General features: G+C 34.3%; 2 protein-coding genes across 5 annotated transcripts in view; both read left to right on the top strand.

The window, feature by feature from the left end:
* The first annotated feature begins 33,538 nt into the window (after positions 1–33,538).
* Positions 33,539–52,542, top strand: LOC136205313 (serine/threonine-protein phosphatase 5). 3 transcript variants are annotated; one of them, XM_065995863.1, is made up of 14 exons: positions 33,539–33,695; positions 34,397–34,534; positions 34,615–34,784; positions 34,859–34,930; positions 38,442–38,592; positions 42,729–42,941; positions 43,325–43,433; positions 43,523–43,640; positions 48,585–48,732; positions 48,942–49,190; positions 50,827–50,952; positions 51,025–51,125; positions 51,940–52,014; positions 52,089–52,542. In XM_065995863.1, exons 2-14 carry the CDS (start codon positions 34,465–34,467, stop codon positions 52,146–52,148), a joined length of 1,662 nt encoding a protein of 553 aa, XP_065851935.1. In that variant the 5' UTR covers positions 33,539–33,695; positions 34,397–34,464; the 3' UTR covers positions 52,149–52,542. The 3 variants fall into 3 exon arrangements, with proteins under 3 accessions (XP_065851935.1, XP_065851928.1, XP_065851942.1); XM_065995856.1 differs by lacking the exon at positions 33,539–33,695 and adding an exon at positions 34,068–34,317; XM_065995870.1 differs by lacking the exons at positions 33,539–33,695; positions 42,729–42,941 and adding an exon at positions 34,068–34,317.
* A 16,618-nt stretch (positions 52,543–69,160) lies between these two features.
* LOC136205301 (uncharacterized) overlaps positions 69,161–72,089 on the top strand; it is a 6,559-nt gene continuing 3,630 nt past the window's right edge. Inside the window, exons 1-2 of one of the 2 annotated variants that reach the window (XM_065995838.1) lie at positions 69,161–69,360; positions 69,469–70,075. In XM_065995838.1, coding sequence (XP_065851910.1) covers positions 69,329–69,360; positions 69,469–70,075 — 639 coding nt within the window. In that variant the 5' untranslated portion in view covers positions 69,161–69,328. Of the gene's footprint in view, positions 69,361–69,433; positions 70,076–72,089 lie in introns of both variants that reach the window. The other variant, XM_065995844.1, reaches the window with a different exon arrangement.

Below are 72,089 nucleotides of genomic sequence, written 5' to 3'. Positions count from 1 at the left end.
TGTTCGGTCTATTAATAGTCGTCTTTGCAAGAGTAAAACAATTAATCGTGTATATTTCGTGTCGTTTATCATAGGTTATAACTTATCATCACCCGTATCATTCGAAGAGGGCTTGAAATACATGACAATTATCTCACCCGTAGTTTAGGAGTAGTTTATAGTTGTCACCCAACCATCTAAAGTATTCACCGCTTAGATAACGTGTAAAACTGAGTAGTTTAATACTTGTAGTTATAAATCCCGTGGATTCGATACCCGATCTTAACCGGATTATTACTTGATACGACGGGGTACACTTGCCCCTACGTAGTAGCGTCTAGTAGAGTTAGAGCACTTAGAAAGATCATATCCATAACCCTAGCACACATTTATCATTATATTTTACCACTCTACCAGATACGTCCATCAAGTTTTTGGCGCCGTTGCCGGTGATTTATAATTTCTTGCAATATTAGACCAAAACGTTTTATTGTTAGTCTAAGCATTATCTTTGTATAACTTGTTTATATACACTTTTACTGACAATATTTTTTTTTCTTGTTCATATTTTCTTTGTTTACTTCTTGGGTTTATGCACACCCGATCTCGGAGTGATACTCTCGTTCCTATTGATCTTGAAATTGAACGAACTCTTTGTAGGATTCGTAGAGAAAAGATGGCCAACGTCAACAATGAAACCAACCCACCGGTGAACAACGTCCTGAATGGAGGGGGAAACGACACCCGAACAATGATGGAGATCCTAGCCCCGCATCGACCATAAAATCGCAATGGAATCGTCGCCCCCGCCATCCCGACCAACACATATGAGATAAAGACTAGCATGATCCAATTGATCCAACAACTCGATCAATTCGGAGGGGAACTTCATGAGAACCCTAACGAACATCTTGATAAATTTCTTATGTGTGCCGATACTTATCGGCAAAATGGTGTCCTGGTTGAGGCCGCACGTCTAAAACTTTTTCCTTTTTCTTTGACAGGCCAAGCATTGGAATGGTTGCACTCGTTGGAGGCGGGATCAATTACATCATAGGAGGAGCTTGAGAAGGAGTTCCTTTCCTACTACTTCCCGCCGTCCAAAACGGTTAAGTTGAGAAATGATATCACTTCCTTTAGGCAACTTGAATACGAGGCCCTTCACTCAGCTTGGGCTAGGTTTCGAAAGTTCCTCCGAAATTGCCCGCATCATGACATCCCCAAGCACGATCTTATAAGTACCTTCAATCATGGTTTAACTCCCACTAATCGTGCAACCGTGGATTCTGCCGCAGGTGGGGATTTGTTTAGGAAATCGACAAGCGAGGCTTATGAACTTATCCACGAGTTAGCTAAAAAAAGCGTCCAATGGCAAGAAGATCGGCTTGCCGGACCCTCGCGACATCAAACATTTGGCAGCGGAAATATAAATTTTTTAACCTTTTTCCATTAACCAAGATCCGTTAATCGTTATTTCATATAAAGAGGGATAGAAGGAAATACCTTTTGAAGATCTATCTACCGTTGCAATCGTAGTGCCCACAACTCTTACTCCGAGTTCCCGAGCACAAGACAAAAACACAATTCAAAATATGGTTAGAACTCAACCGTATAAAAGAAACCAAAGTAGATTGCCTCTAATAAATCAACACAAGATCAAGGATAAGAGAAAGAGATTAATAATCAATTGAAACGGGAGGAAGCGGTGGATTATTTCGTCCTCAACTGGGGGTGTCGAAATTCTCTCTCTTCGGTTAGCTAGGTTTGGCCGAAATTCTCATGTAAGGGGGGTATATATACTCTCTTGTATCTAAACCCTAGTTAGATAGAATTAGGTTACTGAATAAGAATTTAATTCGGAATAAAATTCTTATTAGTTATTATCTATAATTATATCTAAATATAAAGATAATAATAATAACTTGACAGGATAATAATAGAAGCAATTTAATCTCATTAAACCTCCTAACTTATTTATCCTTTAATTAATTTAATTCATAATCATAATCTAGTTAGAATTGTTAAAAATCAAATTAATTATTTATGTATTTTATATACATAAAATCGCCCCCTATGTACAGGGCCTTAGTGGACTCAGTTGGGCTTCCATCAATTAATTAACATCTGTTTCTCTTTTGGGCTCCAAGTCTTATGTGTGACCCATTAGGTTCTTATTGCTTCTAGCCGTATGCAACCATTAAATTAATTTTCTTAGAATTATATTTAATCTTTGCATAACGAAATGAGCACGCGAAATGTGATTGGCAGATCCGAAACATTCCCCCAGAGCTATAAGAAGACAGGTTGATTCTGTCGTTGACCTTTCCATATTAGTTACAGTATAATTCGATCCTTTATCAACTACATCCTTGAACAGAATCTTATGACTATGGATAATGTCAAGTCACATATAACGAGACGTTCGTTTTACTTGTACAGGCCGAGTTAACTCCAATTAGATAGGTTAAGTGAAATCTCCATTTCAAGTCTTAAGCTATCACCTTGCAAGGATTTAGAGTCAAGTCTTCCACAAGCGATCCTTGGACGTATCTCCCATTTATCAGGAGTGACAAATGCTCAATCCAATGTATAATTATCCTGCAATTACTTCCTGTGATACCCAACGTCTGCCGTTCACACCCCAGAGTCATCTCTGTTATGGATCGTGTTACAACAGGATCAAAGCATCACATTCCATAATCCAGAATCACTAATTAACATTCCTTTGAGTCTTAGGATTACTTATACATATTAATACCAATGAGATGAACAGGTGACAAGGATAAATCTACCCATCCTGTTATCTCAAGTCGGGTCCCCAATCCTAATGAACTCTCTTTCATCGGATCCATGTAACTGTCCAGATATCTGCATATTTGAAGCTTGTGAGATCAGCTCTCTGTCTCGACAGAAGACATTGTTATATGCAAGTCTCAGCAGTGATATGTCAATCCTATTTCTAAACATATTACTTGATTTGGGGTGGTTTTAAGTTTATTAGTTTATTATAAAGTTTCGTCTCACTTCATGCTTATATGAACACTTTATAATCACTTTAAACAAACTTAGGGATTTCCTTTTATTAGACTTATTTAGTTCTTAAAAGAGGTTGCCTTTATATAGTTATGAAACCATATCTTATTAAAACAAATGATATAAAGAACATTTCATTTACATTAAGTTTATATCCTAGAACAATTGTCTATATGACACTAAACCCCAACAAGCACCTCTAGGAAAGATTGGAGCCTAAAGCTCGATGACGCTCTATGGGCCTACCGCACGACGTTGAAAACGCCCATCGGAATGTCACCTTATCGATTGGTTTTCGGGAAATCTTGTCACTTACCGATGGAATTAGAACATAAGGCATATTAGGCTCTTAAATTTCTAAATTTTGATGTGCAGGTTACAGGGGAACATCGTCTCCTTCAACTCAACGCCCTCGATGAACTTCGTCTAGGGTCATACGAAAATGCCAAACTTTACAAGGAGCATACGAAAAAATGGCATGACAAACACATGCAAGTTCGGGAGTTCAACAAGGGGGACCAAGTTCTTTTATACAACTCCCGTCTTCGTTTGTTCCCTGAAAAATTGAAAAGTCGATGGTCGGGGCCATACACGGTCGTCAATGCACACCCATCCGGAGCGATAGAAATCCACCATCCCGACAACACAATCCAACGGGTAAATGGCCACCGCTTGAAAATATACCGAGGCGGAGCTTTTCCACAACATGGTGAAACCACGCATCTCCGGACTCCATAAGCACGCACGCACAAAAGTCGAGCTACTCCGACTATAAACGTAGCACCGGTTTGCATTCCCCAAACCTTTTGTCTTTATGTATCATATACGTTTTTCCAGTTATTTCTCTTCATGTGCATCTTCTTTCCAGTTTTTGCTCATTTCAAACTAAAAGTAAGGATCACGCGGAGCGCCTCTTTCGGCCAGCCTCGTGTGAACCACCTTCTGTTTTACATATTGGCCGAAAACTCGGATCACGCGGAGCGCCCCTCTGGGCACACCCCGCGTATCCGAGTCTCTGCCTAAAAAGCACACAACATACACCTCTTACCCGGAGTGCCCCTAGTGGGTACGCCTCGCGTAAGACCAGCCCTATAAAGTCCTTGTTTCTCTTTAATTCCCTATTTATTTTTCCTTTTGTTTTTTGTTTTCATTTCTTTTGCGAGGTCTTTGGAATACACGTCATTTTAATCTCGCGGAGGGCCGTGCAACCCCGCACTTACAGTTTGTTTTGCACTAACAAAAACAAAAACAAAATAAAATAAACTGAAATAATTGAACTCATTTATTGGCTCATAAAATTGCCCAACACACTACCTTCCACGGACAATAATTAAAAGTTCCGTTATTTGTCGTCAAAGGTAAATACATCGAAACATAAAGGATCGGTTTAATTAAGAAATTTAAGTCTTGATTTTGAAGTTATGGAATTTATGCAAAGCCAAGGATCGTACTAAACAAAAGCATTGAGTCATAACCCACAAGTTATCTCTATAATGAAATTTAAAAAAGGCAATAAAAATGGGATTTTTGAAAATTTTACGAGAATTTGAATGTACACAATTTAACCCGAAATTCATGTGAGGTATTTTTTAGCCTAAAAGAGTTCGTACGAGAACTCTACTTCTTTCACAACATTTCGAGAGCTTTGACTTCACTCAACTCATAGAGTTTGCATCTAATACCGGGTTAAGTACACTTATTTTGGTAAGAAGGGCAATAGATGATAAAATGGACCCACTTAGGCTAATTCCTTTCTTAATTATTTTTCTCGTTTTCATTAATCTTTAGGAAGCCCCCTCGAGCCTATTAACCAACTTCTTTGCTAACACCTTTTTAACATTTAACCCTTTTTCCTCTTGTTCAAATACCAATAAAATCAACCGCATCAGAATTACCCGAAACAAACCAAGGCCCTAACAAGTAAGCACAATAAATCTTCGAAATCGTTTTTGTGTCGCTCTCAAATAAAAAGAAAAAAGGAAAAAATAGAGGAAGCAGAAATAAAGAGCAAAAAGGCATTCTCAAGCTCCACCCGAGCAATTTCAAGTTATATTTTACAAGCTTGCTAAGGCCAAAATGAAAAAAACGATGCGATCATCAAAATGGTGTTTGGACTTAATATTGCCTAAACCATAAACATAGGAGGAAAAACCCGGATGAAAATGCAAACTCAAAAGTGACTTCGAGTAAGTACAAAGAAGAGCGCAAAAACACCGACCCACCAAAGTTTGAGCGTAAGAGTGAAATCCCTTGGTGAGGTACAATCGAGTTCTCAAAAGATAATCAATCCCCGTCAATATTGCCTATTAAGTTTGATTATGGAGGTTTCAAATAAGTTTTGGTCACTCATTCGCTTGCGTAAGTACTTGTCGAAAACTTTTCGTAAAACTTTAGCTTCGAAATCACGCACTTGGTAAAACCAACCGGAAGTTTGTTTCTTAAATTGTCTCAATCCCGTGTCTTTCGATTTCTTTTACTTGAGGACAAGTAAAACTTTAAAGTCCGAGGAGGTTAATAGGGGCATTTTGTCCCTATCTTTTAGCGTGAATTACGGTTTAATTATGGACTAAATAAGTGAGTTTAATTACAAAAATAGTGTGTTTTTAATAAAATAACAAAATTTTATGCTTTTGATCAATTTCCTTTGTTTTCAGTTAATTTCGGAAAAATAAGCGTCAAACTAACTCGGCTGTCGAGAATTGTATTTCGTAGGTACAAGCAAAGGAGTAAAATCCAACGAGACACGCGGGACGTCTCTACTAATACGTGGGGCGTACAGGAGCAATTTTTCAATCTAAGTTTCAGAAGCTCAGGTACGCGAGGCGTGATCCAAGCGATTAAACCCTAGAGGCTCAATCACGCGGGGCGTACTCCAACCTACGCGGGGCGTGGTTATGACAACCAGTCTGATTCTGATCCACACACAGTCAATTACCAACGGAATAGGCAAACACGCGGGGCGTCTGTCTGTCCACGCGGGGCGTGTTCATGACATCAGGCCTGAATCTGATCCTCATGTAGGAAATTGTCAATGGAATGGGCAAACACGCGGGGCGCCTGCCTATCCACGTGGGGCGTGTCCTGGGAAAAATGCAGAAATAATGCAACTTGTGTATTTACGATTCTACCCCCGAGCTTGATGTATAAGTAAGAGTGATTATCACTCATTTCAGCATTCAATTTTCCATGTATTAGAGTTCCTCACACCTTGAGAGCTTGTATAATCTTCCCGTTACTCCGCCGAAGTTTCACTCCATCCGCATTCACCAAGCTTGAGAGTTCCACCTCCAAGTCCTAAGAGACGACTTTGAGTCCGGTTAGCTAGTCTTAAGGGCCGATTCTTCTTCCCTTTCTACTTGTTAATTAGCTTGTACTCTTTCTATGTACTAGGCTTGGTTGTACCCCGTATTTTCATATTCCATATTTATAATACATGATTTATGATTCTGTTTTCCCTATACGTGTTAATGTTTATTGCTTGCTTTGATACTTATAATTGATTATTGTGTAGGTCGTTTACGAGCTCCGAAATCTGTTAAGAATCACATAGGTGTTGCCTCACCGGAGTTGACAAACCGGAAACCGTAGGAATTGACGAGCCACGGAACGTACGGGCCCTAGTTTCTGATCCTAAGAATTAGAGTCACCTTAAAGGTAAATCACGACTCTAGAACCTCACGGAGTTGTTCGGTCTATTAATAGTCTTTACAAGAGTAAAACTATTAATCGTGTATTTTTCGTGTCGTTTATCATAGGTTATAACTTATCATCACCCGTATTATTCGAAGAGGGCTTGAAATACACGAAAATTGTCTCACCCGTAGTTTAGGAGTAGTTTATAGTTGTCACCCAACCATCTAAAGTATTCACCGCTTAGATAACGTGTAAAACCGAGTAGTTTAATACTTGTAGTTATAAATCCCGTGGATTCGATACCCGGTCTTAACCGGATTATTACTTAATACGATGGGGTACACTTGCCCCTACGTAGTAGCGTCTAGTAGAGTTAGAGCACTTAGAAAGATCATATCCATAACCCTAGCACACATTTATCATTATATTTTACCACTCTACCGGATACGCCCATCAGTCGCTGATATTTTTGCAGCAGCAGCCTACTACACGGAATTAAGGCGCCAGTGGTACTTGAAGTGTTGGCCCTCCGCACCTGAATTATCTGGCTCGCGGATCAAAACTATAGGGTGGTGCAATTCGAATCTGACGCCAAAATGGTTATAGACACCATCTACTCCTCTCTAGGGATGGTAACGGGTAGGGTACCCGCGGGTAGTGCCAATCCCAAACCCTTACCCGTTTATTTTTTAATTACCCGTACCCTTCCCATTACCCTAACGGGTATATGTTTTGCATCCCATACCCGTCCCATTTAATTCACGAGTACCCGCGGGTACCCTTACCCGTTAAGAATCAATAAATAAAACAAAAAATATTAAAAATGTAACAAAGTTTAAATTTAATAAATCATCCATCTAAAAATTGAACAAATTAAACTTTAATCAATAAAAATAAAGTAGTTTAGTGGTATCACTTAATGGTTGAAGAACAAAAGGCTGGTGTTCAAATCTCACATCTTACATCTACAATACAATAATATTTCTTAATATATAAAAAAGTTAAGATGGGTAACGGGTACCGGGTACCCTAGGGGGTCTTTCCATACCCGTCCCATTACCCTAACGGGTAATGGTTTTGATCCCATACCCGTCCCATACCCTTTTATACAGAGTACGAGTAGTCTCATTAGGGTCGGGTAGTGCCGGGTACCCGTGGGTAGAGTACCCGTTGCCATCCCTACTCCTCTCGAACTGGTCTGTCTAAGTCTGGGTCAATTATTCAAGATTGTAAACATATTCTGTCAGTTTATCGTAGTTTTAAAGTTTCATTTATTCATCACCTAGCGAATGGTGATGCCCATTTGATAGCATGGGAAGCCCATTCAAATCCTAACGACTTTGTTTTGACTGTAACGCCACATTAGCTGGCGAATATTATATTTGAAGATACACATCCTACTATCTAATAATATTTTTGATTGGAAGCTCAAAAAAAAGTGACATATCCTATTTATTAATTAGATAGAGTATTTCCACCAAAATCGTTGATGAATAAAGTTAATGGATTATTACAAATTTCATAATAATTAACCATTTCTTAATTAAGTTTGAAGAAGGATTAATTATTAAATTAATGATTGATTTGTCATAGAAGATATTAATTGACTATTTTGAACAAAATAAATTGATTAATATTTATTATGACAAATTGCACTTAAATTCTAATAACTAATTAATTATTAATTATTAGAATTAATTATATTCAATGATATTTCTCGTAGTGTATGTCATGCTCCATATATTCCATATCTATCGTACTTGAGTCCATATTATGTGGAGTTTGGCATCTCAAAGCAAATGAAAATGGCTCATATCGATTATTATTTTGCAGGTTTAATATACATATATATTTAAGATTGTGCTCATGTCGTAAGTCTCAGTTTAATATCTTGTATCCTCATTTATCCAATATGCTGTAAGTATGTAAATAAATTATTTACTAATTTTCATTGTATTCACATCTGCATTCATTAAACAATCGTAGTATCGTATAAAATAAACCACATATAACAATTCAAGGGAATTTAATATTAAACAAGAAAGTGAGTGTTCTAAACGTATCTCTAAAGGTGTAGTAGTCGAGCGGTTTAGATCTATTTTATCGAATTTTCCTGGTCTAATATATTGATTGGCGTATCTGCAATATTCACCTATATGCTTTTCAAAGTCACATTGAAAAACAATGTCAAATATCGAAATCGAGTCCAACCGCTCGTGATAGATGCTTCTTTTCCAAGTGCGGTGAGATCCCCTCCCTTGAAAGTATAGTGTGCTCACACTAGGTTTTCCTCCAATTAGATGCAATCTATGCATAACATGCATGTAAATACACAAGTAGGGAAACTATCTGATAGAGACTATAAGCTATCCACACTACACATTTAAAAACATTATGCACCAAAAAGAGAAAATCATAACAGAGAATGTGAGAATGTGATAGTGTCAACTGAGTAAAATATTTTTTAAAAGAATTCCTTCATTATATTGAAGAATTGAAGGTTTTATGTAATCAGATTCGAATGGGACAAGGGTTCTCATATAAGGGGGGAAGGGTTCTTGCTGAAGGGAAAATGAGAGCGTAAAATGAACTAAAACACCCTTGATATATATTTGTTTAATTTAATATTTGATATTTAAGTAAAACTATATAATTAGTTTTATATTAAAAGTGTCAAAGCGCTTTAACGGAATGAATTCTCCTACCATTACAATTTGATGGATAATTCTTTCTAATCTTAAATTTTTGTCTCAAGTTTTGACGGAATACCGTCCAAATTTTAAGACAGAAATATTTCCGTTAAAACATTCTATCAAAAATCAAGAATTTTCTAGTAGTGTATAAAGTGAAGCAATGTTTTTCAATTCTGGAATATTTCTTCTCGATTTCTTTCAAACATCTCATAAGGTAATAAATGTAATGCTCACAACCCTTTTGGTTATTATGAGCTAGTAAACGGCCTATAGAATCCTAGTAGCGAACAAATATAATTTCAACTGCACTCTTTCTCGTGGTGGAACTAGCACATGGTGGGCTAGTTAGGTACTTTTTTCTTACATCAAATACTTGTTGATGCTTGTCCTCCCATTTGAACTTCTCCTCGGATTTCAATCTCAAAAGTTAAGAGAAAACTTGAGACTTTTCTACAAAATTAGTTATAAAATGACGCAAGTAGTTTGTTGGAGTATGCCCTAATACCGAGTAATTATATCTAGACAACCCTTAATTGCGGCAAAAATTTATTCTATTAATTCACCTATGCGAACTAACTTAATGGAGTATCCTTGATTAATGATCTGCTCACTTTTGACGGGTTGAGGACGCGGGCAAATGAAACCGTGAGGCATTAAGATATTATAATCTAGATTTCCCTGGTCTATTGTTATTATGGGAACGATAACGAACTAAAGACTAGTATGTGTGTTGGTTGTGATGGTGTTTCACCGATTACAGAATTTTTATCAGACCAATGGCATAAGAGTTTATGAGCGAGTAAACTCTGGATGATCCGATATAAGAACACCACATGGTATTGATGTCATAGGTGGTTCTCATGTATTGTGCATAGATGAGTCCTTAGACACAAAGTCACTATGGGATCTAAGTGAGACACGACATGCTTTTGTTATAACCTAATGGACACCTCAGGTGTATGAAGGTTATTATGCTTTGTCGTAATGCCTTGAATCATGAGTTTCCTATTCAGAGTAGTATTGGGTTTCAGATTCCTAGTTGGATTAGAATTATGGGTTCCTAGTTGGATTGGGATCATGGGTTCCTAGTGGGATTGGGGTCATGGGTTCCTAGTGGGATTAGGATCATGGGTTCCTAGTGGGATTAGATTAGATTGGGTATTATAAATACCCCATTATGTAAACCTAATCATTGTAATCTGATTTTCACCTTCTAATAATACTATTCTCCTTCTGCCCGTGGACTAACCAACACAATGTTGGTGAACCACGTAAATCTGTGTTTTTCGATTGTTTATTATTTTATCTTTCATTAATTTCGCACAACAAACTGGTATCAGAGCTTTCGGTTTCCGATCGGGGTTTTGTTTTCTGGAGAGAAAGATGTCTGCGATGAACGTGAAAATCAAAAAGTCTACTGGGAGAAATAGTTTCAGTCTATGGCAGATCAAGATGCAGGCTTTGTTAAAACAACAAGGTCTGTGGACGCCGTTGAAGAACGCAACAGGAGAAGTCACTGCTGAGATGATGATTCTGGAAGAAAAGGCACATTCAGCAATTATGTTGTGCCTCGCAGATGACGTCATCACTGAGGTCTCAGACGAAGAGACTGCTGCCGGTCTGTGGATGAAGTTAGAGAGCTTATACATGATGAAATCTCTAACGAACAAACTTCTTCTGAAACAACGTCTGTTTGGCCTGCGAATGCAGGAAGGTATGCAACTTAGGGATCATTTAGATCAATTGAACACATTATTACTAGAATTACGTAATATTGATGTGAAAATTGAAGATGAAGATGCTGCTTTGATTCTGTTGGTGTCTTTACCGCTTTCATATGAGAATTTTGTTCAATCATTTATTGTTGGTAAAGATTATGTGACTCTGGAAGAAGTTAGGTCATATCTTCATAGCAGAGAGTTGCGCCATAAGGCGAGCAATACAGGTGCAGATAATCAAGCCTCTGGACTGTTTGCCAGTGGCAATAAGGGAATGGGAAATGGTGGAAAGAAGAAGTCTAAGAAGCCGTTCTCAAAGGGTCCCAAGCCAGACGACACCTATAATTACTGTAAGGAGAAAGGACATTGGAAAACCGATTGTCCAAAGAAGAAGAAGAAATCATAAAATCAACCAGGTTCTGCTGCTGTAGCAGATGGCGACGACAGCTCTGAAAACGATATTGCTCTAGTTGCTGATGGACACACTCATCACTCTGATGTGTGGGTTCTTGATTCAGGAGCATCTTATCATATTTGTCCAAGGAGAGAGTGGTTTTCAACTTATAAGCAGGTAGATGGAGGCAGCATTTCAATGGCTAATAGTCATGTCTGCAAAGCAGTTGGAATAGGCTCGATCAAGTTGAGGACACATGATGGTAAGTTCTGCATATTGAACGAAGTCAGGCATGTTCCGTTGATGACGAAGAATCTGATATCTCTGAGTCTGTTAGACAGCAGGGGTCTCAACTGGTCAGGAAAAGATGGAGTTCTACATGTCTATAAAGGTTCTGATGTGATTCTGAAAGGTGTAAAGCATAGTACTTTGTATTTCCTGCAAGGTTCCACTGTTATAAGTTCAGCTAATACTGCTTCGTCAGAGATTGACCAGGAGGATATGACAAAGATATGGCATATGAGACTTGGTCATATGGGCGAAAGAGGGATGCAGATTCTATCAAAGGATGATCTTCTTGATGGTCATAAGGTCAAGAGTCTGGAGCTTTGTGAACACTGTGTCTTTGGGAAACTACATCGCAGCAAGTTTCCCAAAGCTATTCACATAACAAAAGACACACTTGATTACATCCACTCTGATTGTTGGGGTCCATCTCGAGTTGAGTCTTTGGGAGGTCATAGATATTTTATGTCTCTGATTGATGATTATTCAAGGATGACTTGGGCCATCATGATGAAGCATAAAAGTGAAGCTTTCAAGAATTTCAAGTAGTGGAAAGCATTGGTGGAAAACCTAACAGGAAAGAAGATAAAAAGGCTACGAACTGATAATGGTCTGGAATTCTGCTCGTCTGAGTTTGATCAGTTCTGTAAGGATGAAGGGATTGCTCGGCATCACACAGTCAGGAATACACCGCAACAGAATGGTGTAGCTGAACGAATGAACCAGACATTAGTAGAGAGGATGAGGTGCATGCTCTCTAACGCTGGGTTAGATGGAAGATTCTGGGCTGAAGCGGTGAACACAACATATTATCTTATTAACCGCGGACCACACATCGGCATAAAGCTCAAGACGCCTACAGAAATGTGGCCAGGAAAGGTTGCTGATTACTCAAATTTGAAAGCTTTTGGGTGCACAATTTACTATCATGTTAATGAGGGTAAGCTAGAGCCAAGAGCCAAGAAGGGAGTGTTCGTAGGCTATGGAGATGGCGTTAAAGGCTTCAGGATCTGGTCTCCATCAGAGAAAATGGTCATTTTTAGCAGAAATGTAGTCTTTGACGAAAAATCTGTGCTTAGACCCATTGTGAAGCCTACAACTGCAACAGAAACTGATAGCATTGATAAACAGGTGGAGTTTCAGGTCATACAGAGTGAGAGTGGCTTGAAGGAACAAGAGTTAGAAGCAGAAATAGAGCTACCAGAGTCTACACCATCAGTTTCTCAACCATCTGAAGCTACACATCGTAGCTTAGCTCAAGATCGACCAAGGAGGGTTGGAGTTAGGCCACCTAAGAGGTATGAGGACATGGTGGGCTATGCATTATAGGTTGCTGAAGAGGTGGACACTCGTGAACCATCAACTTACCAAGAAGCTGTTTCAGGCACCGATTCTGAGAAATGGCTTGCTGCTATGGGAGATGAGATGGAATCCCTTCATAAGAATCAAACATGGGATTTAGTAATACCACCTCAATGGAGAAAGATTATTACTTGCAAGTGGGTTCTCAAGATGAAGGAAGAGATATCACATGCAGAGGGAGTCAAGTATAAGGCTAGAGTTGTTGCTAGAGGTTTCAATCAAATAGAGGGAGTGGATTATAATGAGATATTCTCACCAGTAGTCAGACACACCTCTATTAGAGTGTTGCTAGCTATAGTTGCACATCAGGATTTGGAGCTTGAGCAACTTGATGTAAAGACAGCCTTTCTACATGGAGATTTGGAGGAAGAGATCTACATGACCCAACCAGATGGTTTCCAGATTCCTAGGAAGGAGAATTATGTTTGCAAGTTGAAGAAGTCCTTGTATGGACTTAAGCAGTCTCCTAGGCAGTGGTATAAGAGGTTTGATAGCTACATGATGCAGCTGGGCTACACCAGGAGCCCATATGATTGTTGTGTCTATTACAATAAATTGGAAGATGAGTCTTTTATCTATCTGGTGTTGTATGTAGATGACATATTGATAGCTGCAAGGAAGAAGCACGACATTCGGAAGTTGAAGGGTCTTCTCAGTGCAGAGTTCGAGATGAAGGATTTGGGTGCAGCTCGGAAAATTTTGGGAATAGAGATTTACAGGGACAGAAGCAAAAGGAAACTTTTTCTGTCACAAAAGGGCTATATTCAGAAGATCTTGTCAAGATTTGGCATGTCTACCGCAAAGCCCATAGATACTCCTAGTGCTGCAAGTGCACATCTGTCTATTGCTTTTGCACCTAAGTCTGCTGAAGAGAAGGAGTACATGTCTCGAGTTCCCTATGCTAGTGCAGTAGGAAGCTTGATGTATGCAATGGTCTGCACTAGACCTGATCTTGCACAGTCTGTTAGTGTTGCTAGCAGGTTTGTGGGTGAACCTGGCAAGGAGCATTGGCAAGTTGTGAAGAGGATCTTTCGGTACCTAAAAGGTACATCTGACGTTGGTCTCATTTATGGAGGTGATACAGAGTGTTCGGTGATAGGTTTTTCAGACTTTGATTATGCTGGAGATGTTGACAATAGAAGATCTATGACTGGTTATGTTTTCACTCTTGGCGGTTCAGTTGTCAGTTGGAAAGCTACTTTGCAGCCTACAGTGACTTTGTCTACTACGGAAGCAGATTATATGGCACTGACTGAAGCTGCTAAGGAGGGGATTTGGCTTAAAGGGCTGGTTAGTGATTTTGGTCTAAATCATGATCAGGCTACAGTGTATTGTGACAGCTTGAGTGCAATCTGTTTAGCCAAGGATCAGGTTCATCATGAGAGGACCAAGCATATAGATGTGAGGTATCATCTTCTGAGAAGTGAGAAGAGGGTCAAGGTGAAGAAGGTAGGCACTGCTGACAATTCGGCTGACATGTTTACCAAGCCTGTTCCACATAGCAAGTTTCAACACTGTTTGGACTTGCTAAACGTCAGAGATTATTTGTTGCCCTGTGGGGGCGACTCTGAGGCAGAGGGAGAAGTCTGTTCATCTGGCACTATCATGGGTGCATCTGTTATGTTTTCAAGAGGATTCAAGTCAAGGTGGAGATTTGTCGTAATGCCTTGAATCATGGGTTTCCAATTCAGAGTAGTATTGGGTTTCGGATTCCTAGTTGGATTAGGATCATGGGTTCCTAGTGGGATTAGATTAGATTGGGTATTATAAATACCCCATTATGTAAACCTAATCATTGTAATCTGATTTTCACCTTCTAATAATACTATTCTCCTTCTACCCGTGGACTAGCCAACACAACGTTGGTGAACCACGTAAATCTGTGTTTTTCGATTGTTTATTATTTTATCTTTCATTAACTCAGCACAACAGAATAGAGTCCTTCTCCTTCTTCCCTAGATTTCTCTAGGTTCCCCCTACCTCTCTTCTGTTCATATTTTGCAGGTAGCACTCCCTAACTCGTAATTGAACATCAGTTGTTTAGTCTAGTCAGAAATGTTGTCTACTCAAATACCGTTTGAATAGGAGTTAGTTTAGACATGGCATAAACTTCATACTCATAAGAACACCTCATACTTGTTAAAAAAGAAGTACGGATTTTAAAAAAGAAGAATAGTAAATTTTGTTTTAAGTAAAAAGCAGAGTGATTGATGAAACAAGACTACACTAGAAAACACAAAGGACACTAGAGATAAGATAGTATATTCAAATTCATGTCCCTTTTCTCTTTTACTATTCTTTTGCTTTAATTACACAATTCCTCTATTCTTTCTTTCTTTTACAATAACTAACATGTTTTCTCTGAAACATATACAGTATATTTTTCTATTTTTTAAAATCCTGAAAATATAAAATTAATACATCATTATATATGACATTCACACCATAAAATAAGAAATTGAGCATTTTTCTGAGTAAGAATTTGGTGACATCTGTTGAAGATATTCACGTGACTGAAGACCTAACAAGGAAGGAGAGGTTGTTAGCTGTTAAACTTGGAAGATAGTCATGTTAATTTCAACTACTTTTCTTGGAAGTACCTTACTTGGAATTCTTGGCTTCTTTCTCTTCTTAGAAGAATTGAATATTCTTACCATGAATTCCTTTTACACAATTGGTTCATCAATTTTTAATATGTTTAATGACATGTCTAACTTCTTTTAGAAGATCATGGTGACCTATAAGTAAGAGGTACAAAATAAAGAGGTTTAATTCGAAGAGGAGTAGCAGGCAGGCATAACATCCTCCTCAGCCAAATCTAGGATTTGAACTCCATAAGGTACAACTACAGTTTTGGCTGTAGTAGTAGCAAATTGTTTTTGAGATGGATAGGCTGCAAGAACTCCCTTAGCTGCACAGCCTTAGGAGCAGGGAGGTTCGATCTAGCAACTTATCTTTGCGTCTCTATCTTGAGAATAAGCACACAAAATCAATCAGTTCGGTTTCATCTTTCTATGGAGTTACTAAATAATATAGTTATGTTGCTGCATGTGGTACTTAATATCAACACTTTGAGAGACTTTACCATCAACAATGAATATTTTAATGTTAGTATCTTTAGTAATGTTTCTGCATTTCGTGTCGGTTTCATGCATCTCTTCATATGAAGTCAAATTTATGAAGATTATGTTTTAAAAATAACATTTCGGTGTCCGTTTCCGCTTTTGTAACCATACAACGTAGGAGTGACCAAATTAAAGAGGGGTCATATTGATTTAATGAATGGATTTTAGTACTTATCAAATATTCTGTAACATTTAATTTAAATTCAATTCTAAATTGTTATATGTTATTGAGTTTTAGAATTATTGTAGAATCTGCATAAATTTTTAACTTTGGCTAATTGTATTAATTTCACATGCTCTGCATTTTTTGTTACGTCATATATTTTTATTGAATTGAATTAAGAAATTCATAGACCTTTTATTAAAATGTATAGTTGATATTCTTATCAAAATATGGATATGAAAATATGTTGATTGATGGAGGACATAACCACTAGCATACTTAGCACATATTTGAAGTACATTTTCGGTAGTAATATGCTTTAAAACCAACAAAAGGAAACAAAACAAAATGTACAAAATATAAAAGAATATTTTCAAATGAAATTTATTTGTTATGTTTGTCAATTTATAAAAGAAATTATGTAGCAAGAATCTCTTCATAATGTATTTTTGTAAAACTTAATATGGTGTTGAAGCGGTACTAATAAATAAAATTTCTCAAAATCCTTTGAAATAGGAGTATGGTCCACGAATAATTAATTCTGATAGAAATCTTTGAATATGGATTAATTTGATCTTTTAATGCCAATCTTAAGGACTTAATTGATACCAATAAATTAATTTGGGTTAAATTAACCTTTTATCAAGTTGAAGGGTGAATTTGACCATTTATTCTGACATTAAGTAATCTGTCAACATTAACATCAAGTAATCTGTCAAATTAACAGTGCTTAGTTTTACTTGGCACATAACTAAGCCACAAATTAAACCATTACATTTAAATATGATATGATGTTTCGTTCTTGAACCATAAATCTTACACTATGATTTAACATTTAATAAAATATGATATAAACCCAATATGTGACCAACTCAATTTAATAGGGTGTTATATAGGGTATTATATTAACTCCACTTATCTCCTATTTATGTGGTTATAGTAATTGTGTAGAAGAATAATTCTGACCAGTTTGAAAATTATATAATTTTATTATTTTAGGTAATATGATTCTATTTAAAAAGGTAAATAAATGTTTTATAAATTTTTCAACCATATATAACAAACTTAAGATAACTTTTGATACATAGATAAGAAACTTAAGATAACTTTTCATACATAAAAGATAAAACAAAAACCATAATTAAACCATTCAACTTTATATGTTTTAAGGATCAAGTCTCTGATTAATTATTTTTTAATATTGAATCCTTTATCAATGATTCTGTTATGGATTCGGTTCTTATTTAATTTTTCCATTAGATTTTTTAGTACACGACCATTTGAGAGATTCAGCCTACTGACGTGGAAAGTTTCGCTACCGTGTGGACAAATAAAAAATAACTTTCTTGACTATGGGATAGAAAGTAAAAATTAATTACAGAACTCGATTTCCACTACATTCTTTCAACTTGGAAAATGAGTTTGGAAAAACCAACTAGAAATGGATTTTGGTGTTAGGAGTGAAAGTTGATTTGGCTATTCTAATACCGCCCGAACTCAACGACAAAGTTAAAAAAAAGGGCCGAATCAATAGTAGAATCAGTGATAAAGGATTTAATGTGAAAAATAATTGATTAGATGCTTGATCCTTAAAACATGTAAGGTTCAAGGGTTTAATTATGATTTTTGGCTAAAGATAATTGTTTAATAATGATTTATAATTATTATTAACATTGTAAACTCAGAAAATGTTATTAACTATGAATAGACAATTATCCATATGTAATTTATACATTAATTTATTAAATATGAATTATATCACATATCTTTTTTGTTTCAATTCAATATAACTATGCTTTCAATTAGTTTGTTTTATATCAAGTATCTTTTTGTTTTCAATGCACTGAATTAGTTTGCTTCTTATGGTCATTATTTTAGGTTTGCGATTTATTTAATTAACTACATAAAGATACTATTTAAATTTAAGATAATAGTTAGTAACATATTTTTACGTGTTTGTTTCAGCTTTTCAGATGAACGTTTAGCGTTTCACTCCAAACCGCAGAAAATATAGCGTTTGGTTAGGTTTATATAACCGCAGCGTTTAGCATTTTCTCTGGAAACTGCAGCGTTTTGGAGCGTTTCACGAAAAGCTCCTATTCGGAGCTTTTCATAAACAGATGTTTGTAGTTAGTTGTTATTGACATAATTATCCTTTTTATTTACACAAAATATGTTTATTCTTTGACATTATTTATATTTCTACAACATAATTACCGGAAGAACAAGGTTTTATTGCGTTCAATAAATTTTTTATTTTTTATATAGATTATTTTTATTAATTTGTGTAACACATTTTTTTATATTTTATAATAGGATAATGTGCAAAAATACCCCCCAATATTTATAGCTATGAGCAATTTTACCCTTAATGTCTAAAATGGTACAATTATACCCTTAATTTTGGCAGCCAAAAGCAATTTTATTCATAACATTGACAAGTTTGGTCCATTTGAGAAATAATTTATCAAACTGTCTTATTGGTCATGAATATTGTTATCTATACTTCACATGTGCACCATTTTATCATCGTTACTAGCAGATCACAAACATATGACTAGACGTGAATTTTTTTTTCAAGAAAATAAAAATAACATATTGCCTTTTATACGAGTTGGACAAAAAAAAATTTCAATATTTCATCGAATTTATAAATATTAATTTTTAATTTTGTTATTAAATCACAAAAAAATATGAAATATCTTTTTTAGAACTACTGGTATGTGCAATTGGTGTATAATAAGAAATAAAATATCTATATTTTCTAATAATATCTGAAATCGACTCAACTTACCAATGTTATGGGTAAATTGCTCTTAGCTGTCAGCGTTATGGGTAAAATTGCACCATTTTAGACATTAAGAGTAAAATTATTCCTAGTTGTAAACGTTATGGGCATTTTTTTTTCAGATTTTTCCTTTTATAATTTCATCGTTGATTAATTTAAAACATGTCCATTTTAGAAATTTTAAATCCGAACAGCAACAGCTCAATATAATTTTACCAAACACTAATAATAAACAGCTAATAGCAACAGCTAACAACTTACTGTAACTGCAAACAGCTAACAGCAACCGCAACAGCTATTAGCTAACAGCTGAACCAAGCAGGCCCTAAGTCTCTGATCAATTGTTTTTTCAAATTGAATTTGTTTCATTTCTATTTTTTTTTATAGTGTTTATGTACTTTTGACATTTAATTGCTAATAGCTACTTAGTTTGTCAATACTCAACTTTTGATTCATTTAAGTTAGATTTAAGTTAGATTTTTTTGTATTTGTTTTAATTTTCATCAAATTACCCACTCAAGTCATGAATCTATGGGCTATGCGGATGAAAATGTAAAAAAAAAAAACCATACAATGAAATTTTATAAATCTGAATTATAATATGTAAGTTTTTTCTATAAATTTAAAATTTATTGATTATTATAATTTTAAGTCATTCCTTAAATTTTTCTTACCAAAATATTATAAGGCATCCCGTGTATTGCACGGGGTTCATGCTAGTTGTTTTTGAAAATTGAAACCAGACTTTCATACTTTTTGTATCAATTTTTAATGTAAATAAATATTTTTTTAATGAAAGTGGGAGGCTAGTGTTATGTAAATAAATATGTTGAAAAGGAGATAAATGTAAAAAGAAGAGCATAAGAAACTGTGATTATTATTTTTTTTAGGCTTAATACATCGTCTCCCTGAACTTGTCCAAAAAGGTTGATTGCCCCCTGAACTTTCAAAGTGTTTCGATAGCTCCCTGAACTTGCATAAAATGTTCAGTTAGCCCCTTAAATTTGTGTAAAATGTAATCAATTGATCACTCGATCGTAAAAAAGTAAGTTAAATGCGGAAGATATATTCCACGCATCTTAGAATGTTATTACATAATTAAAAAATAAATTAAAAATTAAGTTATTACTTGTTCAATTATACAACTTAGTCTTCTCTAATATTAGAATCGTATACTCCGATTTTGGTCGTTTTACTTTTTTTAAAACTCATGGAATACATCTTTCGCATTTAACTTACTTTTTTACGACCGAGTGATCAATTGATTACATTTTATGCAAGTTCAGGGGGCTAACTGAACATTTTATGCAAGTTCGGGGAGCTATCAAAACACTTTGAAAGTTCAGGGGGCCAATCAACCTTTTTGGACAAGTTCAGGGGGCAAATGATGTATTAAGCCATTTTTTTATGTTTGGTCTGAGATAGTTACGATGGCATAACACTCGTTTTAACTTCTAAATTAAAACTTTAAAGTCAATTAGAATTTTAAACTATCACATCATCAATTAAGTTCCTAAACTAAGTAAAAATTATCAATTGAGTCATTATGTTATCTTAAAATCAGAAATTGTGACTATTTGACGTTGACTGTAATGATCTCTATATTGGTTCAAAATGGATTTGGAGAACAGAGTCTGAAACTGTTCAACCAATGATTTTTTATGAGGACTCTATTGATGATTTTTGCTTAGAATATGGATTCAATTGATCATTTTTACTTAATTTAGGGACCTAATTGATGATTTTAATAATTTAAGGTTCTAATTGATTTTTAATTTTTAGTTTGAGGATCCAAATGGATATTATACCTAAATATTTGGTCAACAAACTAAATTTATGGCAGTTTATAACACATTTATGAAAAGACTAAATTTAAAAAAATGATAATTGTTTTCAACAAAGTGTAAATATATAAAACGATGCAATTTTTTTAGGGATACAATTTTATTTCCAATGTTTCCAAATAAAGTAATTTTTCTTCTATCCTATTATAAAATTCAAACATATCGGTTTCTTGGTATTTCATTTTTTTTTTTTTTTTTGTAAGATAAGAAAGAACAAACAAACACAACAAGACTAGCTAGACAGCAGCCTGAGAAAACATGCTCTCACGTTATCCTCGAGAAGCAAGGTAGACACCGACTCCGGAGGTCTTGAGAGAGTTGAAACACCTAGAGCCGCAATATGACCATCTGAAGCCAAACGATCAATAACTCGGTTCTGCTCACGAAACACATAGAAAAACTCGATCTGATCGAACTCCTGCTGCATACTCCAGATTGCCTTAATCAGATTGTGCGAAAAACCTCTAGAACCTTGATTATCGGTAATCATCCGAATAACCTCAAGATTGTTAACTATCATATCGGATTTTTCGAACCTCAATTATATTTAAAATATTTATTTGTTAGTAACACAGTTACAAACAAAATATCAAAATATTAATCTTTAAATCTATTAGATACAAATTAATTATATAAAAAAATTGCCTAAAATTTATAATTTTATTAAAATAGTTATAAATGACTTGTTAAAATGTAGGGTTTTACTATTCACCGCCCCCAAATTACTTATCACCGTCTCCTCTTGGACATTTTCGCCCTTTGTATTTTTCCATTCAAAAACTTAATATCCTCTCTCTCCCAAATCAAAAATTGGATTTATGAAAAATGGACCCGAGAACGTCGAGAAAATCGAATAATTATAGTTCCTATTTACACTAATTGAAATTCGTCTCCAAAAACTAACCGATCCAATCAATATATAACAAAAAAATCCATCCAAAATGTGCTAAACGGGTGATTCACACCATTCCGCCTAGGCACAAACGGATTCGTTTCTGCCTAGGTGGAAACGGGTGGATCACCAGTTTCTGCCTAGGCGGAAATTGGTGATCCGTTTTTGCTTAGGCAGAAACAGATAGCTCATCCATTTAGCACATTTTGGATGAATTTTGTCTCAGAAGCCGGAAACGGAAGTCGTGTTTTCGATTCGATTTTAAAATAAAAATACTTATCTGATGAATCATTAGTCTTTTTCCTTTACCGTGTTTAAGTCCTACAAATGTTGTTTGGGTTGTTGAATTTTGAAGAAATTTGAGAAAATTTCAGTTTTTGAGTTTAAAAAATGAAAAGGATAAAAGTATCCAAAAGAAAGCGGTGATAAGTAATTTGTGGATGGTAAATAGCAATCCACTAAAATGTATGATACGATAATTAAATAATTATTAAACCAATACGTATTAAACATGGGTAATGCTATTCGTCGCCCCTATTTTCCTTACCGTCGCCTCCTGTTTGACATTTTTGCCCTTCATTTTTCATTCAAAAAAATGAAATTCTCTCAACCCGAAGAACAAAACGAAGAAAAATCATGCCTCCAAAACAATGAAAAATACTTGAACATCTAAGTTTCGTATTAACCAATAATCTGAAATTTAACGAATTTAACTTAAAACGAAATTTTTTTTGGTTGAATTTACTCTAAACGGGTAGCCCATACGGTCCGGTCCATGGACCGACCGTATGAACTACCAGTTTTGCCTAGGCAAAATCGGGTAGCCTACCCCGTTTTACCCAGGCAAAACGGGGTAGGCTACCCGATTTTGCCTAGGCAAAACTGGTAGGCTACCCGTTTTCCTTTAGAAAAACGGATTTATTTTTTTTTAATTATAATAAATATTAAAAATTAATTGGACGCCTCAATACGTATTTTTTATTTCCAACTTATCTATACGTTTTTTATCCAATCAATACATAATTTATCAATAATTGAATTTACGTTCTAAAAGGTAAATAAATATAATTTACCAAATAAAAATTAATTGGACACTTCAATACCGTATTTTTTATTTCCGATCAATAATTTATTTATACGATTTTTCTATCAAATCAATACATAATTTATCTATTTTTAATATTTATTATAATTAAAAAAAAATAAATCCGTTTTTCTAAAGGAAAACGGGTAGCCTACCAGTTTTGCCTAGGCAAAACTGGTAGTTCATACGGTCGGTCCATGGACCGGACCGTATAGGCTACCCGTTTAGAGTAAATTCAACCAAAAAAAAAAGTTCGTTTCAAGTTAAATTCGTTAAATTTCAGATTATTGGTTAATACGAAACTTAGATGTTCAAGTATTTTTCATTATTTTGGAGGCATGATTTTTCTTCGTTTTGTTCTTTGGGATTGAGAGAATTTCATTTTTTTAAATGAAAAATGAAAAGGGCAAAAATGTCAAACAGGAGACGACGGTAAGGAAAATAGGGACGACGAATAGCAATCCACTTAAATATTCTATTAAATAAATATAAAATTGATCTGTTTAACAACATTATTAATATAATTTCATCCTTTCGGATCTTACAAGTAAACGTACACTCTCTTTACAATAATAATAATGAAAATGAAAATGGTATCCACCTGGTTTCTCTCTAGCAAATATGAGTCAGAAGGTCACGTGGGAAGGAATTGAGTAACATTCCAAGTATATAGTATAGTATTTATTCATCCACTCTTTTTGTGCATTCAATTTCAATTCATCCACTCTTTTTGTGCATTCAATTTCAATTCCCATTTGTGGCATCAACCCTTTAACCATGTGATGTTTCTTTTTCATCAAACTTCAGATTTCCTATTCCATATATTTCTCAAAACGTTCATCTTAGTGAGTGTCACAATGTTTTTTAAATATTTTATTCAACCCGTTACCCCTATAAACTTTCATTTTTTAAATTTGTCTTATTTGATTCAATTTCTAGTCCTCTCAAAAAATGCAATGTTTGTAACAAGCCTTAATACATTAAAAAGCTCATTCAAATTTGCTCAAAAAGTTGAGTAGAAGCTCATTCAAATTTGCTTAAAAAGTTGATTGGGCTGCTAAATTTATAAAGTGTCTTGTAATCCCTCCAACTTGATTAAAATAATATAATTAACTTCCTAAGTCCACGTGGTAAAACAAAATTGGATTTAGACAAGTTGAAAATATATATCGCTTTAAATAAGTTCAAAAGTATAACAGATCACTATAATCAAATTCAAATGATTTATTTTATCCGTGGATCAATATATCTACGTGGTTATAATAAAAGAAGAACTTAGATGCGAATATTTGGAATGGCCTAAATGATGAAAATTCGATTGCAGTTGCTTTTCTGTAGATTTAAATTTCCATGAAGTATATGTGTTTTTGTTTTTATGTGTGATTTATACCTTTTATGACTCTTTATGCTCTTTGTAGTCGTTTTCGTCCATTGTCGATTTTGTAAAGTTTTTTACCTTTTTCATTTCTTTTTGTAATTCTTTTTTTCGTATCTAATGAAGATATAAACATTTTCATCGATTTTTTTTTTCAAATGATCAAAATGTCACTTTAAATAAATTAAAATATATAGCCAATTTAAACAAATTCAGCGGCTAACAAGACATTTTGTAAGTTTAAGAGATCTGTCAGCTATTAATTTGAAGTGGACATTTAACTATTAGCTTGAGCTTTTAGCTAAAACGGTTCCATGACATGGTATCAGAGCCAGTGTGACCAAGTGGTCCTGGGTTCGATTCCTGGCAGCCCCATTTGTTGAGTTATTTGCAGGACATGGTAATATGGGCCTGTGTTGTCACGCTTCAAGCCCAAGTGTGCTTTCGCGTGTGGGGGTGTGTCAGCTATTAATTTGAAGTGGACCTTTAACTATAAGTCGATATTATAGCATTTCTAATAGTTAGGAAAGTTTGGGCCAACTAGAAATGTCACACGGTATTTTCTAATCATCTCTCATTCTAATCACAAGTCTCTCTAATTGTAAAAAAAATAACTGAATTTTGACGAACCACAAGCCTCATATAATATTTTATGTTTATTATTTTTATTTAATTAATATTTTATATTAACAATATAATAGATAATAAAATAATATTTATGTAATTGAATAATAAAAATTAATTAATATTTTTTATTAATTGAATAAATATTATAATTTGATTAATTTATTTAATTGGATTAAAAAATTAAAAATGAGTTTTTAATATTTATTGTCTTAATATTAATCTAAGAAACCTCAAGAGCCCCTCGAACAAAATACAATCTTAATATTAATTATTGTTGGAAAAATAATATATAAATCAAATTAGTGTAAATTTCAATAGACATCTCTTTTTAGGAATAGTCGTCTTCGTTCGTGCACAGTCATGTTCGTTCGTGATCAGTTGTATCCATTCCTGAACAGTCGTGTTCATTCACGAATAGTCGTGTTCATTCAAGTTCTAGTTATACAGGTAGAGCTATCAAATTTCACATACCGAAACAAACACAAAAAAACACTTTTTAGAATTCTATGCTCTCTGTCTGTCTGTTTATATTGTTCTTGTTTTCCTGCTCCGATGATAAAGAACTTCCACATGGTAAGGGTTCGCTTACGTAATCTGTTGTATCCTGGAAGATTGTCGTCAATAATGACGAAATTTATGTTAAGGAAACTCCTAATACATGCATGGGATTTGTCTAACTCTGTTCTTTTTGTTCAAATTTTATTATGCTTACACTTCTTTGTATTTATTTTGTTTTTTTGGTGTAATCACATCTAATATTCTTAAGATAGATTTATATTTTCTGATTTTTCCAAAGAACAAACCAATACATAGTAGTGTGTTAACTACGATTTAAAATAAATTGTTAATTTTTTTTTATTCTGGACCAAATGAGAAAGACCATTTCCAAAGATCTCTGCATTCAGAACATGAACATTATCTAGAGTTTTTTTATTCATGAAACATAAACTTAGAAGTGATTAAACATTATATTCTGAAGCAGAACTTACATGTATGTTGTTGTCAGGGCCGGTTTCAAACTATTTGAGGCCCTAGGCGAGATACGAAATGTAAGCCTTTTATACATAAGTAAAATTATAGTAATACATGTATATATTTATATGCAATATTCTCTCTTTTGACATAAAAACACTTTAGAATTGAAAAAAGATAAAAAAAGATATATATTCATGTAATACAAAATTTAATATTTATCTAAAATTTATTCTAGCCTTTTGAGATGCAAAATCACTGATTAAAATTTTAAATTCAATGTCCTTTAATATCTCGTTTTCAATAGATAATAAAATTATTCCATGTTTGGTAGCATATATAGCTATTTTTCAATAGATAATAAAGTTAATCCATGTCCTTTAGTAGTATATATATCTATTTTTTTATGTTATTTAAAGTTAAAAAAATGAGACGTTGCAAGATTTTAATAAACAGTAAAATACAGATTTGACCGACAAATATATAAAATATGGATTTGATAGACAGATATATACAAATATGGATTTGATATACAAATATATATTGGATTTGGATGGAAGAATAAGTAAATTATATTTCATGATGGTCCTAACATTTTTAATTAAAGGGTCAAATACATGAATATCATAATTAAGTACAAAATTATAACTAAGTATATCATCAAACTTAATTCTTAATATGTCATTATTCTTTATATATTATGATTTTACAACATAATTTAAAAAATTTAGACTCTAATTCATAAATCATAAATCCTAGAAAATATATTATATACTTCTAATTTATCAATTCTAATCCTTAAAATATATTAAAAGTACTGATAAAGTACTGATTTTACTAGTTTGACATAATCTAAAATTATAACTTTACATAGTTGTAAATAGTTTTTAAAAGATGAATTTCTGTGTAATTTTTCCTTAAACTATATATATATATATATATACATATATAGGGTAAATAATTATAAGGTCCCTATGTTTTTATCTAATATACTACTTAGTCCCTCTATTTTTAAAAATAATTATATAGTTATTCAGTTTTTGTTTTTATCAACTCCTTAGTCCTTATGCTTGATTCAATGATCAAATTATACTAAATAAATTTCAAAATACCAAAATTACCCTTTACTTTATGTTTTAATAATAAAACATCAATTTTTCCTATTTTATATATTTTTTCTCTTTTTTCCTGCATAATCACAATCTCTCTATATAAAGTAATTGATTTATTAATTTTTATATAATTACAAAACTTTAATTTAGTAACGTAAAATTTATTGACTAAAAAATGAATACAAAATATTTCAAAAATTATTAAAATAGGAGTACGACTATAATTGTAAAGAGGAATTTTTTACAACTCTAATAAATTTTACGAATGAAGAAAAAAAAATATGATTTTTAAAAAATCATAATAATATTTAATGTTAGTTTAAAGATATTATATTAAAAAATAATTACAATTTAAGAAAATTAATAATACATTTTTTCAAGTTATTAATTTCGGTGTATATGTAGTTCAAAAACTTTATTAAAACTAATTAGATTAAATTTGAAACTAAAAGATAATTTTTTTTTATGTATATAACTAGGGGCAATTTTGGACTTTCATTTACAAACGCAAATGGAAGGACTAAAGAATTGATTAAGATAAAACTTAAGCACCTTATAATAATATGATGGACTTACTATTGTGTTAAGTAAAAACATAAGGACCTTATAATTATTTACCCATATATATATATATATATAGTGATTTACTATACCTAGCCACAAATTCCTACCTTTAGCCTCGGGAATTGAGCGAACTACCCTTTACCCAAAAATTGAAAAAAACCAAAACCTCTCAAATACCTTATACACTCTTCGATCAAATCCGGACTCGTTTGTGAACCAAATCATGGATCGTGAAAGAGCCCGTAAAGGGAAAGATAAAATGGTAAGATTTACGGTTTTATTTCGTTGATTTTCGCTCTCTTTTGTGATCTGTGGGGTATTTAAAAAAATCGCCGGAATCACAGTCGGACGTATGAACATCACGTCCAACCTGTGGTTCGGGCGTAAGGGAATCACGCCCGACCAGTGGTGCGGGCGTGATCACGCCCGCACCACTGGTCGGGCGTGATTCCCTTACGCCCGAACCACATGTCGGACGTGATGCGCTTACGCCCTAACCACTGGTCGGACGTGATGTTCATACGCCCGACCAGTGGTCTGGGCGTGATTCCCTTACGCCCAAGGTTTTTTTTTAAAAAAGTTTACATTATTTACAATTTTATTAATTTAGTGTAATTTTATAATTCTAGTATAAATTTAGCATAATTTTTACAATTTTATTAATTTAGTGTAATTTTATAAATTTTGTATAAATTTAGTATAAATTTAGCATAATTTTATAACTTTAGTATAATTTATTATAATTTTATAATTTTAGTATAATTACAATTATTTACAATTTTATTAATTTAGTATAATTTTAGCATAATTTTATAACTTTAGTATAATTTACATTATTTACAATTTTACCAGTTGGATACGATCCCACTGCCTGTGATCCTGCTTATATGGACTGGTATATGCGATATTCGCATCCTCATCTCCTTCATGCACCACAGGCTGGACCGGTACAGCATGCTCGCGCCAACAGCGAATTTGTAAGTTTGTTATTATTTAATATTATTATTTAGTATTGGTTTATATGTGTTTATTTTTTAATATTTATTTTTTAATTTTTTTTGCAGTGGGTTAGCTGGTTGTGGCGTGTCACCCAACTATCGGCTACCCACCGATCTGACGAGGATGCTCCACGCATTAAGAGGGAGATGGATGAGTTTATGGATGCGTGGCGTCGGGCGAGCTAAATATTTTTGTAGAACTTCATACATTTTAACACTTTTGATATTATATTTACTCTTTTATGTTTATAAATTTTTATGTTTATTAATTTTTATTTTAATGTTTATGTTTTTAAATTTTATTTGTTAAAGGGTAATACGAGTTAAAATACCGTAATTTTATTTCTAAACGGATAATTCGAGTTACCACAATTATGAACAATTTTTTTTGTGATTTATTCATGCGGGCGTGAGGTAATCACGCCTCACCCTGTGGTGAGGCGTGAGGCTATCACGCCTCATCGTAGGTGCGGACGTGATAGTCCCACGCTTCACCGTGTGGTGAGGCGTGATTACCTCACGTCCGCGTGCCGGGAGAGGTTTTTTCCCCAAATTTCCCACCTCAAAGCCTGAAAGGGTACTTTCGTCCTTTCACGGGGCTAGAGGTGGAAAATTGGGGTTGGATTTAACAACACACTATATATATGAGGCCCTATTTTTTTGAGGGCCCTAGGCAATGGCCTTGGCTGCCTTAGAGGCAAGCCGACCCTGGCTATTGTCTAAAGATTCATTAACAACATTATATATTTTAAAAAGAATGAACTCCTCACTACTTCGTCAACATTTTTTCTGTATCTTTAAACACACTTAAAATTCTAATTGAGGGAGTCATTACCTGTATTCATAAGGAAATAGTTATTTTTAATAAAATTCTAATTCGTTTATACAGAAATGCTTAAAAGTATTTTCCATCTATACTCTCTGAAATTTGTTTTCCAACATAGACAGTTTTTGGATTATCATTGGACTAATGTTAGGATCTGGTTTGTACAGTAGAGTATAGAAATTTAAAATTTCATGGGTTTTAAACTATTGCTACACATAACGAATAGTTTTATTTCATTAGAAATAAGTTGAAAACGAGATATATTTTAAAACGAATTATATAAGTTCATTTACATTCGTTTGTTTTCTGATTATTTAAAAGAAATTGTTTTTTTTTCTACTTAATCTGTTTTGAAATTTCAGAAACAATGGCTGAAATTGAGAACACACACAGATCCAGTTCTAACGTTAACACGACATAGCCTACTCGCCTGCCAATATTTGTGCCAACTTCTGTCTGTCACAATGAACGTCCTGAAAAGTGCACAAGTGTGAATTTCAAAACATGGCAATAGAAAATATTGTTTTATTTAACTATGCTTAACTTGGCAAAATGCTTAAAGGATGATCCTCCTGTAATCAGAGAGGATGAGGTAGATGCTGCTACCGCCTTTAATGCAATGGAAGCATGAAGGTATTCTGACTTCCTTTGCCATGATTATATTTTGAACGGCTTACTTGATGCACTTTACATTATTTATCAAGTCAAGCAAACGATAAAGTAATTATGAGAATCTCTGAACTATAAATATAAATCAGAGGATGTCGGGGCTAAAAAAATTCTCAGTCGGGCAATTATTGTATTATAACATGGCAGATTTTGAGAAAGTAGTAAGTCAAGTGCAAGATTTATAACTATTTATCCATGAAATCTATGATGAACATGTGTCAATTTATGAATCGTTCCAAGTGGCAGCAATAATAAAAAAAATTGTTGCCCAGCTGGAAGGATTTCAAAAATTACCTTAAGCATAAGCGAAAGGAGATGACAGTTGAAGAACTTATTATTCGACTTTGAATTGAGGAGGCAAAGGCAAGAAGATGAAATTGAGTCCCAAAGGTGGCATATCTAAGAATACTAAATTCAACAGGAAATGTTATAATTGTGATAAAATGGGACACAATTCATTTGACTGCAGGCTGCTGAAGAAGGTTAGGCCAAATGAAGCAAATGTAATGGAAACCATTGCACAAGATGTATTTGACATCAATCTGTGTGATGTGGTGTCAGAGGTAAACATGGTTGATTCCAACCCGAAAGAATGGTGGCTCGATACTGGTGCCATATTCACATTTATTGTGACAATGAGTCCTTTGTAAAATTGACTCCTCAGACTGGAGAAAAGCTCTTTATGAGAAATTCTACTACCTCTCAGATCACGGGGACTGGGACTATGTTTTTGAAGATGACTTCTGGGAAGGAATTGAAGTTGCAGAATGTCTTGTATGTTAATTTATGGCATGACAGACTTGGACATGTTACTTATGATATGATGCGTAGATTAAGTAATTTAGATCATATCCCTTTATTCCAAATTGATTATAAAAATAAATGTGAAATTTGTTTTGAGTCAAAATTAACAAGGTCTTCGTCCCATTCAATGGAAATAAAAACAGAATCGTTTGATATGATATACATAGTGATATTTGCGACTTAAAGTTTATTCAAACTAGAGGAGGTAATAAGTACTTTATTACTTTCATTGATGACAGTACCAAGTATTGCTATGTATATTTGCTTAAAAGCAAAGACGAGGCTATAGAGAAATTTACTCTTAGAGTGGCACAACGTAAAAATTATACCTTAAAGGAAATGATGAACGCAAGATTGAAAAGTTCTGGGTTGCCACATAATATATATGGTTAAACAACATATCCCTTCTTTTATTTCACCTAACGTTAAGAAGGCCAAAGGCCCCAAAAGAGTTTTTTTTAGATCGCTACAAATCTTATCTTCTTTACTATTTATTTTCCTCAGGTTCTTTATGAGCTTCCTTAAGTGGTTCTTATCTTGTAGATCCTATGTTACTTTTTTTCTTCAGAATCTACGAGGAGACTTGTATTTATTTGGATATTTCTTAAGTTATGTGTGGTTCTTATGGTAATTTATTTTAGCTGTCTATGATTACATAGTCATCTTAACAAAATGTTTGAAACTATTTAAAATTGCATTGTTTTAAAAACTCATTCCTCAATGTGTGTACAAGCAAAATAAATTTAATTAATGACACTAGAAATTTGAGGATATGGAAAAACTATATATTAAAAGAAACATTGTTATTATTAATTCAAACTCATTATTCCTTCTAATATGTAAAGAGAGAGAGTCGAATTAAGGATAGACTTTCTTTTTGCATGGCGAGATCAAATTTATCGTATCTCTCTGTTTCAAGTATATATAATATCACGCACAAGGAAAAGAAACACAAAATGCTCTTTTTGCAGTCCTTTTAGTTTGGATCTATAATTTTGTCAACTTCTCAGAAAATTTAATTCGAAAGTGCCAAATTCATTGTTATGTACGTACTGATATCTTTTTTTGGACTTCCGTTTTTGTACATAATCTTGTAGTTTAACTGATTTTTTTACTTTCTATAATTAATCTTGCAGTTTATAACTGAATGCATTTTACTTTTATTAATTAATTTATTATATTCCATACATATATTCTTACTGTTTCTGCTACTTTTAATGATTATATATTTATAAGTATTTTGTTTTGAAATTGACATCTTATTAAACTTCGATTAGCATATGTATCCTAATATATTATAAATAAATAACAGATTTACGAGTTCCTTTCATTTTCATTTTTTTACTTTATTATTACGTGCATGTCATATAAACGTCTATTGTTATTTTGTCATGAATGTATTCTATCTCCATACATAATAAGTATTTTTTTCTAACAAACTAACTCTTAGTAAATAATTTGTGTGACTTGACTGATAGTTGCAGAGAGACCGCCCACATAACTTCAAAATCAACACCAAATACTCTCTACTCTCTGTCACCCCCTTCTTCACCAAATTCATCGCTCGATCTCTTCCAAAGCAACACAACATCGCCATTCTTATTAGACAACTTGCTTCATTCCATTGCTCGTTGTGTTTTCTTCTCGTTCGGGTTGCTGCTAACTATTTGAGGAGGACACCGTCATGTTTTCTTACCTTTTCTTCTTTCCTTTATTCGCCATTTTATTTTAGTTGGATTTCATATATTTCATCGAATATCTTAATCCATTTGGACTGCATCTGTTGTTTATTATCTTTTTATCTGTAGCATTTTCTGATTTAACAAGAGTAGAAACGATTGATCTTATCCGTAAATTATTAGATCTATGTAGTCGCAAAGAAAATGACTCTCTGCGAATTTGGAGTTTCGAGAAGTATATGTTTTATTTGTTGTTTATTTTGGTTGTACCTTTAGTGACTTGTTTGACTCTTTATAGTTTTTTTCTTATACGGGCAGCCTGTACTTATATAAAGTTGTTTTTGCACTTTTCTTATCTAATGAACAAACAAACTCGTAGAAAAGATAATGGTCCTATTTGGTAAACATTTTTTTTGGATAAAATTAGAGGTTTGTGTCAATTTAGAGGTTTTTGATTAGTCAAAACTTTTAATATGGTGAATATAGAATTGAAAGAGCTTATTGGTGAATAAAATCGTTATCGAAGCAATGTGAAGGTTCTTACATACTAGTAGAAGTATAATTAAGGACATTTTTGGAATATAAAAATGTTAGAACCGGAATAGGGGAATTTTACATGGTTTTAAAAACCGGATCAGACCGGCCGGTTGAACCGGTTCAATCGAAACCTGATTAGACATCCGGTCCGGTTATCCTATATAGGGATCACTACCAGTGACCCCATAAGAACCGGGTGAAACCGGCGACCCAGGATCAACCCAGCGACCCGGTTTCACCCCGGTTTTGGTTCAAAACATTTAGCGGCATTTTTTTTAAGATCAGAGCTGCTGATCTACTTTTTTAGGTTGTTAAATTTATAAAACTTTTATAATTTTGAGGATGATTTCTAAATTATCCCACTTAATTGGCAGACAAATTAACTAAACAAAGCAAAAAAAACGATCTTCGTTTTTCCTTCTTCGTCGAACCGGCTGCTGCGATTTGTGGGTTTTGTTCAGCTGCCGCGTCTGCCTCCTTCGCCGGCCGGCGATTTCAGAACCGACCACCACAACGACATCGGCTGCCTCCTTCTCCTGGTATTTTCATCTCTTCTCTGGTATTTTTTTTTTTCTTTCCCGTTTTCTCAACTTATCTGTTATTTATTTAGTGTACTATGGGTTGGTTTGAATTTGTCTTTCTTATATTACCATATTTGGTTCGAATATTTCACGTGAGACCGATTATTGTTTGTGAAGGCTTTGATTTTTGTTTGTGTTCATTAATTTGTTTGTGAATTTTATTTTTTATATATAAAATATATATATTATTTATGTTGAGGTCCGGTTCAATCAGTTTGGGTCAACCGGTTGAACCAATTAACCCCTGAACCCTTTATCCCACTGGTTTGATGTCCTGGCCGGTTTTTAAAACCATGGAATTTTATGATTTTTCACAAAATCATGAAATAAACTCCTATAGTCTGAAATAACCTCTTTAGTCTACGGTCTTTTATCTTTCTTCCAAAATACCAATCAGGCTTGTAAAAACGAAACCCTACCGTCTTCAACACTGCCACTACCGTAGTTTACTTGCTTTGCTCGGCTCTTTCATTCATCAATCTAGAAACCTCGCCGCAAAATCAAGCAGACTCAACAACATATTCCGGGATCCTTTGATTAGTGTCTCTTTATTATGTTTAAGTTCGTTATGAAATAATAGGTACTGATTCGCAAAATCGGCTGTTTTTTTTTTGATTGGCAATGTGCATGTTTGATTGATACATGTTTTTCTGTCACAGACGTCCAACTATTATTACTTTGTGGAGCATACTGTAGTTGAAGACCAGTGAAGTCGATAATTAAGGTTATGCCCGAAATGGAAACAAATGTTTTACGAGGTGAAGAAATTAAAGTCTTAGCTAATGAAGCATTTAAAGGTATTGTTAGGTTGTTTGTTTGTTTTTTAAAGGTTGAACTTGTGTTAATAGTTGTCTTGTTTTTTCTTTTGCTGTTTCAGCCCACAAGTATGCTCAAGCTATTGATCTATATACTCAAGCTATTGACTTAAATGGTCAGAATGCTGTTTATTGGGCTAACCGTGCCTTTGCCCATACTAAATTGGAGGAGTATGGCAGTGCAATCCAGGATGCTTCTAAGGCTATTGAAATTGATCCTAATTATTCAAAGGCGTGTATATTTGCTTCTCAAGATTCATTTGATTTTGCTTGTGCATCTTTAGCTAATAGTTTTATGATTTACAGGGTTACTACAGGCGAGGTGCTGCTTATCTTGCTATGGGGAAATTCAAAGATGCCCTTAAGGACTTCCAACAGGTGTTTTTTATGTTTGTGATTGTGGCTTCTTACTCCCTTCGTTTTATTGTTGGGTAGCAAGAGAGAAGATGCTTATCTCATTCTATCAATCGTTTTTTCTGCATGTTATCACTTTGCACATCTATGGATTGTTGTCTTTAAAGTTGGGCACTTTTATGTTGAACTATGTTGGGTTTTTAATACATGTTACTCCCTGCATTTTTAAATATAAGTCGTTTAAGGAAAATCATCAGGATTAAGAAAGTAATTAATTTTAGTATACAAAATTACACTTCTTTCTCTCCTCATTACCTCTTCTTTCTTGCTGCGTTTTCTTTCCTGCGTTGTTCTCTTTCTTCTTCATAAATACATCGTTATTCTCTTTCTTGTTCTTAACTTATATGCTTAGAATAGAATTTCCTTATTAAGTTAGACTAAATCTCTCCATTTTTCTGCTGTTAGATGACCTTTTGGGTGTTAGCTTTCTGAGGATGATTCTACCTTAGTCTTTTTTTGTGTTTTTTTCTTTTCATATTTACCAAAAAAAAAAATCTCTCCATTTTTCTTCTCAAGAGTAAAATGTTGGAGTTAATTGGAATAGATAGTTGAAAACAATATTTTGGACCTAATATTCTTTTGCTCGAATGTTTGTTTTTAATCTTAATAAAAGAGAAGCATACCCAATTATTGTCTGGATTGGTATAGACTTGGAAACCGTCCATCTTCTTCCTTGGGATTGAAACAAAAAATATACATTTATAGTTTTTCTTGGAGAGAGGGCGAGCCTTGGCGCAACGGTAAAACGTTGTTGCCGTGTGACCAGAGGTCACGGGTTCGAGTCTTAGGGGCGGCCTCTTGCCAATTAAATTGGCAAGGGAAGGCTTGCCCCCAATACACCCTTGTGGTGGGACCCCTCCCCGGACCCTCGCTCAGCGGGGACGCGTAATGCGACCGGGCCGCCCTTTTTTTTTTTTTATAGTTTTTCTTGGAGGCTGCGTTGTTCAATGGTTGTGTGTGTATTTATGTCTTAAATGTGGCTGCCTTGTTAAATGGCTGTGACCTCACCGACATTTGCTTGATTGAACTGCTTTTGAAACCACCGCAATCCATTGGTTTTTCTTTAAGTCTTAGAAAAGGGCAAAATTGACAAAAAAATACTATAAATAGTAGTCCAAGTCTTAAACGACTTATGTAGATGAACATTCTAAGAAGTTCAAAACGACTTATATATAAAAACGGAGGGAGTATTTCCTATTGAAATCTTAGAGCTAATTTGCTCCCACATGCCAACACATAGTTATTAAAGGCACACAGCTCACTGAGGCGCATGGCGCGCATTAACAAAAATAAAATTTGTAAAACTATAAATGATAAATATTAAAACTATGAGAAATCCTAAATTCTAAATCAAAATGGTATAAATACTAAAATCATGACAATATTCTGTTTGTACACATGCATAAAATAGCTGTTAATGTTTGTTAAGTGTTTGTTACTGTTTGTACACGTGCATTAGCATAATAATTGTATACGTAGGTGAACACAATTCTGTTTGTATACACATAGTACAAACCTAGTAGTGATAGTATGAAGTACAAACAGTGTGGAATCAATCAATTATCAATTCTGTTTGTACACGTGCGTAATAATTGAATGCAAACTCAATTCTATTTGTACAAACATAGTACAAAGTAAAAACACAGTGGAATAAATCAAATATCAATTTAGAATCAGAGCACAGAGCACTAGAACTAAACAGTAAACAAAAGCGGAAGTTTATTAGATCATTGTGTTGTCAGTTGTGCGGCTCTGACTCTTACTCTTCCAATTCAAATGTGTATCTTTTGTTTTCTTTGTTTGTTGTTTATTTGGGACCCCTTAGACGTGTCTAATCCAAGGGTGAACATAAACCTACAATAAAACAATTTAAAAAACCCTAATTACATACATATGCCACCGAGGTGTGCCAAGGTGACTGCGCTAGGCCTGGCGCCTTGTGCACCATGAGCCTTTGGCGTGCCATTAATATAACTATGTGCCAACATTATGCATTTTATTGGGTCTGGCTTTAGCTTTAGTCTTAAAATGTTAGATTGATCTACAACTATTGGGTAAGTTTTAAATTTTTTTCCTAGAATTAATCTTGCGTGATGAGCAATTCATTTTCTAGTAGTTAACTAAGTCATTTTGGTTTCTTTTTCTCTGCCAAGAAATCTCAGTGATAAATATCAGGTACTAGTGTGGCACTTTTTTTTTTCTTTTTAAAATTGGTTTCATCTCATTTGAGTTGGATTTGGCTACTACTGTTGCCCATGACATCTCACTTGATAAACAATTGACTACACTCTAGTTTTGGAAGAGAATTAGACAATCTCTAGTTTTATGGTATCTAGAAAATTAGTAATTAGAATGCTTTATCATAATGTTCTAATTCTGATATGCAGGCACTGTAATTTGTTTATTCACAATTTGAAATTTATGTTACAAACATAGTTATTAAAGGCGCATGGCGCACTAAGGCGCAAGGGGTCCTGGAGCCTTGGCGCATGGCGCACGGCGATGGCGCGCGCCATAGCGAGACAAGGCGCACTTACAAAAATAAAAATTATAAAACTATAAAACTAACATAAAAATGCAATGCATACTAAATCATGAAAATATCTTAAGCATAAATAAAATGACTCTGTTTCTCACTCTTCAAATGACTGTCTCTTCCTCTTCAAAGAGTCTCTTCATCTTCTAGTTAGTTAAAACGTATAATCTCTCTCCTTTTTAATACTTTTTGTTAATAGAACACGTGTTCCATTCCAGATATATAAAAATAAATGCCAAAAATTCCAAAAAACAGCCCATAACTGCCTGTAACTGCCAAGGCGCGCCTTGGTGCGCCTTTGGCAACTGCCTCTTGGCGCAAAATGGCGCACCAGGCGCGCGCCATGGCAGTTGCGCCTCGCCATGGGGCTGCCATGGCGCTAAGGCCTGCGCCTGGTGCGCCATGCGCCATAGGCGCGCCTTTAATAACTATGGTTACAAATGAGAAGGTTCTAGGACTGGCATGGCATTATTTGGAAGACCATAACTTTTTCAGTGATACACCATCAATATTTCTTGTTTCTACTACATGTCGATATTTACTAAAATATCTTTTAGGTATCGTGTTTCTTTCTACTTCTTGGGCCTGACTTGAATATAATTTATCTTCAGCATTATTAGGTAATGGTTCCATAGTGGACATGCCAAATATTTGAAGGATCAGTTTAAGTACTAATGTTTAATTATTCTGATAATAATCGAATTAACATGTCACAGTTTTCCCTCAAATTGATTTGTGGCAGTCCTTTCCTCTAGTTTTTTGAATTTTGTATCCACAGATTATCATATCTTTTTGCCAACATATTGCTTGTTTTTAGTCAATTATTTGTGCCAACCTGTTACATTTTATAGGGAGATGCTGGGGGCTTTGATATGGTTCATACACAGAAAAATATTCTGATGTGTTGTAAATGTTGCTTATGTGTCTTGACCAATCCAGGTAAAAAAAATCAGTCCAAATGATCCGGATGCTTCCAAGAAATTGAGAGAATGTGAGAAGGCAGTTATGAAGCTTAAGTTCGAAGAAGCAATTTCTGTACCTGAATCTGAAAGGCACTCAGTAGCTGATTCTATTGATTTTCGTTCTATAGGTACTGGTTTCTCTGCACTCATATCTATTTGTTTGTTTGCAGTATTTCTTTTGCCTTTCCAACTACCCTTATTATCTTTGTTGTGGCCATTCTGGTGGTCATAAAATGTTTAAATCTACTAGCGAATATTGTAAAAAGCATAGATAGTACATGAGCACCCCACTATTCTTTTTTTAAGAGTTAGAAAGCTTTTAATTGTATGGTTTAGGAACTTGATAGTCTGATAGTTCTGTACCATTCTCAATCCATGCTTGACTGCATTTGGTCCGTATATTATCCTTGTCTTAGTGAATGCCCTGAATTTTTTGTTATTTTATATGAACTTTTGAAAGATATTTTACTTGTGATTTGAGATGCCCATTTCCTAGTGTAAAACCTTGATAGTTAGGGGGGTTTCAATTTTGTTATAACAGGCAAACTAGAATTTTTCACCTGAGTATCAAAGGCGACCGCCTCTCGCCTGGAACCGCCTCTCGACTGTGGCAGAAAGGCGGTCGCCTTTGGAATTTCGCCCGCCTTCCATTATAGAAGGCGGAGGCTTGATCGCCTGGGTCGCCTCTCGCCTCAGGCGATTGCCTCGGTCGCCTTTCACAACTATGGCGCCCTCTATTTTATGATTTAAAATTTAGAAACTTTTTGCACCTTTAGTGACATTGTTTATAGTGTTGTCAAGACCATAACTCCGTGTGCAAGGAGCCTTCAATGGGGCATTGCCTAGACGTGTGCTTTAGCCCAGAACTAGGATAATATAAAAGCTTTACTTTTGTACATTCGCTCTCTTTTGAAATCTTTAAATCGGAAAGGTAAAAAATTGAAGGGTTTTGTAGAAGAAATCTATAATTTAAGGTAATATGATTCTAAATACTGATTTGGTTTTCCAAAAAAATAACAAAACATTCTAGTTTCTGAACAAATTAAACATATTTAAGATAAGAGGAAGAGTCAACCGAAAAGAGCTGTTATCTCTTTAAGAAAAAAGAGACTACATAATGCAGACAGCTGCCTTGTGTGCCACTGCCGTGGAGAGAATTAGAAAATACAAGGTAAACAAAAAGCAATCGGCATCTATGCATTATATGATAAGGAAGATGATTTGACAGACTTAGAATAGTTTAAAATAAAAGAATTTGTTTGCTTAATTTTGGAACTCTGTTGTTTTTTTTTTTTTTTTTTTTATTGTGGTTTTTAAGAGGGCGAGCCTTGGCGCAACGGTAAAAACGTTGTTGCCGTGTGACCAGAGGTCACGGGTTCGAGTCTTAGGAGCGGCCTCTTGCCAATTAAATTGGCAAGGGAAGGCTTGCCCCCAATACACCCTTGTGGTGGGACCCCTCCCCGGACCCTCGCTCAGCGGGGACGCGTAATGCGACCGGGCCGCCCTTTTTTATTGTGGTTTTTACTTTTGCTCTTTTTGGGTATTAAGACGTGACAATGATAAGTTGCATGATTCTATGTTTACTTTATGACTCTTCAATATTGTTTGTGTATATATTCTTACCCCACTCTTTAAGTTGTGCCTCACTTCGCTTGGATGAGTGCCTAGGGTGGTAGTTAGCTCCTTGGCAATTTGAGATCTCAGTTGTCTAATGCTTTTAACAACACTGGATAATAGGCAGATGAGAACAAGTCAGCATTACATGAAAGAAAAAAATATTCTTAATGTTCTTATTCCAGAATGGTTAGTTTAAGCATTATCATTCATTAGAAATCGAGGCTGCCTATGCTGCACATTGTGAAGTTGAAGGTCAAATCAAGAAGTGGATGGCTGTAACTTCAGCCAGATAGAGTGCCTTCATAATGGCTCATGAGATGAATATTTATCAGCAACTAGAGGTTTACAATAAGGAATTCTCTCTCTTTATTCATTCTTCTAAGGTCCTTAGCATGCCATTGTTGAGAGCCACTAAGCTGGAGAGAGCTTATAATTATAGGTCAGATATATATTGCACAGGGAAGATTTGCATATTTTATCTTCCTTTCTTGTCAAGAATGAAGAGAATGCATTAGTCCTCCAGATGGGGTGAGCAGGTTTTTGATACTAATTTGGTTGCCCACAATGGAAGCAAAAATGTTACTAATAGATTCTTTTTAAAAATGATTAGGGGAAAAAGCTCTATATACAAGTCCTTAGCATGCCATTTTTAGAGCAACTAAGCTGGAAACTATTGCGTAGAGAAACTTCTATAATCTTCATCTTCTATTTCGCTGGCAAGGAGGAATGCGTTAGTCCCCCAAATAGGGTAAGCAGGTTTTCGAAACTAATTTAATTTCTTTTTCCATAATGGAAGCAAAACTATTAGTAATAGAATCTTCTTCAAAATGATTTAGGGCATAAGCTAAACATTTATTAGTTTTTTTTCCTCTAGTGAGGGACATGATGTGGTACAATCACCCCTTGTAATCAGCAATAGACCTCAGTGAATTATATGGCAGTCTGGCTATTGCGAATATATAGAGGAATGCTGAGTACCTAAATAAAATACCAAAAGCAAATGCAAAATTGAGGTTCACTTTTATATGACGCTATTATCGTATAAAGTATACCAAGTCTTTCAATAATTAAGTTATAATCTGGTAGCTTGTGTCTAGAAAACTACAATGTAATGTAGGAATGATAGAGGAGAAGAAATTAAAGCTTGCAAAAGAACCGCTGTTACTTAATGCCACAAGCCTATATAGTGTGCAAATTGGTTTGTAAAGAAAACTACAAGGTTGCGTATAACAAAAAATAAGCAATGGATAGTATCAAAATAGCACTGTTGCAGACACAAAAGGATTCTGCATTATAAGCTAAGAGTACATGAATAAATGTTATGCTTCTATCAATAGCTCAGGGACAAGAAAGGAATTAAAGAATAAATTATGAAAAATAGGTATCTTAAGCCCTAAAAACCAACTATCACCATACTTACAAAGGCTATAGATTCTTCCTGTATATGAAATATAAAGACGTACGCACGGCAAGTATGGTTTATCTGTTCATCCCTTAATACCTACTGCGCCAATGAAATATTGAATAACTTAACAAAATTTTAATTGCACTCCCAGTTCATCTTATATTGCCATTTCATTTGCTCCAGTTCATTTACTCTTGTAGTAAATTTTATATTCAAACATCAAATAGAAAAGCTTAGTTTCCATCTCAAATTGATTATTATTATTATTATTTTCGAAAAAAACTAGATGAGATTGTTTCCAACAACAAAGAGCAAGTCAGTTAAGTAAAGAGACCACATTTCTCTAACATTCCTCAAGGCAGCTCATTGTCCAAGTATAATTCCAGCAAACACTTGAGCCCGCTATTTATACGCACTGCCTGCAAATATTGATGGTATAGTAAGGCCCTTATGTGCTCTGCTCAATTATTGGTAAACTATCAAAGTGGCATTCAAAAACCTAAAGCAAAACCTTTGTAAAATCCTGATAATCTGGATTCGTTGACAGCTTGCAGTATTTCCAGACTTGGTTCTACCATTAGGAGCTAAGGCTTTTTATATGTTTCAAGTGCTTTATTTTCTCTTCAATCCTCTTATCCTCTTGAAAAGTTGTCTGGTTAGTTCATTGTACTGGGTTGCCGTTTTTCTGATTGTTCTCAGTGAAATGCTTTTGGACACAAGGCTTTCTGAAGGTTGGAGGGGTTAGATTGCTTAATCTCTTGGTGTCTTAAGGCATTATGTAGATCGCTTGGAGCATAGTGATTCTTCTTGAAGTGTGTGTGTTTTTACTCAGTGAGATGCTTTTGGGCACAAGGCTTTCTAAAGGTTGGAAAGAATAGAATTGCTTATTCTCTTGGTGTCTTAAGACATTTTGTAGATCACTTGGAGCATAGTGATTCTTCTCAAAGTGTGTTGTTATTGTATATTTACACAGTTTTAGTGCCCCATTTGGCTAATTTTGTACCATTTTCAATTGCTGAGTAGGTTGTGTGTTTCATAAAAAAGAGAGTAGGTTGTGTGAAAATAACTTGTTGGGCTTGATCTTGGGAGCAGGTCCAAGATATATCATATGTGCTGCATTTTCTGTCACCAAGCATGATAAGCATTTACACTATGATGATATCTTTTTTCATTGTGTATTGTGCAATTAAAAGTGGTAGTCATATTAGGTATTAATTATATATTTCTATATTATCATAATAGGGACTGGCCCCAGTTCATCATCTATACCCACCAAAGTGGCCATTGCACCAGTAGCAGTAGCAGTTGTGGCAGCAGCTGTGATTTTGGTGGGAAGGAATACAGCTGCAATAGTGGTGGCAGTACTGATGGTGATACTGGTGGTCCTGGGGGCATGCTGGTGGGGTGGCTGGAGGGGTAGTGGGGTCTTTACTGAGACACAAATACCTGACCTAGGTTTGAGTTTTGGGTTAATGAAGTTCTATAATCACAATCCATTTTTGTTGTCTTAAACATTTGATTTGATTTGATACTTGAATAAAAATGTACAAAAGTATTTGTGTATTTCCTTGCTTTCCTGATTTGAATAAGATATTATTGAAAATTTAAGATATTTGGTTGTTCTGAGATATTTAGTATGCTCTTACAGTTTGTGGAAGTGGTTTCAAGTGTGACTCTTATAATCCCATCTAACTAGATATGCTATATTAGTTATTGCTTGTGTTTCTCTCCTCGTTCTTTCATCTTTTCATGCTAAGTTTTCTGTTCTACAATATTTTTTGGCTACTCAAAAAAGCTTTGCTTAGAATTAATGAAACTAATTTTCTGATACATGTTAGACGTGGAGCCACAGTACTCAGGTGCGAGGATAGAGGGAGACATGATCACTTTGGATTTTGTCCAGAAAATGATGGATGACTTCAAGAATCAGAAGTGCTTGCACAAAAGGTATGACTATTAAAGTTTGTTATGTACTTGGTGTATGCAGTAGGACTGATATAATGCTTTTCTTTGTGAACCTTGTGGCAATGTCTTAGATATGCATTCCAGATAGTCTTACAAACAAGAGAAATGCTCCGATCGCTGCCTTCTCTAGTTGATATTAGTGTTCCTAATGGGAAGCATTTTACTGTTTGTGGTGATGTGCATGGTCAGGTAACCACATTACTTCTCCATTTCCAGAAAAAATTTCCATGCATTTTCATGAAAAAGTTGCTGACTTGCACCTCTTTGAAGTATAAAACTTCTTTAAATGCAAATGCATTTATCAATTTCATGTCCACATTGTATTAAAAGTCTGATTGAGTTGGCACATTAAATGGTAACATAATATTTTTATTCGAATTTTATGAAACTCTGTTCTATGTCAACTTACCAATCATAAGACTAATTACTAACTGTGGTATCGGATTCAGTCATGTGATAATACATTTGTGGGTCTCATGAAAAACAAATTCATTTGGAAAAGCAAAAGAGAATGTTAGTTACCCTTCCGATTTGGTGGTTCTTCCTGAACAGATTAATTTTCGTTTTTTTGCTGTATATTTTGATAATTAATTCTTTGTTTTCTTATGAGATCATATTTTACACCTTAACTTATAGGCATAAACAAATTTGTTTTGGTTGCAAGGTATTGTAGGCATTAATAAGCAAAGACTTGCTATTCAATATGTTTTGGAAAGCCAAAGTGACATCCTACCTAACTTAATTGATCTTTCTTCTGAATTTCAATTTTTGTTTTTTTTGCCCAGTTGAACAAAACCCTTCCATATTCTACTATTTTGACTATTCTGTCACTTGGATTATTCATCTTCCAACCATACACGCTAAAATTCTAGCCTTACTTCCTTAATCAAATCTAGATCTCCTTTGAGAAGACAAATTGACACAGAACAAATTCTAAATGTGTAGTATGGTTTGAAGAAAACACATCTAAAATGTAAAGCTTAGTATTTCGGAAAGTCTTGGAGCAAGAGTAAGAAGCGAAAATTATGTTTAGACACTCCTCAAACTAGTTTGGACTGTGGAGAGCCCCTATACTGTTCCTATATAAACATTAGACTTTTCATGCCTATACCAGGAAACATGAATTTGTCACTTGCATCTTGAAAATTTGAGTATATTGGTTGGATGCCTCTGCTTACTTTCTCTTCTGCCAAGGGAGCTGAGGCTGTCTGTGAGGCTCTCAAGGTGCATCCACAAAAGCTGATCAATCTCCATCGATGCATCTTTAAAGTACCAGTCTTCACATCAATTTAATTGCTTGAGAAACTCAGCAACTGTTCCTAGTGAAAGTTTCCATAAAATAGCAGCTCCCCTATATCCCTTAACACTTTTTATTTGGGAGGGAGATAAATGGAGGGATTTTAAAATAAGTTTCTAACTGTCCACCTTGCTTGGGAGAAGAGGCACAAAACCTCCCATGTTCACCCCACCAAAATGATGGGTTGAAGAGGTTGTGATTTTTCTTCCAATTTCATTACCTTCGGTTAAAAAACCTACTGTAAACTTCACGCCTCCACATCTTCCTAAGCAAATCCTAAGTTGATTCTTTGAACTAATGAGCAGCTTGAGATTGAAGTTTTTATTTATCTTTCATATTTCAGCCGAAGTTGCCTTTATCTCCATTTTTCTTAGCAAGCGTTCTCTTTTTCTTTTTCATGGACAGTTAGGTCCTTAACTATGACATAAGAAGCATGAGTAGCACAGTGACATGTATTTCTCACTTATGACCTTGAGGTTCTAGATTGAACTCTACTTGGTGGATATAGGAAGAATTAAGATGCAATAAAAAAGGATGTGTTACTATTTAATGGATTGAAAGAATTGTGTCAAATAAATTTTGAAATATGACACCAAGAGAATATGACGGTACTTGCATAAAGGAGTGTATATAATTGGAAAGGGCAATGAGAACTGCTTTTTTTTTTTTTTTGGGTACAAAAGGAATATGAAAAAGACAAACAACCAAACAAATCCTCACATATTTGTTTTGGATTAAAAGAATTGTGTGAAATAAATTTTGAAATATGACACCAAGGTGGCCTGCTACATTAGATAGCTAGCATCCTGGAGATGCCAATTCCCATGTAGTCTTCCAAAAGTAAATCTTGAATGTCAGCAGTGACATTGTCGAGAACAGTCACTCCCAGCTGAGAATCATGAGCTTTTTCAGCTAAAAAATCTGCACAACGATTCTTTTTTCCTGTGAATGAGCAATTTGGGCTGTTTAAAACTTACCTAACATCAGTTGGATGCTTCCAATTAAGGACCTAAAGGGATGGTGGATAGAACAATTCTTATTAATTATATTAACTACTTCTAGGCAGTCTGATTCTACCAGGATCCTCCTAAATTGACTATCAGGAGCTAGCATCAGACCAGAATAAATGCCCCACAGTTCTGCTTCGAAAGAACTGCCACGCGAAATATTATGAACGAATCCTCGCATCCAATTTCCATTGGTTACCTTTTTGGGTGGGTGATACTTGTTTCAGTTACAAGAATTATTCTTAAGTGTTTGATTAATTAATCTGAACCAACAACTGGTAGCTATTAGGGTGCTTAGAACTGCTGATTGAAAACTACATTGTTGGTGGCTGATTAGATTTTATCTTTTATATGTGGATCATGTTATGTTTCCAAATTTTATTTGTTACAAAATAATAAAGAAGTATTATACTCAATAATTATATTAGTCATAATATTATTTTTAAAATAAAAAGGTGCAAATAAATCTATTTTTTATAATTATTACATAGAAGATTAGGTTTTACAATTTTTTGTATGTTATGGGATATTTTAAGAAAAAGTGTAAAATATAGAAAATATGTTTTGAATCGAATTATACCATCAATTGTCATCTTACATATAAATATAGCTATTATTAGTATTATATTTTTCTGTCAGCTATTAGTATTTCCAAAAAATGTTAAGCAAATAGGTCATTAATATCAAAAGTTAAAAAAATGGCTGGCAACGTCTGATATAAACATGATTTCTATATCAACAAACAAATCAAAATAACACAACACGGAACAGAACAGTAGGAAATTAGGCTTTTATTATAATGCTTGTTAGTATGGGAAAACTGGATAGAGGGAAATCTCAGCCCCCACAGGAGAGAATCTCTTCCCTCTCTGTTGAAATAGAGCCTTCAAAACATGCAGGAGAATATAGAAAATAGCCGAATCTCTCTGTTAAAAACCACCCAAATATAACAGGTATTTTTTCAACCTAATAGCCAGCTCATCATGTAGGTTATAACTAGCTTTTCCCTTTTATAATCCTATTTGTAACCAACAGCTGAGTTTCCTTCTTTGCCCTGCTGCTCTCTCTTCTTCTTTCCCACTTAGACCCTCATTTCCTTGGGCCTAGGTGTGTTACAATCCAGAATCTCCCCATTTGTAGCCCCTTCGCTTCAACGTATATCAAATAAAATTATGTGTAGCTAAGAAGAAGAGAACACAGATATCCAGCATTAAATGTTGTTCAGCATTGACCGTTGAGCAGTCATTCAAAGAACATTATAGACAGACATTTATAGCATCACATCAATCCTCGTGTGGCTGTAGCTGGCTCATTGATTTTCTTTTATCTCAATTATCTTCCATAAATTGAGGGCGAGCCTTGGCGCAACGGTAAAACGTTGTTGCCGTGTGACCAGAGGTCACGGGTTCGAGTCTTAGGAGCGGCCTCTTGCCAATTAAATTGGCAAGGGAAGGCTTGCCCCCAATACACCCTTGTGGTGGGACCCCTCCCTGGACCCTCGCTCAGCGGGGACGCGTAATGCGACCGGGCCGCCCTTTTTTTTTTTTTTTTTTATCTTCCATAAATTGCAAAGAACCTTTCAACCTTTCTTTCCTTTCCCATTGATTCAAGTCACTTGTTAATTCCTCTTCAATCTAAATTCTAAGTGATTATATGTATATTGAGTTTTACAAATTCTAAAATATGTATATGAACTGAATTTTAATTGAACTTAATGGAGTGAAAATAAATAAATCATGCATGCATCTAATTAAAGCAACAAATGATATAAGAAGAATTCATTTTCATTCTCATTGACACTTTCACCAGAAAATAGTTCTCCCGTAAAAGGAAGTAGAACATGAAAATGGAATCCCAAACAATCCAAATGTGAAACACAACACAATAAAGAAAAAGAGGGACCACAAGAATAGAATATTAAGAATCAAGTTCTTTATTACATAGATTTCTTTCACGGGTTGGTTTACTTCTAGCTTTTTAATTTCTTCCCATCTGCTTCTCTCAATTGGAATTCCCTCATTTATCTTGTTCTTCGTCTCCTCCTAGTTTTCTTCATCTTTGTGCCATTCACATATCCAATCTCTTGGGTTTTCCTCTCATTAAATGAAACCTCATACTTTTACTTCCTCACCTACTCTCCTGTTGCATGTCTGTTATTTGTGGACAGTTACAACGGCTGGAGTATTAGAAATGATTTAGTACATGTGCATGATTTGTGTGTGATGATTGTGGGTGAAGCATTTGGGATTTGCTGTGTGGAGAAGGATTCCTTACGAGTGTGGGGTTGGATGGAGTTTTACCTTTTAGCCAAATATTTCAGTGTCGCTTTCTATTGAAAGACAGTGTTCTCTAACATCGCAAGTAGTTTCAGAATAGCAAGCAAATAGTAGGAAATTAGTTATTTACTCATTTTGTTGAAACATAGTTTACATTTACTAGTTATTTTCCATGAAACAAATATGTGGTGCTCATTTTTTATGTTGATTTTTTTTTCTATATGGAAATTTAAAATAATTTTTTTATCAGATCCAATATAATTGATCTTTGTCACATTAATTCTTTTCATCTGTGTCTGAATTTTTCATTACTTTTCTGATTACTGTATATTTAGATAATGGAATGCTTTTGTTTTAATTTATCAGAATGCATTTTGATGCCTGGCTTTATAACACTTCTTTAATTGCAATAGCTATGTTGAGTCTTTTTCTTTATTTGCAACCTTTTTACTTGCTACTAAAATGCTTATTAGTTTTGACCTATTGATTAGTGTTTTTTGTTTTCTTGTGTTATATTCTTTCCAATTTATCTTATTTTTTTTAATATTTGCAGTTCTATGATCTCATGAACATTTTTGAGCTCAATGGCCTACCCTCAGAAGAGAATCCATATCTGTTTAATGGTGATTTTGTGGATAGAGGATCATTTTCGGTGGAGGTTATTCTCACATTGTTTGCATTCAAGTGCATGTGTCCATCAGGTGCACCCTCAATAATTTTGTGCACTTCCATTAATAATCTTTCTTCCTAAAATACTATTGTCATCATTGATGTTACTTTTATTGTTGCTTCTGCTGCTGTAAATTATGTCCTATTAACAGCAACACTTTCCTTTACACTGCCGGTTTACTTCCCCACTTTTTTGTTTTATTTTCGTGTACAATTGACTTCTTCATTTTAAAATTTTCAGCCATATATCTTTCTAGAGGAAATCATGAAAGCAAGAGTATGAACAAAATATATGGGTTTGAGGGTGAAGTCCGATCCAAATTGAACGAGACATTTGTGGAACTCTTTGCAGAAGTCTTTTGTTGTTTACCTTTGGCTCATGTAATAAATGAGAAGGTGTTTGTAGTTCATGGAGGTCTTTTCAGTGTTGATGGGGTCAAACTATCTGATATTAGAGCTATTGATCGCTTTTGCGAGCCCCCTGAGGAAGGTAAGCTACTTGTGTGTGTGTATTTCCTGATATTGAATTTGTTATGTATGGATCCAAAGGATTCTCTTGCTATTAGCTCTTGCTTTTGTAATTACATTGGCATCTAGGACTGTCTACCTCTGAAAGTGTTGGCATCTAGGACTGTCTACCTCTGAAAGTGCTGGCCCGTGATACCGTGTATTTGTTGGTTGGTTGCTCAGCATGTCAAACTAACATGTCTCCGTTTTTATTTTGACTATAGATGTGGTACTTAATGTTTCTGGCTTCCACCACATGATGTACACCTTGGTAACTGTTTGTGGATTTAAGTCAATGTAAGTTTAGCGGCCGTAGGAGTAGGGAGGAAGGGACAATCACCCTATATGGGAGAGTTGTTCAGGCCTCGGATTGCTTCCGGTATTTAGGATCTATTATCCAAACGGATGGAGAAGTAGATGGAGATGTTGCTCATAGGATTAAAGCTGGTTGGTCGAAGTGGAAGAGTGCTACGGGTTTCCTTTGTGATCCCGGCATGCCTAATAGATTGAAGGGAAAATTCTACCGGACGGCAATTAGACCAGCATTGTTATATGGTACGGAGTGTTGGGCAGTGAAACACTGCCACATCCATAAGATGTCGGTGGCGGAGATGCGTATGTTGAGATGGATGTGTGGTCACACGAGAAAGGACCGGGTGCGTAATGAAATAATTAGGACAAAAGTAGGGGTCACATCTATTGAGAATAAAATGAGAGAAAACCGACTAAGGTGGTTTGGCCATGTGAGACGTAGAGCGCTTGATGCGCCGGTTAGGAGAACCGAAGAGTGGCAAAGGGATGTAGTGGTGAGGGGTAGGGGAAGACCTAAGCAAACTTGGAGGAGGGTGATCGAGAGTGATATGAGTTTATTGGGAATTGAGGAAAATATGGTAGTGGATAGGACGGAGTGGAGGGAGCGAATCTGTGTCGCTGACACGACTTGATTTTCACGGTTTTATATGATGGTTCATGTTAGCCGACCCCGAATCATTTCGGGGCTAAGGCTTTGTTGTTGTTGTTGTTGTAGTTCACATCAGTGTCTTTTAGATCACTGGAAAATTTCCACTGTGTTCGAATATTTGATATTTGATATTTATTTCTTTTTATATGGTATGAGACTTAAGACCTTCTTCTAGGCGTATGACATGTAGCAGTGATATGTTCAGGAAAAAATGTGTGAAGTCACTATTTTGTTTTATTGCTTTTGATTTCCATATATCAATTACATTTCTTTTCTTCCAGCCTCCTTTTTCATTTTCTTTGTTGAGAGAATCTGGCTCACTTGCAAATTTTTGCCTGAACCTGACCAAGATCGAGCAATTTGATTTACTTTCAATATTTTTGCTGGCACTGATCAAGATAGTAACAGTGTTTTCTTAAATGGCATTATTCATAGATTTCCCAGACTGATTTAGTTGACTCTATTATGCTGTAGCTTCAAGGTCTTGTTATCATTTTTCAATTTGATCCTGTGCATAGCAATATTGTTGGGTTATACAAAATTGCACAGGATTAGTGTAGTAGGTGACTTAGCCTCTCTCTTGATGAGTTAAGGGTTTTGAACTATTTAATTATTATGTTTTGCATGTATACCTATTCTTATCTTTAATTTATGTCAGGGTTGATGTGTGAATTACTATGGAGTGATCCCCAACCCATCCCTGGAAGAGGCCCCAGCAAGCGCGGTGTAGGACTTTCTTTTGGTGGAGATGTTACAAAAAAGTTTTTGCAGGAAAATAAGCTAGGTAATCATCTTGAGATGTCATTGCATTTCCTGCTTTAGCCTTTTCTGATATGTAAAATCATACGTCCAACAGATTTAGTTGTGCGGTCTCATGAAGTGAAGGATGAAGGTTACGAGATTGAGCATGATGGAAAACTTATTACTGTTTTCTCTGCTCCAAATTATTGTGATCAGGTAATATGAACTTGATACTCTCTGCTAAATGTGCTGTGACTAGAATTGTAAACATTCCTTTTCGAGTTTAATTTATATGTGCTTTTCACCTCATATGAATGAATAACATATTATGAGGACATTTCATATTTTTAATGGGGATGTTGTGAACACTACAAATAGTTTAACGTGAATCAGCACGGGAAGATTGCAGTGGTGGTTGACCTGAAATCCTATTATTGTATTATTATTAAAAGAAAGTTTTTAGGTTTGTTGAGTGGCCTTCCCTTGGGGGCCTATTTAGAGGATGGAGAGAGCAAAAGAAAGCTACCAAAATTTGTCTCTATCTTTATCCTCATGAAACAACTTGGGAGATGTCCTGCCTTTGTGAGTATAGTAAAGCTGAGAAGGTTCATGTTGCGGCGTTGAGGGAAAGATGTGGTATATAAATAGATTCAGTTGGGAGTGTGGTGTCCAAGACTTGACTTTTTTGGTTAGTTGGTTGGTTCATCTTGGTCTTTCTGGGTTGAATTTCGAGATGCATTTGAAGAGACTATAAATGGATTACTAGTCATCACCAATTGTCGGTCTTTTATAGACTGTTCTTGCTTTGGTTATCCTACTTCTGATAGATTTTGCAGATCTGGTCTCTTTCATCATTTTCTCTGGTAATCTGTACAGTCTGCATCCTTCAGCGTTTTCTTTTTCCACTTTTCACAGAGTAAAAGATCCCATTTTATAGTTAGAGATTAGAATGCATAATTGTCGTCTATTTTTTTTGAATGTTATTTAGCATGCATGGCGATCTTTATTTATTGTATTTTGCACTTCTCAGATGGGGAATAAGGGTGCTTTCATCCGATTTGAAGCCCCTGAGTTGAAGCCGAATATTGTCACATTCTCAGCAGTGGTGAGTGGATTATAAATTATTATTTGCTTTTCCTTTGGTTGTTCTGACTTGACATTTTTGAATTTGATTTGCAGCCACATCCTGATGTGAAACCAATGGCGTATGCAAATAACTTTCTTCGCATGTTTCAATAGTTGATATAGCCTGGACTGGAATAGGCAAATCTTAAAAAATTTCTCCATAAGGTAGCTCTTCTGCCAAATTGCATGTTGTTGAGAAGGCAACCTAAGAGGATCCGACATAATCTTTGAGTAAAGGCTCTACCCTCAGCTTTTCTTCTCTATCTAGTTCGAGGTGGAAGACGTGAACGCTTATTTATTTATGCCTTTGTAAAATGTTTGACTTTTTTTCTCTCCTTTTTTAAATGCAAGTTTTGTACTAGTTATTTTGGTAGAAATACCCATGAGTTAATATTGGGGGTATCATTTCTGGCACAAGAACATGATTTAGAGAAGCAAATCGATTGACATGACTTGTTTGACACAAATTGTTATTTTTGTTGCATTTATAACATACATAATTCTGAAATATGTAGATAACATTACATGAGTGACATGACAACATGAATTGTCATTCCTAGCTAAAAGCTAGTCAGTCGTTTACTTGTACAAAAATAAGCTAAGCTATTGAATTCAATAATGGTGTTTTGCCTTTTCAGGGTTTTTTTTCCTGGTAAAAGTATTGAGACCAATATAAAATTCGGTTTTATAAGATGTTAGAGGGAGAAACAAGTTCGTTCAATTTTGGTAGGGAATAGGGATTACTGTAAAATTTGGTTCCCCTAAGGGATAATAAGTTGAAAGGAAAAAACATGGTTTCGTATTTTGTCACCTTGAAGACTAATATTTTCTATGACAAAACGGTTCTTGGGGTTTTCTATGTTAGTAAAAATGATTTTTTTATTACTATTGTTAAAGTCAGAAATTTTTTGTCCAATTATTTTTCTGTCTAGTTATTTTTTTTGCAAATAAGTAATTAAGATTATACTTAAATCGTTATTATAACTGAAAAATTGAGAGAGTAAATAATGGATTTCTGAAGTATTATTTTGAAATATCTCTTCTTGTCGCATTCTTTGTTTTTTTAAATGAATTATATAAGAGAAAATTAGTTGAGCAGAAAAACATGTCTCTTCATAATGGTGATATCAAAGATTCTAAATTTCTATTTAGCCTCTTCTTCCTCTTTTTAATATTCCTTAAACAGTTTTGCAAAGTATGCTTTAAATTCCTTAAACAGTTTTGCAAAGTTATGCTTTAAAATCCTTTACTATGCAAAAGGAAGAATGAACTGATTGGAGGAAGGGAAATAATTAGAGGGAGTGAATGTGGTGAGGAATGAGAAATGGGGTGTGTCGTGTCAAGGTTATGGCATGTAGAGGAATCTAGTCCTTTTGGCATCCAACACAATTTGACAATTTCTTTGCAACTTCAATCTTATTTCCCTCGAATCTGTATATGATAAGGAGCCAAATACGCTTTGAAGATGGACCAACAAAAAAGAAAAGAAAAGAAAAACATTAAAAGAAAGAGAGAAAGAATGTGTCTTTTATGTGTCTTTTATTTTTCCTAAGATGTTGTCCTATGAGGACCATTCACTTTTCGGTTGATTTTCCATATACAATGAAACTTTTCGTTTAAAGAAACTTGCAACGTGGCTTTTTAGGGTGGTATTTTTAAGTGTGTATCAGTTTAAGAGACTATTTTAGAAAGGAAAAAACACATTGCACATAGTAAGTCAATCGAAAGGCGAGTGGTCAAAATCTTTTCCTATTAAGGAAAAACAAGGGACATTGTTTAGCTCGTTTATGGAAAATGCGGACGTGTTATAGTATTTTCGAATTATGGAATAAAATTGCATCTACTTACTTCTAAGTATTAAAAGACTGTGAGGAATAAACGTAAATTCCAAAGGACTCCAACATCAAAAGGATACCGACCTTACATAAATGATTGAAGAACAAATAAAATAAAAATTGTACTGAAAACTTGAATTAACTTGAACTTTGAAAATTGAAACTAAGGAAATAACTGAGAAATTTAAATTGTTGAAGTCTAGAGGGAATTTGCTTGAATATGTGTTGAGTTGTCTTTTCATCGTGATTTCTGACTTTTATAGATATTGGAGGTAACTTCATGCTTCCTTCCACTAAGTCACGTTCTCCACCTTCAAATCACGTCTTTAGTAACTGCTCCACCATCTAGTTACCAAGATCTTCATAATGGATTGACTATGACGTTTTCTAACTTTCTTGCTTTTAATTTGGTTCACAGAATACACGTTAAAAATATTAAATGGCATCCTAGCTCCTTATAGGTTTACCTCAAGTCTCCATTGAGGCACACTCTAGGGAGTAGGGTTCCCCTGAGGTTCACTCTAGTAAAATAGGCTCCCCTGAGGTTCAGTTTAGGAAGCAGATTTTCCATGACGTTCACTCTAGGAAAATAAGTCTTCCACAAGGTTCACTTTAGGAAAATAGGTCTCCCTCACTCTAGGAAAATAGGTCTCCCACGAGGTTCACTTTAGGAAGTAGGTTTCCATTAAGGTTCACTTTAGAAAAAATAGGTCTCCTCTGAGGTTCACTCTAGGAAAAAAGGTCTCCCCTAAAGTTCACTTTAAGAAGTTGGGTTCCCCTAAGGTTCTCTCAAGGAAAATGAGTCTTCCATGAGGTTCACTTTAGGAAAATAGGTCTCCCCTGAGGTTCACTCTAGGAAAATAGGTCTCCTCCGAGGTTCACTTTAAGAATTAGGTTTTCCCTGAAGTTCACTCTAGGAAAATAAGTCTCCCTTGAGGTTCATTCTATGATGTAGGGTTTCTTTGAGGTTCACTCTAAAAGTTTCTCATGGTTTTTCTCACGAGTTTTCGTTGGGGTCTCTTAAAATGTTTCCCGTGAAATGCATCAAGAACGAAAGACAGTGCACCAGGAAAACATAAAAAAGTTTCCTAAAATGAAAAGCTTCCTAAACAATTTTAAGAAAAAGTTTTTTAAAAGGAGAAGTTTCTCCCATGAAAAGGTAACACCAGGATATGCATCAAGAATACTTTATTTTAGTGCAAACAATTTTCCCATTCAAGCATGAATTTGAGGAACGTAAATTTCATGCTTGATCCTTCAAAAGCCGCGGTGTCAGCTTTTAAAGGTCTCGCATAATATTTCTTTAGGTGACACAAAAAATATAGGCCGTGGAGTCGGCCTTGTGCCACTTTCATGATAATGTCTCATTTCTTCAATTAGAGGAATGCTCACAAGCCTCTAAGATGGCCTGATGCATGCATATTGGAGTTGAAATAATTAATTGAAACCTCCCACTTCGATTATTTTTACTTTGATGTTCTCTTTTGAAACTCAAAGCGGCCAACTTGATGTTTCCCTCCAACTTCACCTCTTACTTCTCCCTCGACTTGGCATCTCATCGCTGCTTGTTATTTATTGGCTTGTGAAACTCAAAGCGACCAACTTGACAGAGGCCATATGCATATAGTTTTAGGACATCTTCTCAGAGACCTCCATAGTAACTAAGGGAATCTGTTGATGGATGTCAGTCTGCTAGTGAACATAAGGCACATGAGGAAATCTAGTGTTTCTCCCATTTCCTCTATAGTTTCCCCCATCTCTCTAGTGATATGGTGGCCTCCTACCTCCTTATGATATGATCTATGTGGGAGGTAGGATTAGTGTTTCCTAAAATATTTAGGAGTGTGTGCCTTACAAGAATTTTCTCGACCCATTGAATTAACAGCCTTCTACAAGATAAACTCATCCGTCAAGGGCAAAATCTGATGCTTCTCAATGTCGAACACACCACACCCTTTATTGGACCCTAGGAGACTTGAGGAACATGATTTCCTCCATTATTGATGACTCCTAGCTAAGATACTTTCTGGAATATCTTATCCATGTTGCTCCTCAGAGCTTCCAGATTCTTTTAAATAGAACTGAAATCTCTCTCCGAAAATGGTGAATTTTGGTTCTCTTAGGAGATCCATGATTGACCTCTAGGGTTAACATTCTTTTCCCCTTCAATTCGTCCCACCATATGTGGAACATTACATGTTGCTATGATCTCATCTTCTTCAGATCTAGCTGCTACATGATCTTTGCTGTTCTAGTATTTTTTTTTTTTTTTTTTGCGATATTGTGATTTGGTTCCACTGGACATGCCAATTTTTGTTTGGTTCTTTTCTGGAAAATGTGGGTGTGCAATATAATTATAGTCTTCTAAAACTATGGAATAAAACTACGCCTACTGACTTTTAAGTATCAAATGACTATGAGGAATAAATAGACTTAAAATTCCAAAGGATTTGATTATCAAAATGTTACCGACCTAACAGAAATAATTAAAGAACAAATAAAATAAAATTATACTAGAAGCTTGAATGAATTTGAACTTTGAAAATTGAAACTAAAGAAATAACTGAGAAATTAAATTGATGAAGCCCAAAAATATTTTGCTAGAGTTTTGCTTGAGTGTATGTCGGGGGTAACTTCCTACTTCCTTCAACTAAGTCACACTCTCCACATTCAGATCACTTTTTGAGTAATTGCTCCACCATCTGGTTCCCATGATCTATATAATGGATTAACTCTCACATTTTCTAACTTTTCTACTTTATTGGCTCACAAAATACACGTTAAAATATTAAATGACATCCTGGCTCCCTCTAGGTTTACATCAAGTCTCTCATGAGTTTCACTCTCGGAAGTAGGTTTTCCCTGAGATTCACTTTCGAAAAATAAGTCTCCCTTGAGGTTCACTTTAGGAAGTAGGCTTCCCCTTAGTTTCACTCTAGGAAATAAGTCTCACCCGAAGTTCACTTTAGGAAGTAGGTTTTCCCTGAGGTTCACTATAGGAAATTAAGTTTCCCCCGAGGTTCACTTTAGTAAGTACGTTTCCCCTGAAATTCACTCTAGGAAAATAAGTCTCCCATGAGGTTCACTTTAGGAAAAATAGATCTCCCTTGAGGTTCACTCTAAGAAAATAATTCTCCCTTGAGGTTCACTTTTGGAAGTAGGTGTCCTCTGAGGCTCACTCTAGGAAACAAGTGTCCCATAAGGTTCACTTTAATAAAAATAAGTGTCTGATGAGGTTACTCTAGGAAAATAGGTCTCCCCCAAGGTTCACTCTATGAAGTAGGTTTCTTTTGAGGTCCACTCTAGAAGTTTCTTATGGTTTCCCTCAAGATGTTCCTATTGAGGTCGCTTAAGATCTTTCCTCTGGTTTCACTCACGATGTTTCTTATGGGGTCTCTCAAGATTTTCCCCTGGTTTCCCCAAAGATGTTTTCGGTGAAGTGCATTAAGAACGAAAGACGATACACCAGAAAAACATAAAAAAGTTTTCTAAAAAGTTCTTTTAAAAAAAGTTTTCTGAAATAAAATTTTTCCTAAATAGTTTCAAGAAAAAGTTTCCTAAAAAGGAAAAGTTTCTCCTACAAGAAAAGGGTAACACGAGAATATGCATCAAGAATACTTTTTTTGGTGCAAACATTCATGTTATCCTTTTTGTTATCCCTTCTATTGTCGTTCCACTCTTCTATCATTGAGTACTAATAAAACAATTCTGAAGACAACAACAAGGATTCAATTTCGATTTGACAATGGTCATGCTCATTCTTCAAGCATGTAACTTTACTTTTGCTTTCTCATTTTATTTATGATTTTACATGTATATATTATATGATCACCATCTTTTAGGTCTATTTTTTTTATAGTGAGATTTCTAACTTCTTTCCGCGATAGGTGGAAGAGAGGGAGAAACAACACGAGAAAAATTTTATTTGATAGTTTTAGAAACTTCTCCCATTACGATTAGGGATGCAAACAGGCAAACAGAGTAGTGCGGGTGGGGAATACATTTTCTACCCTCGTTTCCCAACTAGTCGGGAATTCCACATCCCCGTCCTCACAAGTTAAACGAGGACATATTTATCCCCATCCCTATCCCCATCCTCGCAGGGATCCTCATTCTCTGTTTACAGATGTTCCAAAAACTTTATTCCCATTCCCTGCGTCAACAATGTGTTAAAAAAATTAGTAAAGCCTAAACATTTTAAGAAGCAGTAGCTGATAATACCAAACATCAACAATCATTTTTAGATTTCCAAACTAATAAAAAAACTAAAAATTGAAAACAACCAATCACCCAATTAAAATGCACTTAGATCATCAAAAAAAAATCAATTAAGAAACTACTAAAGGACATTATAAATTTAAGTGAAAATTACAAAATTGGGTAAAATGGGAGACCCATTTACATATTTAGACCATTTTTTCAATCCATTACCTATCTAGACTATATTTTGTAACTTTCCAAAAATACCCTTCATGTATATATGACACTTAGAAAATTTTTAGTCTTTTTCATTTTCCATTCCATCTGACTTCGCATATATCACTTTTACTTCGCAAATTCGCAATATGCTAATTAGCAAAATCGATTTTACTTCGCAAATTCGCAATATGCTAATTAGCAGAATGATTTTACTTCGCAAATTCGCAATATGCTTCGCATATTGCACAATATGCGATATGATTTTACTTCGCAAATTCGCAATATGCTTCGCATATTGCACAATATGCGAAGTGAGATGTAACATTCAGATCATAACAATGGTGAAAGCATTACTGCAACTGCTCCGCTTTCTACTTTCTTTCATTTTAAAACTAGAAGCTTTCTACAAGTTCGAGCCTTACGAAATAGACTCCAAGGAAGTATGTTATTCCTGGTATTGTTCCTTTTCTCTGTTTCGGACCCACTAATCTCGCCTGAAAAATTATCTGCTGTTTTTGCTGATACTGATGTGCAACCTGCTGCGTATAGGAGCGAAATGGGTATCGAGCCGATACTGGCAAAACCGAGATTGAATCGTTAACGGGTCTGGTAGGGGAAGAGAAATCGTGGATTTGGAAGATGAAGGGGAAGGGGAAAATGAAAGATTGAGGTATTTTAGGAAAGTTACAAAATATAGTCTAGATAGGTAATGGATTGAAAAAATGGTCTAAATATGTAAATGAGTCTCCCATTTTACCCAATTTTGTAATTTTCCCTAAATTTAATTATCACAAGGAATAACCGAGGATTCCCATCGGGGATTAACATGAAGGGTTGGGGATTAAATGGGGTGGGGACACCTTTCCCCATCCCCGCCATGGGGGACAAAATGATCCTCATCCCCGTCCCATGAGGATTCTTATTGGGGATTCCGCATCCCCATCGGTGCGGGTCACTAACGGAAAACAGGAATTCCCCATCCAATATACATCCTTAATCGCGACAGTAATCGGTGTAAGATTAAAGATGAGGTCCAAAATTCCATTAGCATCTGTGTGGTTAAACAACAGATCCATGCTTTTATTTCACCAACATCTATGTGCGATCTCACTAAAGATTGAATAAAAAGATGAATATTACTTCACATCTCTCTTAGCTCAAACTCTATTTAAAGCTTACAAGATATTCTTCACAAGAATGACGCTCAAGCATGGATTAAGTCTCTAAAAACTTTCTTCTCCTAAGCTTCCCTTTTTTATGAGAAAAAAAGAATGTATCCGTTAGATATATATATAATTGTCTTTGTCTGAGCTAATATAACAATATATCTTCAAGATGGCTGTTGGGACAGCTTGTCCAGCAAGTTGGATTTGCAATTTTTGTTTCATCAATGTGTCATGCATAGGACATGGATAGTTAACTACATTGCCTTTGATTCCATAAGACTTTATTTGAATTTCAACTTTTTATCCTTTAGTAATAAATACTTTCCAATATAACATATTAAATCATCACCATTTGTTTCTCATTTTATGACCAAGAGTCAGGGGCTGATACAAGGAGGGTCAGGGGGGCTTGACCCCGTCCGGCTGCCGAAACCACCATGATCAGGGGGTAGTTTCGTATCCTATTTCCATAAAATTTGAGGTTGTGGTAGTTCCGATTCCTGTCTTTATTTTTTATTTTTTTGATGGGGTGTTGAATTAGCACCCCAAAATTGGCCCAAGTCTTGTTAGGCAAATAAAAAAGGGTCAAATACATGAATATCATAATTAAGTACAAAATTACAACCAAGTCATATCACCAAACTTAATTCTTGATATGTCATTATTCTTTATATATTATGATTTTATACCATAATTTAAAAATTCTAGACACCAATTCATAAATCATAAACCCTAGAAAATATATTCTGGACTTTTAATTTACAAATTCTAATCCTTAAAATATATTAAAAGTACTGATTTTACTAATTTGACATAATAAAAAATTATAACTTGACATAGTTGTAAATAGTTTTCAAAAGATGAATTTCTGTGTAATTTTCTTAATCAAAAATTCTATTTTTTTTTTTTTTGCTTATTAGGCAATTCTTAAATCCAAATTTCTTTTTTAGCATATTAGGCCATCTCTAAATCTGATTTTGTCTATATCTACCAAAAAATAAAAAATCTGATTTTGTCTATTAGACACAATTTTTTACATGTTAAGAATCTTAAACATAATGTAGTTTAATTTTTGAAAAGTTTTATATTGGTATTTAAAAATTGGTTCTTGACCACTCAAATTATAATACGTATATATACGATTTTTTTTGAACAAATTCGAATGAACAATTTTTTTTCACACACGCATGTGTAAAATGAACCCACCAACCAACCAATCCTGTATTCACCACTACCAAAAGTGTATAAATTCAATTTAATATTTATTTATTTTGTCATAATTACTTCAATATAGCATGTTCATCAAGATATTTATAACGCATGTTTACCGTTATAATATAGTCCATATATTTACATCTTTCTCTTATCTTTTACTTTTGTATTTTAGCTTATTTTATAATATAGAGCATCAAGCTAGTTTGGATGAGATCTCTCGGAAGCTAATATAAAAGGTTTTTTTTTTTTTTTTTTTAAATCTTTGACCTAATATATATTGAAATGATATGTTCCATTAAGTTTTTAGTTTCTTTTTTGAATTTTAGAATCGTGTATTGAATTATAATGTATCAAAATTTAAAGATTTTGATATTATATGCTCTTTTTTATGAGTTTTTTTATTTAAAATTAATCATAAAGACTAGAAGAAGCTTTGGATTGAATCAGGTTCAAGCTATGTAGTTAATCTGTTAAAATCAAGATCCAAGACAGTTCCTTAGTGTTTTCAACAAGAGTGAATGTTTTGCCTTTCCCTTGTATTCCAAATGATAATTTTTGTTTCGCATATATTTAGAGAAGGAAATAAGGTGGCGGATTCCTTAGCTAATCATGGTCGAACTGCTTCTTCGTTGCTTTCATGGATCCTCACCTTCCTTCCGCTCTCATCTTGTGTCATGATGACTCGACAGGACTACCTCAGTTTCGATTCTGCTTGTTTATTTGTATTTTATTTCTTTTTTTGTTTGTCTTTTATTACTTGTTTTGCTCGTACTAATCTCCTCTTTTAATAATATTTTAGGTTCGGCTCCATCTGATTCGAAGTGTGCTAACCTAGTTAGGATACTTTGGCTCTTTTGGGTCGACCTCCTATTTTTCAATTAAAAAAAATTAGATACCAATTGGAATATAAAAATTGTAAATAATAATAATAATAATAAATAAAGCATAAATAGAGGCGGTTAAAACCGCCCTTACAGTAAAAAAATAGACATTTTGAAACAAGGTGTAGAGGTGGTTTAAACCGCCCCTATAAGTCCCTCGATAAAAAAAATCTATCTCCGTCGGAGATTATTTTTATCGCTAATCTATAGCTTCGCACCCTTTCGAAGACGGATTTGGGGCCATCTACAAAATCGCTCCTAGAGTTTGTAGGGGCGGTACACATGAAAAAAATACCTCCATAGGCACATTTTGTCGTAGTATACAGAGGATGACATAGGCTTACGCGGCATATATATCTTTCATTTTTTATGAGATTTTTTATTTTTTTTTTTTATTGAAGGATGCTGATATAAAAGGTATTTTCTAGGCTTATTCAAGTATAGAAGAAACTTTTATAAGGGCATGGACTACTTCATTATTTTTTTTATTATTTTTATCAAATATGGATTTAATAAGAAAGCTACATCCTATATGCAATTATGCATGGCTTTAGGTTTAGTTCTAATTACAGGAATATAAGCTATGTATATATAAAACATTAAATTCTCTTTTGTCAACATTCTCCCCTCATTTGATGATCTTCAAAATCTAATATTTGCAGCAACAAGCATGGACACGGCACAATAGCATAATTCAAAAGCAATAAGCGGTGTCATGCTGACCAAAAGTATCAATCTCCAGAAATAATATTCTCAGTTAGAGGTAACATATTATCATAATAACAGATTAACATACTTATAATCAGTAATCAACAAGCAATCAATCATCCAACATATTAATATTCTTATAATCAACAATCATAAAGCTTCCCACCCTTTTTGGGAATTATCAAATATTCTTATAAAATTAAGATTTGTCATTAGATAGATAATGAACTCTTAATCCCTTAATGGGAAACAGATTGAGATACCTGCATTGCACTATTTTTAGAGCATTAGGTCCTATTTCCTCATTAACAAAAACAATGAAAATAGACATTAATCCTCCTTTGTTCTACAGCAAGCAACAGGAAAAAAGTTAATGATTGTACTAAAAACAAATTCAGCAGGCTATCATATGCCTAAGGATTAGGAGAAGGCATGAACTTTTGCATTTCTTATTGAGAGGTGAGTGTGCACTTCTTTGGATAGTTTATCCACTTTGTGATTAATGATGTGCATTTTTTCATCAATGTCTTCTTGAAAGTGAGATATGAATGTGATTGTATTGTCAAGAGTGGTGATCTCTCTTCTTTTTATTTCAAGATGGTGGCATTTAGAGTGCAAAATTGAAAGGTCTCTACAAGTCTATGATACTAGTGGAGCTTGAACTCCCATCTCGGTGTTTCATATTGCCTGAGAGAGAAGGCCATAGTTTTAGCTTTTTAGATAGCACATTACTCCAATTTCATCTTGTTTGTGAGGAGTGGTGGAATTAATGTGGATGTTGATCATGGAGTGGAGTCAATGAATGAGGATGGTAGTTGAATATATACCTTGAGACTGAACTGAGTATAGGATGATGGACTCAATAGAGGAGAGAAAGTGGATTCATTTGATTTGATTGTAACCTAGTAGGCAGTCTTGAGATAAGATGTTTTCATGTTTTCCTTAAAGAAATTCTCATTTTCGGATGGAAATAAATCATGTTGCATATTTGTGATCTCAGAGTGATTGTCTTCTTGTTCCTCAAAGTGGTAGGTGACTATCATGGATGGTGATGTGTCAGACTCACTAGCATATATAGTCTGCTATATCACATAACTTTCTCAACCTTTTAGACCCGACAAGAGAGGTGGGAATGCAATGCAACTTTCATGCTTTAACTCCTTTCTCCTTTTCTAGGGGAGTCTATCCATGCTTGAATTAATACTTGGGTTATCATCATGCTAAACGGAAATTGAGCCTTTAAGTGAGTCATGAACTCAAACATAATGAAGGGAAGATTTATCTTCTTTTGATTTGTGATGCACCATAGAAACAAAATGTCAATGCTATTTAACATGGGGACAAGAGATGGTGAATGATCCTTAATAGAGTCAAACTTGGTAGAGATTTGACGATTCATAGTAATTTTGAACAAAATTCAAATGTACTTCTCCACATCATATTCATCGCTTAGATATCTCTAGCCCGTACGTACGTGATTAGGAATAATGTTTAAAGCCTTACTTATAGTCTCAGTGTTCAAATTGATCACTTTATTTTTCACAAAAGACTCATAGTTTCCTACGAACAAAAGCATTTTTGTAAACGGGCAAGGCTCGTTTCTTACCTTGGAGGAGCTCTTCAGAATTTTCTTGGGTCGTTCTATCTCTAAGGTTGCGATTTCTTCTTCCTTCTCAACTATTGTCTCCTTTATCTTTGGGTTGAGTTTGAGACCGCATTTTAACTCGGGGTCTTTTTACAGCAACTTTCATTTCCATCTTACTAGTTAGATAGAGGAGATTTTCAAAGAAGAAGAAGAAGATACCTTCTGTATTCACTTTTCAAAAAAATGGTAAAGAAGAGGGAGACAAGCACTTCCAATTTGAGGTTTAAGACCATGTTGCTCGAGGGTTATCAAATCATCTAAAAAACACTCTCCATTTATAAAACACTTCCAATCAAATCATCTTATAACTATGGATCCCACATTATATCAATTTTATAAAAAATTCTATTAATAACATTTATAAATATTATGTTATTAAATAATATTAATAATTTTATTGATCTATTTAATTTATTTTAAAATTTTAATTATGAAAATATGAAATACATTAAAAACGACCATAAAAATAACAAAATTAAATATTCATTATTCATATAATAAAAAATAGACCGATAAAAAATAAAATAAACCATAAAATAATAAAAAAAAAACAATAAGTCTAGAAAAAGCTTTCACACAAAATCGATGTATTAAAAAAAAAAAATTCAACTTTATGCTTTTTTTTTCTGCTAAATGGTGGAGATGGGCCAATGTGGAGGTGACAAAACATTGTTCATAGATGGACAATCTCTAAAACAGGTTACTCATTTTTTCGTCGTAATACTCCCCTTAATCATGATTAGCTTACTACAAATACAAATAACGTAGTTTTAAGGACTTTAACTCAAGATACTTCAGAATATAAAATATAATCTAGGGGATACAATCCAAAAGAACAAATTGAACAGGTATAAGGTAGAAGATGCGAAGACATCAGGATAAAAATCCTCGTCCTAAATGGGAAAGTATAACCCTGTGATCATAATTAAAATACCCAAAACAAATATGCTCCCTAAGGAAGACCAAATAGAGACAACTTCCTCACATAGAACTAGGAAACTTAACTTATAAACAAAAGAACAAAACCAAATTAGGTTCTAATATCATGTAAAATTATGAAAATAGAGAGAAATCCATGAGATACAATGTAGATTAAGAGACTAGATGAATATATTTTACTTAAGACCACAGACACATACACACACACACACACGAGACATTCCTAAAATTGCTCCTTAAATCAAAGAAACACAAGAGCTCTACTAGCCACCTATAGTTATCTTGAAGGAACCTATAGTCAAGAAGTATGCTATACATTTATTACATTGACTTATTCTATAATAAGTTTATTATTAAAAACTAATTAAAGCTCAAACATAAACTGTTAGTTGGCGAGCTAGTTGCATTTCATCCATGAATAACATTAAAGTTTCAGTAATAAATAATTATAAATACTAAATTACCAAAAATACTAAACCATATTGAGGCCATGCTTGTGAAATAGAGGTTAGCTTATTACTTTTTTATTAGATGGTTTGACTAACTGATTATGTAAACTTGTTTGGTAAAACTTAGCTAATTGTTAATAGCTGTTCAGTGTAAAATGATAAATAATGACATGGTAAAACCTTTATTTGAGGTTAAAGGGTAGTAATTAGGGGTAAAAATATGGGCAAATTATAAATCTAGACCAACTGAAGGGGTCTATTAACATATCTAACCCACTTTGCTTCCATCTCATCAAATTAGACACTTTCATCCATTTTGGACAAAATTACCCTTAGTTCTATATAACCTAATATCCAACAATCTCCTCTTTCCCTAAGCATATATCCATACAACATTCAAGTTCATGTAAGTATCATTTCTTCATTTTTCATACATATTACTTGAATATACATTTGTTATCTGAATGATGTCCAAAACTAGCAATCACCATATCCAAGTACTGTCCAAAACATGTTTTCCTGTACATGTCTATCTGCTTATCACTCAAGTATTTTTTGATCATCACCCTAAAATCCAAATTAAATCGAACAGTTATTTATGCGTCTGAATTAAACATCTCATGATATTTGTAATTGGAACTCATTTTGTTTTTTTTGCTTCCCTTTTATCATTCTATAAGATAACACAATCAACACACATACACAAATATTAAATTTAACTATTAAAGCATGTCGCAATTGAGCGCATTCAACACAAATGCGACAAATTATAAGTATAACTGGTGTCACAGTTGAGCGCATTCAATCCAAATGCGACAAGATTAATTACATATAAAACCTTGTCGTATCCAAGCGCATTCAACACCAAACTACCTTGTCGCATCTAAGCGCATTTCACCAGAATGCGCTAAGGATTACATATACGTAAATGGGACAATAACTGTGATTTTTTAAGTTTCCATTAATGTCGCATTCGAGCGCATTCCGGCTTCCTATGGCGAAATTTAACAAAGAAGATGAAGGTCGGACCACTTACCTTATGTTTAGTTCGTACTTCTGCCTCATTTCCGGTTGCCTTCCTTTTTCTGGCCATATCGAACAAATGAAACGCAGAGATGAAACACAACGATGAATATATCGAACGAACGATATGAAAATGCACCCTCAGAATGAAGAACATAAGAGATGAATATATATATAGGGACGAAAATGAAACATATAATGAAGTTGAAATGAACTGAAACTGAAGAAGATGAACCAAGCAGAAGTTGAAATGAAGAAGAAGGAGAAGAAGAAGAAGAAGAAGAAGAAGAAGAAGATGGATCGAATAGAACTAAGGGTAATTTTGTCCAAAATGGATGAAAGTGTCTAATTTGGTGATATGGAAGCAAAGTGAGTTAGATATGTTAATAGACCCTTTCAGTTGGCCTAAATTTGTAATTTGCCCTAAAAATATCTTTCAAAAGAGATTGAGCAATAAGCTAATTGAAAAAGCTCATAAAATTAGCATTTTCAAAATTAGCTTTTTGGATCCAATAAGCTATTTCAAACATTTCTTCACCAAACACAACTATTAGATGTTTGACTAGTCAAAATCTCTAAAGTGGCTCAAACCTCTAATTTTACTTCCAAAAAGCTCTTTACGAAAGAGGGCCTACGTATCCTTAAGGGGAAAAGTATAAGAAAATGCTTGTGGTTTGCTTTATTTGTAAACACAAGCACGCAATTTAAAAGTTAACAAATACAAGTTTATGAAATTTTAAATTACAACATTAGGCTTTGATGACAACCAAAGACATTTTTGTTTTAAAAAAAAAATTTATTTACCTATTGACAAAATACAACCCTCTCAAATCGAATTGCAGCTGTGTAAAATAAACATAACACAATTAATTTAGTTCATAATCTATCAAATTAGTAAAAAATGTATGATTTATGGTTTCGATTCGTGCTGACTTTGTTTTTGGAGGGTTATATTTTGTTGATGTGTAAATGTAATTTTTTAAAAGAAAAAATACAATTGGTTGTCATTTATACACATCACCACAACTGAATAATGTAATTTAAAATACTTTATTTTGTTAATTAAATATACAATATATTTTTATTTGTATACTCTTAAACCACGTATTTATGTTAGCAAATAGAGTAAACTACATAATTTTTTTTTGTCTGTTACTTTATCCTCAACTGTTAAAAAAAAATTCAACAAAAATACAATAGTAAAGATAACTATACAAACAAACTAATTTTTTTTAAAACAAAATCCAAACCAGTGGAACTAACTATTAAAATTCACTTACAAATGATTATCAAATAATCAACAGTTTTGATGCTAACCTAGATTGTATTATTGATCTTCCAAATTATTTTGGTTGGGACATTGCAAACTCTCTTTTGTACAAAAGGGGCAGAAAGAAGTTTCTCAAACCTTACATGCCAAAATGGCCAACTGGAGCTATAACACGTAAGTTGCTCAACTGTTTCATAAACATGATTATGGCTTATCCATAACGTTTATCACTTGCAATCCAACATTCAGTTGGCAAATGCTTTAACTTTGGTGCTGATTCGACTTGTCACAGAGAAGTGTGTGATCGTGCCCATAAGCTAGACAACCGATGGAGATGCAGTCTTGCATAAGCTTCTGTAGGTTAAATATCTTTGACATTATCTCATCTAACATAACGATTCATTTTGTGATTCCTTATTCCTTTCTTAGGTTATGCAACTTAGCCAACTGATGAGGAAAACAAGTAATAATATGAGTTCAAATCATACCCGTGATTGTCATAACGAATAAAAACATTGAAATAAAAAAATTTATCAAATCAATTCAAAATAGATCCAAAGTTCATAGTATTTTAAAATATTTAGAAAATCACAAATAAATATGATGTGCACCCAAAAATTGAATAAAATACATAAAAAATACAGTAAAATTACAAAAACAAGGATTGAAAAAATTTGAATACCGAAAGCTGCCGTTTAGAGGCCTTACGTTCTCCCACGTTAACCATGCTCGATACATGTCACACTCTGGTTGGGACGCATCGGCTAACGCATTGCGCAGTCACCAATCGGTGCATGACACATGGCATGGCACGTCAGACTAGTAGTTTGGTGCCTTACGCCTGGCAGCGAGGTGTGTCAACCACACGTCACATTCCCACCTCTCTTGCCTCTAAAACCTTTTCTAGTGGGAGATTTTTGGGGTCTTCGATCACATTAGTCTAGTTCATTTATCCATACGATGTAATAGAAAATAGGTTAAGTCAAATTGAAAGAACGACGAGGAGGCTATTAATCGCTATGTAACCTTTTTTGGTCCATACTCTCTATAATTAGTTAAAAGATAACCTTTCATCGTGAGTCACATATCCTCAAAACTCATAAAATTTTGAAACAAAATATCCAAATCGCAAAAACTAGTGTTTTTTTTTTACGATTACAGACACGTTTTTCATGTTTTCAATGTCAAACATATAATCACATGCATAGTTAGTCGGATTTAGTGTGTAAGATTATTTTTACGCATTATCGATTCCGAATATGAGATTGTTAGCTTTGATGCCAATAAATAATTCAAATCATAAACAAATTCATATAAATATAGGGAATCGAGTTGCTTTTCCTAGGGTAAATTACCATTGACATTGAGTTTATTAGTGTCTTTAGATTATATGGTTAGCTTCATATCTGTAAATCGGTGAAAAATGTATATATACTTTTTTTTTTACTTTTACCTATAATCTACTAAAATTGATGTATATGAAAAAGATGAGATCACTTTAGTGTTGTGTTGCGGTCTCATAAGTCGCTGTCAGTCATAAATTCGGGGAGAAAAGGGTGAGCTATCATCACATAACATTACCCCACTCTCTCTCCCTCTCGACACCGGGAAAAATGAATAATATAATCTGACATCTTTTTCTCTTTCCTTTCTTCACCTCTTCTTCTTTTTCTCTTTGTTTTCCGGCCATGTCAACAATTCAACCTCTTCCCAAACACTAATTTCTTAGCTCAGGAGCAAGAAAATGACTGTTGCAACTAATGGATTCTCTATTCGGTAAGTTTATTCTTTCTTATTTCTTTTTTCAGGAAGAATAACGTTATATAGTAGGAAATTAATTGCTTTTCAGATTTGGTGTTTTTTTGTTTGGTATTATGTGTGCAGCGAGTACACCGCAAAGATGAGGGCGGTGGATGTGACTAAATGCTGGCCGTTTACCGCTGGTGGTGGTGGCGCGAATGAAGTTCAACAAGTACAAGCTCTTCTTCCTCCTATCACCTTCACCAAATTCCGCTGGTGGTCTCATGAGCTTGACAAAATTAAAGAGCAAGGAGGACGACTTCTCGTCGGAATTTCAGGAAATGAGGCTAAACAGCTGGAGGAGAATTTGGAGATTGTGTGTCCGGTTTGTGGGAGTTTTATGGCGGCGACTGTTAAAATAGCCAACAATCATGTCGAGGCTTGTCTTGCTCATGCTGAAAGAGAGGAACGGAGGGAAATTAGGATGCAAAAATCAAAATCCAAATCCAAATCTCCCAAGAAAAGATCCATTGTTGAGATCTTTGCTGTTTCCCCACAAATTGACAAGGTTGATGACGATGATGGCGAGGAAGAAGAAGAAGAAGAAGTACATAAAAAGAAGAAGATCAAGAATAAGTTAAAGAAGACATTGATTGCTACCAAGTTGAAAATGGAGCGGAAGAAAAACAAAATAAAGAAGAAGAAAACGAAAAAGAAGAACAATTCCAAGGGGTTAATATCAAATAATAAGGTATGTGATATGATATCTATCATAAAATCTCGTCGTTAATTACTTTCACATCTTTTGTGATTTTATGTGCACATTTTGAACAAACCCTTGCTATCCATTTCAAGGAAAAGAAACAACAGTTGTTGACTGTATCTATACTGTAGGCTACTCGATGCTTTTCAGTTGTTTCTCATGTGATTAAAAGTATGAAGATTAATTACAGTACGATTTAGATTCGTTTTCCAAATTTTCATTTCACTTTCTGCTCCAAAACACTGCTGAAAAAGCTGGTTGAAGACTGTATATATTTAGTTGGGGAATCAGAGTTACCAGTCTACCATGTAAGACTACTTGAAGCTATTTGATATCAGTACTATGTGGGGAGATAGTTATAGAAAGGGTAAATAAGAAAATGAGAAGTTGGGTTTCATATAATTGGATTCTGAACCCATAATTTATTATGTTCTTTCAACCAGCAATTACGAACTATATTTTATTGATGTTGCTTAATTTTATTCCATCATGCTTTTAAGTTTACCATGCCTAATTCCTACATATACGTTTTGGTTCATTATTTCTTGTGAACATTTTCTAAATAAGGAAGAGATCTCATATTAGTTGCATGCAGTTTCTTGCTGCATATATATACTGTTGATATTTACATAGGTAAAGTGAAGTTACTTAGTAATTACATATAGGTGAATTTTTTTATAACGATGAAGACATCTCAGATACCTTAATTATATCGCTGTTTCAGCTAATTTCTAGTCTTGTATGCCTATATGTTTCTATTCCTTTCATTTCTAGTCTTGCATGTGCCGCTGTTTCAGCTGATTCTAATAGAAGAGGTGATTATTCAGCGAATATTCTTCTTGGGAGTTGATAAATTATCTTGATATAAATAATTCCAGTTGTGGTTGGCTTACATATTTTATGATGAATTTTATTAGATTGTCAAGCAAAATGTTGCAAAATACGGGAGCCTAGGATTTTTGTATTAGATATGCTGTATAAGAACACCGAAGTATGTAGCTAGAATGCCATAACTTGATTAAATTAGAGCTTCTGATTATGTCCCTTGAAAGTCATCTGGACAGCGTATAACAGTGATCGAAGATCGTATTGAAGTAAAATCATAATGTTATTGTATGAATTGGCTAGGATGACATGAAAATCCGGTTGTGGTCTCTTATTTTCAGGAGATAATATGAGTAATTGCTTAAGTATGTATTATCAGAGCTTGAGTGTGCATTCCACTTCATGAACAGACGTTTATGCTCAGGTTTTTCATTTTAGTTTCAAAAGCACAGTGAAATTGCTGTAAATGTATGTCTGGGAATTTTATTTTGCACTTATGATATAATATTTTCGTAATTATGATATATTATTTATAGTTCTATGACATAATTAATCATATATGTTTTGCAGGCTTCTTGATTATATGAACTACATTTATTATTTACATAAAATTGTATTTATTATATCATGCCTTAATTTTCAGTGAAGACTTTGAAAGTGTGTCATTGAAATGGTGTGTATAATTTAGAAAACATCAGGGAAAAAATTAACTTAATAAACGTTGTAGACATTAAAAGAATAAAGAAAGCAATGGAACCCAAACATCCCATATCTTCTACGGCGTTATGTGAATACGTTCTAATATAGAAACCTGCCGCTGATCACGTTAACATGGTTTGTTGCCATGTTCAAATATCTTTTTAGTAGCAGTCTTTTAATTAGAAGCATAATATATAAACAAAAGAATTAAACAAGGTTATGCACGAACAAAAAAAAACATAGCAAAATATTTAATATACCAAAGTTGTTTGCCAGTAAATTTATTTAGAGAGTGGCATTGATCGATGAATTTTCTGAAACATAGTTCAATCTGATGCTTTTCATATTTTTCTATGCACTACAACATTTACCTATTATTATCCATGTATATTTTAGGGCACCCATAATTTTTCAACTAAGCTTGTTCTCCTTGCTCTTTTTTATCATTATTGTTATTTTTTATTTTTTTTTGAAATCC

This window comes from Euphorbia lathyris, chromosome 1 (assembly GCF_963576675.1).
Source record: "Euphorbia lathyris chromosome 1, ddEupLath1.1, whole genome shotgun sequence".
NCBI classification, from domain to species: domain Eukaryota; kingdom Viridiplantae; phylum Streptophyta; class Magnoliopsida; order Malpighiales; family Euphorbiaceae; genus Euphorbia; species Euphorbia lathyris.
This window is presented reverse-complemented; position numbering and strand designations above follow the sequence as displayed.

Bases quoted from the DNA above. Each gene is read 5' to 3' on its own strand.
- LOC136205313 (XM_065995863.1), top strand. From the start codon at position 34,465: ATGCCCGAAATGGAAACAAATGTTTTACGAGGTGAAGAAATTAAAGTC. The intron at 38,593-42,728 runs GTACTGGTTTCT...TTATCATAATAG, and splicing joins TATTGATTTTCGTTCTATAG to GGACTGGCCCCAGTTCATCA. The intron at 51,126-51,939 runs GTAATATGAACT...TGCACTTCTCAG, and splicing joins CTCCAAATTATTGTGATCAG to ATGGGGAATAAGGGTGCTTT.